General features: G+C 36.6%; 1 protein-coding gene across 2 annotated transcripts; it reads left to right on the plus strand.

Moving 5' to 3' along the window:
- The first annotated feature begins 11,917 nt into the window (after positions 1 to 11,917).
- Vom2r8 (vomeronasal 2 receptor, 8) lies at positions 11,918 to 51,573 on the plus strand. Of its 2 annotated transcripts, none has more exons than NM_001099464.1 (6): positions 11,918 to 12,138; positions 25,614 to 25,908; positions 26,254 to 27,080; positions 31,615 to 31,798; positions 33,296 to 33,419; positions 50,645 to 51,573. In NM_001099464.1, exons 1-6 carry the CDS (start codon positions 11,918 to 11,920, stop codon positions 51,571 to 51,573), a joined length of 2,580 nt encoding a protein of 859 aa, NP_001092934.1. The 2 variants fall into 2 exon arrangements, with proteins under 2 accessions (NP_001092934.1, XP_038946887.1); XM_039090959.1 differs by having other exon boundaries at positions 26,254 to 27,039; positions 31,583 to 31,798.
- Positions 51,574 to 72,089: the final 20,516 nt, after the last annotated feature.

A 72,089-nucleotide genomic window follows, 5' to 3' on the forward strand; every position in this document is an offset into this window, starting at 1 on the left:
TTAAATAATAGGGTTAGAGGAACAGAAGATTCATAGTTCTAGGCAACAGAAAATACTTTCAAAAGGGTAGAAGAACAGAACATTCATAGTTCTAGGCAACAGAAAATACTTTCAACAAATTCATACAAGAAAATTTCTATAATCAAAAAATAGATGACTATAAAGATAAAAGATAAAAAAAATACCAAGTACATTGCACCAGAAAAAAAATTAACTGACAAAAGAATAAAACCAAAGCAAAACGAAACAAAAATGTAAAGAACAAAGAAAGAATGTTAAAAACTGCAATGGAGAAAGGGCAGATAACATGTAAAAACAGATATAATTACTCTTGAGAAGTCAGAAATGTCTGGGCAATTGTGTCTCAACCTGTAAGAAACCACACATGCCAGCTGAGACTCTAAACCCTGGAAAACTTCAAATCACATTCTTTGAGAAAATAAGCTATTCCATGAAAAACTGCATTTAAGCAATATCTATCCATGATTTCATGTATACAACAGATACTAGAAGAAAAATGCCAAACAAAAAGCCAAACTATAGCATAAGAAGAAATATAGGAAGTAAATGAGTCAAAACCAGCAAATTCAACAAGAATGGGAAAACACACACACACACACACACACACACACACACACACACACAAACAAACAAACACAATTAACACTACCACCATCAAAGTAACTGGAATTAAAAATCATGGAACCTAAATGTATTTTAATATAGATGATAAATTGAGTTAATTCCCCTAGTTAAAAAAAATCACAGGCTGAATGAATTGATTAAAAAATGTTCCCACATTCTGCTGTATATAAGAAAAATACTTCAACAACAAAGAAAAAAAACACCTTTGATTAAAGTGCTAAAAATGGTTTTCTCAACAAATGGATTCATGCAGCAAGCTTATCTAGATATTCTAATATCTAGCAAAATAGATATTTACCTTAACATTTATCAAAAGGTATTGAGAAAGACATATCACAATTATCAAATATATAATACATTGATAAGACTTCTGTATTCTAAAAGTCTATGCTTCAAATTCCAGGGAAACCATATTTTGAAAAGGTATGCTATTAAGGCATAAATCACATATCTTACGCTACATATCAAAAATTGGAGACTTCAACACCATACACTTATCTATGGTCTGGCTATCTTAACAGAAACTAAAGTAAAAGAGAAATAACTGAACAAACAAATGTTATGATTCAAAGGGACCAATCTAATATTTACAGAACATTACACACACACACACACACACACACACACACACACACACACACATGAATATATCACCTTTTCAGCACCTCACAGAACAATCTCCAATACTGACCATAGAGTTTGTCACAAAACAAGTTTCAAAATATGCAAAAACTTGGAGTAGCTCATTGAGTCTTTCAGCCCACAATGGATTAAAGCTACATGTCAACAGCAGAGAAATAGAAAGCCAAGAAACATGTGGAAACTGAGCAACTCTCTACTCATTGACCAGTGTGTCAAGGAAGAAATAAAGAAATAAAAGACTTCTTAGAATTCCAAAAAATAAATGCACAACATATCCAAATTTTTGGACACAATGAAAGCAGTGTAAAGAGAAAAGTTCATAGCACTAATTACTTTCATAAAGAGATGAGTAAGTTTTCATATTACCAACTCAAGAAGACACCTAAAAGTGGTACAGCCAAAAGAGGCAAACATACTCAAGAGTAGATGGCAAGAAATAATCAAAATAAAGTATAGAATACATAAAATGGAAAGAATGAGAACAATACAAAAATTAACCAAACAAAAGTTTGGTTCTTTGAATAAATTAACAAGATAAACAAAATCTTACACAAACTAAATAAACCGACTAGAGAGATATCACAACTAACAAAATCAGAAATGAAATTTATAAGATAATGATGAAATCCAAATACCTTTATGTATTACTTAAAAAGCTTATTCTCTAGAAAGTTGGAAAACATCAAAGAAATGTGTCAACAGAATAACTTTTGTAGCAATGCATCACTTATCAATTAAAAAACAAAAAAAAACCCTTTGGCCTTTCCAAAGGGATAGAATAGAATGTGAGCCATCTACGGGACAAAGAGAATTCTGGGAAAGAGTCAGAAAGGGGAAACTCATCTGTGAAGATGTGAGCATTTAGACACATGGTATCTGAGCACAAATAACCAGAAATGTAGCAGAAAATAGGTTAAAAATTATGGATTCTTTATGAGCTAGTCAGAAAGTTGCCTAACTATATGGCCAAGATATTTCTTGATATATTTTGAATCTGAGACTTATTTCTTGGAGCAAAGAGCTGTGAAAAAGAATCAAGCCTAACTTCTACAAATGACAACCAAATTATGAAAATTAGAACACAAATTTATTGTCTGAAAATGCCCATGTAAGAGGTGAGGAAATATCAGGCTAACAGGGCAAGAAACCTGTTCTGGAGAGAGAGGGGAAGAGAGAGAGGGGGGAGGGGGAGGGAGGCAAGACAGAGACAAGGAGGAAGGAGGGAGGGAGGGAAGGATGAAGGAAAGGAGGGAGAGGGATGTTGCTTATAGAAATTATACAAATGACAGTGATACTTCATTGCCTGTACAGTTCCCAATATTCTCTAAAATACAAGAACATCCTCTTCAACTCTTTAGACCAGAACTTTGACAGAGATTGTATGAATCAGGGATTATAAAGGGCCTGCTAACCTTGTGACTAAGGCTATCAGTTGACTTCTTGTGTGCATTTGCCAAAAACCATCATTGAGAACTAAAAACTAACAGGTGATCTTTCTGAAATGGTTCCCTCATGGACTGTAAATCTGAGCCCCTGCACAAAGAGAATGCTCATGCTTCAACAGCAGACAAAATGCTGCCCAAATAGATCAAATGCATGCCAAGAACCCACCTGGCTTGGGATTGGTTGAAGCTGGACACAGTATAGGACTTAGCTTTAAAGGCTGATTGTCATAGATTTTTATTAGTGTGCGTCTCTCTCTGTGTGTGTGTGTGTGTGTGTGTGTGTGTATGTGTGTGCTTTTTTATGTGCAAGAGAATCATAACTCTTTATTAACTCTTCATTTCTTGTGGTTTAATAAATGATAATATCTGATGATTAGAACACACTGTTTATCACCATGGAATTAAGTAAAAGAATGTCGCTAGTGCTACTTTCACTGTGAGTCAATAAGAAGTCTCACTATTCAAGCTGTTTACCTCTTTGTGAACTAGAGAGGAAGGAATAAAAAAATTAAGAATCTTTATAGAGGCAAATGTGCACACACATAAACATTCAAACATTCATACACCTACACTTGGGCCAGGCCCAACAATCTGCCACAATCAACTCCACAAGTATTTACACATGCTTACATATATGCTTATGCCTATACACATAGATAAATATATATACATTTGAATGGATGGATGAATGGATGGATGGATGGGAGTTAGCTCACCAAGTCAAACCTTTCAACCAATAACTTTCATTCTCTGGTAGTTTTATACTATCTTAGAGAAAATGTTCTTTAGAAAATTACCTCAGAGATTAAATGTTACACAGAATGGGAGTTACAGAGGTTGTTGATATTAAGTTCAAACCTGTTTCATTCTATATTCTTGCTACAAGTTCAAAGCAACAGATTTTACATGACCTTGCTTTCTCATAGTGCAGATGTGTGAAATTATTCTGGAAATTAAATTTTGTCCCAAGTGTACACCCATTTTTAGTGTGATTATGAAAGGTCACTGCATTTCTTATTATGTAGCCTTTGTATATTATGAGGAATGAGCACATTATATTCTTGAATATGACTTTATTGTATCTTTCTATGAACTAAGATCATCTCTAAAACTTTCTTCTAAAATTACTTTAATTAAATGAGAAACTCTATACAATCATTATCTATTTGTCTATATAGTATCACTTGAAGTTAGTACATTCTGGTATGTCTGCAAAAATCTGCTCAAAAGGGTAAATCCATACTTAGTATTTGTTATATTTAATACTGACAGGAAAAACATTAATAGCAGGGATCTTTCCTCAAATATAATCTTCTTAGCCTTGCTTGAATAATAAAATCCATCATAGATTTGCAGTCCATGAGGGAACCATTTCATGAAGATCACCTGCTAGTTTTTAGCTCTCATAGATGGTTCTTGGCAAATGCACACAAAAAAAATTAACTGCTAACCTTAGCCAAAACAAGGTTAGCAAGCCCTTTATAATCCTTGATTCATAAAATCTCTATCAAAGTTCTGGTCAAAAGGGTTAAAGAGCATGCTCTCATATTTTAGAGAATTTTGGGAACTGTGCAGGCAATGAGCTGTCACTGTCATTTGTTTAATTTTTGTAAGTCACATCTCTGCTCTTCTTGCATGTTCAGAAAATAACTATTCCTTCACATTTCTGGATGGGACTTAAGGACTTAAAATATTGTTAGGTCTAAGAAGATGTTTTTAGGACAGTAATACAAGTTTTGTTAGAAAATGATTTATATACAGAGTCAATATATCACCAAGACAGGAGAGATATATGATGTATTTCTTTAATTACCAAATACTATGTACTGCATATTGTAAATATTTTGATGCCTTATAGGTTTTATAATTGGATCATAATTTTTATGATTGGATTCAATTTATAGTTGAAGAAAATGAATCTTTTATTTGACTGAAAAAGGACAAATTTAGAGAAAATTTCATATGAATAATATGAATGAATCATCTGTCAATTAGAAGACCTATGGCCTCTAGGAAAGGGAAGAATAGAAGGTGGGACATCTGAGAGGCAGAATGAATTCTGTGAGAGAGGCAGGCATGGAAGTTTTACCCGCGATGATGTGACAAGACAGATGATGGTACATGTGCACAGGTAATCAGATATATGACAGTTACTGGTTAAAATAAATGAGTTATTTTAAGTTATGATTTGCTCAGAGAATAACATAGAAACAGGGACAAGGTATTTTTAAGAATATTTTGAGCCTGAGTCTCATTTCTGAGAAAAAGGGAATGTGAAGAAGAACAGACCTAACTTCTACAGAAATAGACAATTTTCTTAATAGGTAATATTTATCAAATGTAAATCACAATTGCATAAACAATCTGAATAGATTTGCAAATATTAAGACAATATAAAGTCATTAAAAGTCACCCAAACCAAAAAAGACCTGTGTCATATAATTTTAACACAAAATGCTCTTAGTTTTTCATAACGTCTTAATGCCAATACTCTTCAAGTAATTCTGTAAAATAGAAACATAAGGAACAGTCCCAAATTCATTTTATGAGTCTATAATACCTAAACCATACAGAGACTCAAGAAAAAAATGAGAATTTCAGACCATTTTCTTTCTTGAATATTAGTGCAAAAATACTCCATCAAATACTAGCAAACTGAAACCAAAAACATATTAAGTAGATCATCCACCATGATCAAGTATGCTTCTTAATGCCAGAAATGCAGGAATGGTTCAACATATAAAAATAATGAAATCATTCTTGAAGATAAAAGGGTTTCAATTTACATACTTAACAATAGTAAAGGCAATATACAAGAAGTCAATATACAATACGATATACAATATAGAACCTAGATCAATTAAAACAGAATGTTAAAGAAATTCTTTTAAAATTAGGGAGAATACAAGTTTTTTCGCTCTAATTGTATTCAATACAGTATTTGATGATTTGATGTTTCAGCTAGAATAAAAGACAAAGGAGATTTTATATATATATATATATATATATATATATATATATATATGTAAATAGAAGTCACTGTATGCATAAGCGACTCAAAAATCCTACCAGGAAATTCCTACATGATAAATATTTCCAGTGCATTCAGCGGGTAGAAATTTATTTAAAAAATATGGGTAGTCCTCAAGTATTCAAAGGATAAATAGGCTTTAACTAAATGGAGGAAGAATTTTCTTTCACATTAGCCACAAATAATATTAAATATCTTGGTAATAACACTGCTCAAGCAAGTAAAAAACCTCTATAGCAAGAACATCAAGTTTTTTAAAAAAGAAATTGAAGAAGATGTCAGAAGGAGAGATTCCATGGGCTATAAAATTTACCAAGATTATCATAGCAAAAATAGTTACTTTACAAGAAGCAATGTACAAAGTCAATACAGTTCCCATGAAATTCTAAGACAGGTCTTTACAAAACATAAAAGATCACTACTCAATTTCAAATGAAGAGCAAAAAAACACAGGCTATGCAAAAAATAAAAGAAAAACAAACAAAAAACAAACAAACAAAAACCAAGTACAATAAAAAAACCTCTTGCTGCATCACCATCCAAGATCCCAAAACTTCCACCAGAGGACTACTAAACTGGCAAAAACCTTCAGCAAAGTGGCTGGGTATAAAATTAACTCAAATAACTCAGTAGCCTTCCTCTAAACAAAAGAGAAACAAGTCAAGAAAGAAATTGGGAAAAGACACCCTTCATAATATTCGCAAATAACTCGGTGTGACTTTAACCAAGCAAGTGAAAGAACTGTATGATAAGACCTTCAAGCCTCTGAAGAAAGAAATTGAAGAAGAGCTCAGAAGAAGGAAGGATCTCCCATGCTCATGGATTGGCAGGATTAATATAGAAAAATGGCCATTTTACCAAAATTGATATACAGATTCAATGCAATCCCCATCAAAATACCAAATCAATTCTTCAGAGAGTTAGACAGAACAATTTGCAAATTCATCTGGAATAAAAAAAACCCAGGTTAACTAAAACTATCCTCAACTATAAAAGGACATCCGGGGGAATCACTGTCCCTGAACTCAAGGAATATAACAGAGCAATAGTCATAAAAACTGCATAGTATTGGTACAGAGACAGATAGATAGACCAGTGGAATAGAATTGAAGACCCATTGTGTACATGTACCACATTTTCTGTATCCATTCCTCTGTTGAAGGGCATCTGGGTTCTTTCCAGCTTCTGGCTATTATAAATAAGGCTGCGATGAACATAGTGGAGCACGTGTCTTTTTTATATGTTGGGGCATCTTTTGGGTATATGCCCAAGAGAGGTATAGCTGGATCCTCAGGCAGTTCAATGTCCAATTTTCTGAGGAACCTCCAGACTGATTTCCAGAATGGTTGTACCAGTCTGCAATCCCACCAACAATGGAGGAGTGTTCCTCTTTCTCCGCATCCTCGCCAGCATCTGCTGTCACCTGAGTTTTTGATCTTAGCCATTCTCACTGGTGTGAGGTGAAATCTCAGGGTTGTTTTGATTAGCATTTCCCTTATGACTAAAGATGTTGAACATTTCTTTAGGTGTTTCTCAGCCATTCGGCATTCCTCAGCTGTGAATTCTTTGTTTAGCTCTGAACCTCATTTTTAATAGGGTTATTTGTCTCCCTGTGGTCTAACTTCTTGATTTCTCTGTATATTTTGGATATAAGGCCTCTATCTGTTGTAGGATTGGTAAAGATCTTTTCCCAATCTGTTGGTTGTCATTTTATCCTAACCACAGTGTCCTTTCCCTTACAGAAGCTTTGCAGTTTTATGAGATCCCATTTGTCGATTCATGATCTTAGAGCATAAGCCATTGGTGTTTTGTTCAGGAAATTTTCTCTAGTGCCCATGTGTTCCAGATGCTTCCCTAGTTTTTCTTCTATTAGTTTGAATGTATCTGGTTTGATGTGGAGGTCCTTGATCCACTTGGACTTAAGCTTTGTACAGGGTGATAAGCATGGATCGATGTGCATCCTTCTACATGTTGACCTCCTGTTGAACCAGCACCATTTGCTGAAAATGCTATCTGTTTTCCATTGGATGGTTTTGGCTCCTTTGTCAAAAATCAAGTGACATAGGTGTGTGGGTTCATTTCTGGGTCTTCAATTCTGTTCCATTGGTATATCTGCTTGTCTCTGTACCAATACCATGCAGTTTTTATCACTATTGCTCTGTAATACTGCCTGAGTTCAGGGATAGTGATTCCCCCAGAAGTCCTTTTATTGTTGAGGATAGTTTTAGCTATCCTGGGTTTTTTGTTATTCCAGATGAATTTGCAAATTGTTCTGTCTAACTCTTTGAAGAATTGGATTGGTATTTTGATGGGGATTGCATTGAATCTGTAGATCGCTTTTGGTAAAATGGCCATTTTTACTATATTAATCCTGCCAATCCATGAGCATGGGAGATCTTTCCATCTTCTGAGGACTTCTTCAATTTCTTTCTTCAGAGTCTTGAAGTTCTTATTGTACAGATCTTTTACTTGCTTGGTTAAAATCACACCGAGGTACTTTATATTATTTGGGTCTATTATGAAGGGTGTCATTTCCCTAATTTCTTTCTGGGCTTGTTTCTCTTTTGTGTAGAGGAAGGCTACTGATTTATTCGAGTTAATTTTATACCCAGCCACTTTGCTGAAGTTGTTTATCAGCTTTAGGAGTCCTCTGGTGGAATTTTGGGATCACTTAAATATACTATCATATCATCTGCAAATACTGATATTTTGACTTCTTCTTTTCCGATCTGTGTCCCCTTGACCTCCTTTTGTTGTCTGATTGCTCTGGCTAGAACTTCAAGAACTATACTGAATAAGTAGGGAGAGAATGGGCAGCCTTGTCTAGTCCCTGATTTTAGTGGGATTGCTTCAAGTTTCTCTCCATCAAAAACAATGACTTTACGAAATTCGTAGGCAAATGGTCAGAACTGGAAAATATCATCCTGAGTGAGGTAACCCAATCACAGAAAAACACACATGGTATGCACTCATTGATAAGTGGCTATTAGCCCAAATGCTTGAATTACCCTAGATGCTAGAACAAATGAAACTCAAGACGGATGATCAAAATGTGAATGCTTCACTCCTTCTTTAACAGGGGAACAAGAATTCCCTTGGGAGGGAATAGGGAGGCAAAGTTTAGAACAGAGGCAGAAGGAACACCCATTCAGAGCCTGCCATACATGTGGCCCATACATATACAGCCACAAAAGTAGATAAGATGGATGAAGCAAAGAAGTGGAGGCCCACAGGACTGGATGTAGACCTCTCCTGAGAGACACAGCCAGAATACAGCAAATACATACGTTAATGCCAGCAGTGAACCCCTGAACTGTGAACGGGACCCATCAGTATTGTTTTTTTCAGCCATTCGGCATTCCGGAGCTGTGAATTCTTTGTTTTGCTCTGAACCTCTTTTTTAATAGGCTTATTTGTCTCCGTGCAGTCCAATTTCGTAAGTTCTTTGTATATTTTGGATATTAGTCCTCTATCAGATATAGGATTGGTAAAGATCTTTTCCCAATCTTTTGGTTTCCTTTTTTCCTGACAGTGCCCTTTGCCATTATAATAGAAGCTTTGCATTTTTATGAGGTCCCATTTGTCGATTTTTCATCTTAGAGAATAAGCCATTTTTGTTCCAATCAGGAAATTTTCCCCAGTGACCATGTGTTCGAGATTCTTCCCCACTTGTTCTTCTATTAGTTTGACTGTATCTGGTTTGATGTGGAGGTTCTCGATTCACTTGGACTTAATCTTTGTACAGGGAAATAAGAATGGATCGATTTACATTCTTCTATATGCTGACCTCCAGTTGAACCAGCACCATTTGTTGAAAATGCAATCTTTTGTCCATTGGATGGCTTTGGCACCTTTTTCAAAAATCAAGTGACCATAGATGTGTGGGTTCATTTCTGGGTCTTCAATTCTATTCCACTGGTCTATCTGCCTGTCTCTGTACTAATACCATAAAGTTTTTATCACTATTGCTCTGTAATTCTGCTTGAGGTCAGGGATGGTGATTCCCGCAGATGTTCTTTTATTCTACACAATAGTTTTAGCTTCCCTGAATTTTTTTATTCCAAATGAATTTGCAAATTGTTCTTTCTAACTGTATGAAGAATTAAATTGGAATTTTGATGGGGATTGCATTGAATCTATATATTGCTATTGGTAAAACGGCCATTTTTACTTAATCCTGCTAATCCATGAGCATAGATCTTTCCATCTTCTGAAATTTTCAATTTCTTTCTTCAGAGACTCTAAGTTCTTATAATACAGATCTTTCACTTGCTAGGTTAAAGTTACCCCGAGGTATTTAATATTATTTGGGACTATTATGAATTGTGTAGTTTCCCTAATTTCTTTCTCAACCTGTTTATCCTTTGAGTAGGGGAAGGCTACTGACTTGTTTGAGTTAATTTTATACCTAGGCACATTGCTGAAGTTGGTTACCAGGCTTAGTAGTTCTCTGTTGGCACTTTTGGTGTCACTTAAGCAAATAGTGATATTTTGACTTCTTTCTTTCCAATTTTATCCCTTTCATGTCCTCTTGTCATCTGATTGCTCTGGCTAGGATTTTGAGAACTAAATTTAATAATTAGGGAGAGAATTGGCAGCCTTATCTACTCCCTGATTTTATTGGGATTGCTTCAAGTTACTCTTCATTTAGATTGTTAGCTACTGGTTTGCTGTATATGGCTTTTACTGTGTTTTGGTATGGGCCATGAATTCCTGTTCTTTCCAGGACTTTTATCATGAAGGGGTGTTGAATTTTGTCAAATGCTTTCTCAGCTCCTAATAAAATGATCATGTAGTTCTTATCTTTGAGTTTGTTTATGTAGTGGATTACATTGATGGTTTTCCATATATTGAACCATCCCTGCATCCTTGGGATGAAGCCTAGCTGATCATGACAGATGGTCATTTTAATGTGTTCTTGGATTCAGTTTGCCAGAAATTTATTGAGTATTTTTGCGTCAATATTCATAAGGGAAAGTGTTCTGATGTTCTATCTTTGTGTGGCTTAGGTATAAGAGTAATTGTGGTTTCATAGAAAGAATTTGGTCGTGTTCCATCTGTTACTATTTTGTGGAAAAGTTTGGACAATATTGGTATAAGGTGTTCTATGAAGGTCTGATATGATCCTGCACTAAGGTTAATTTATCTTATCTAGGTGTGCAGTTTATAACCTTATCAATTGGTGGTGAGTTTATTGTTTGGATATATTGCGGATTGAGAATTTAACATATGGATCTGATTATTTGGTTGTCAGAAAAATAAAAAAAAGTCATCTTCCCTGGAGGAGGTCCCTTAACCCTCAATATTGTCAAAAGACAACACCACATAACATAGCCCAGATGCTGAGGCATTTATTGTAACATAACTCTCCCACAAGTTTTTTTTTATTTGTAGAAATAAAAGAGTATAGCTTTTGATAAAGTGCTAGTAGCTGTACCCGTGGCAGGGCAAACCAAAGGATGGAATAAGTGGTGTAATGCTGAAAAAATGACATAGAATGATGAGAGAACAGGAAGAGGGTCCAGGAGTAGAGCAGGAGGAGCTACATGGGAGGTACAAGGGGTCAAGGGAGTCAGGTTCTTGAAGCCTAGTTGAGAAAGTGCCCTATCAAAAATGCCAACAGCCTAACATTATATAATTTGCACTGTGTCTTTACTATTAAACCCAAAATGGGGCCTATCCAAGACAATACACTAATTTTGTGTTGTTATACCTACAATGGTTTGTTTTAAGCCCTTTCATTTTTACTCAGTTGGGCTAAGTAACCTGTGTATAACACCTATATTTTTTCATATGAAATATTTCTTGATTCATATTTTTAGCCAAATCATCCCAAGAGGAGTTCATCCCTGATCTCTTGCTATTTGTAGTACTGGCTGAAATGATAATGCCTTTGGCTACTGAAGAATATGAACAAACATTTTCCAAGTTGTTTTTCACCTAAATACAGGACCTCAGCTGCAGAGCCAAGAGAAGAAAATAGTTTGGAAATACCAAATGTCATCTAGAAAGCAACAGAAAAACCTTGTAATTATTAGTGTGACAGACTCACTCATCAACAAATTTTAAACTCACATGCTCACAAACTATGACTTGAACATATATCTACTGGATACTTTTTGATCTGCATCAAGCAAACCCATGTAGTAATAGGATGTTCTCTTGGATTTTTATCCAGTTGCTCTTACACCTTCCTAATTTTTTCTGTGTCTTTATAACCTTTAATATCAGTAAATGCTATTACAAAATCACTGAAGCTTTTCACCAAAAAGGTGATGTGGTTATTGGTGCATTTTTCCCAATTCATACTTACTACACAGGGAACAAGATTCCACATTCATTTCTACCATACTATTATGTGGACAATTACCTACAGTAAGTATACTGTTTCATTTTTTTTTTTGAGTTCAGAATTATAATTTAGTGGGTGTACTCATTAAACTTAATCTTTGGGGTTTTTATTGTGACAATTTTTATATTAGAGATTCTAATTTTTTCAATTTTATTTTTTTGGGGTTTTTTCTCAAAAATGTGAAATGAGTTAGGGATATTGACTTTATTCATGTTGCTTTCCTCAGTTGATTCATGACTGTAACTATTTACTGACATCCTGGTATTTCACAATGTCTAAAGAGTTTTAATTTTTATGGGTTTATGGAAACATGATTTAATCTAAATCTGACCTTGTTTTTCATAGAATTTCTGAACTCCAGATTTGTACTTGTGATATTAGATGATATCCCTGACTACAATAAGTTGCCATTGTTATTGTAATATTTAATTGAAGAGGTTGTCTTTTATTATATGCAGTTGGTTCCAGACTTAGGTAGTCACACAGTTGTAAATACTTCTGTTCCCCACAGATATTTAACTTATCTCAAGTTTTGTTATAAATGTTTGTTTACTAATTTTCTTCTCACCTTTACTTTATTTAAATTTATCTTCCATTAGTTTCCATTACCTATTCTAATTTTTATTGATGAGTTCCCTAAAACATAATCACTATAAGGATATTATCTTTGGGATATTTCTTAGCTTGTGTGATATATTCCAGACTAATGGATAGTGTCAGACAAGTCTGACTGAATTAGATAGAAATATTAGTGCATGAAGGAAATGAGAAGTGTTTATCCTAATTAGAAATTCCTATCTTGAAGACTTTATTTTATTTGTACTGATCCAGGAAGTAAGGCCCTAAATAGAGTAATAACACTTGTAAGTCTCTATGAGCATAGGAAGAAATGTATTGGGTGTCATCAAATGGTAAATGACCAAATGAAATATATGTGCTTGACATTGCTATACATTTTGTCAAAACTTAACTATGAAGTAATTAAATCAAAGATAGTGGAGGAGAAAAATGTTAAGATGTAAAAGTAAATTGAATATTTTATTATTTTGACAGATTTATTTTTAAAAGTTGTAACAGCATTTATGGCTATCTAAGATTTACTATTTGGATAAACTATGTTTGGTCTAATTTTTATAGCAATAATATTTCTAAAATAATATCATAGTTTTCTTATACGCATAACAGATGTGGCAAGTTTGGATGTTGAGTGAGGCCTTTTCTACTCTATCATAATTAATGCTCTGTATGAGTTCATTTTTCTTCTGCCCTTTATATCAAGTATTCATACACCACTGTGGATTGGTATATGCTTGACTTTATATTGTGCAACATCAAGCCCTTTTCTGACAATATTATATTTTCAGTTATGTGAGCATTAGTGTCCAACTAGTTCACTATTAACAGGAGGAATTTTTCCAGTCAAAAATGTTTACAGGGTCATAGATTCAGAAAAAATAAACCAACAAACTAAATTTGTGACAGCAATATAGTGGATTTTATTAAACACTATCAACAGAATTATCTTATACAACTCATTCATCACATGTAATTTTCTAATGTAGCATTGACCACAAAAAGACATATATTACACAAAAATGAGAATCTTTTTTAGCCTTTTCATTAATCCTTTATTTACCTGATTGGAATTTTCTACGCATTTCAAGGTATGAACATTCTTTATTCTCTTCAATTCATATTCCTTATTGGTTTTCTGAGCTTAAATGCATTCCTATTGGTTATTAAGTTTACATAAATGATCTTTTTCTTTAGTCTATCATAATATAATAGGTGGATAGTGAGCATTTTTGTTTTGTAGAGTGTTCATTAATAATATTTAATAAATTTTGAGAGAAAAGTGGCTTTTACCATTGACATATTCATGGGAGAGTATTTTCACACTTGTTATCACATTCCATTATTTGTGTATCCACATACTTTTGATGCAACTCACATTTTCATGTGAAAATAAAACTGTTAAAATAAATGATCCCATTCTACAGTGATTGTGCTAAGATCAAATTCAGGCTCTCTGAACCAGCAGCAGGATCATGCACTGGTTAGGATATTTTGTTGACTAATATATTGAATACTTTCATTGATCTATCTAGTATAATTCCAAATCAAATTGAGAAATTCCTTTGATGTTTTGGAGGGTGAGCTAACTTCATTCACAACAATTAAAATATGTGTTTAAACTTATACTTCAAAGTGGATTTCATCAACTGTATAACCATATCGTATGTACATTGCTTGATAAAAACCAATATATTAGGGCTGAGGATTTAGCTCAATGGTAGAGCACTTACCTAGCATGTACAAGGCCCTGGGTTCAGTCCTCAGCTCAGAAAATGAAGACAAAATTAACAAAAACCAATGTATTGTAAGAATACATTCCTTGACAATTTAGATTTAAATAGATTGTATTATTTCTTTAAGTTCATGTACTATTATGAGCAATTCACCATTGTAATAGATAAACATTTATGTTGATAGGTTATTTTAAAATATTTTACTATATTATGTGTTTTTACACGTATTTCACATTTTATACTTATTGTTCAAAGTACATGAAGGGTCTCCTTTGATTAGAAATTATCTATATTCAGTCCCTGAAAATAATACAACTTTATTATTATTATTTTCAATTGCAGAAATATTTGAAACCAAAAATATATACAATCAAACAAATGTGGATTACATTTACACCACATTGAAAAACCAATAAAATTTCCATTGCAAATTTTTTTCAGAATTTCAAATGTAGATAATACCATCTTGAATTGGTTCTACTATGTCTTACCTTATCCATTTTTGCAAGGAATATGGCTCCAATATTAACTATATTATAATTCTGCATTTCAGTTATGTGTTTTTTCAAACAACAAAGAAAACTGGAATTGAATTTTCAGTCATTTCCTCCATGGCATTTAATTTATATTGAATATAAATATCCATTGTTGGTGTCTCTCCTGTTTTAGCCACTTGCTTTCATTCTGTTCCATTTTGTGCTTTTCATTGGCACTCAGGTTTTCTTTACTATATACCTTTTTCCATAGTGTTTTTTTCTAAGAAATGTGTAATCAGCAGAAGTATATTCCAACAAAGCCAGAACTACAAGCACAAGCATCTTATATGCTATACACTAACCTTTATTGTGCAAGTGTACTCTGCAAGATCTCCCTGAGATAAGTACTGATGGCCCTTATTTGTCAACACTGGAAGGATTATTTTACCATTCATCTTATAGAGATATATGTGTGCATCAGATGAAAACATCCACTAACATATCAGATCTTTGTAGATTTGTAGACTTGTAAAACCTAATCTAAGCCAAAATATATGTAAAATTGAATTATGTAATAATTCATCTTATTTTATTGCAATTGGAGGAATAAACAAAGAGTGATATTTTCTAAGTATTTGGTGAAAATTTTATGCTGCAAAAATGTATTAAAAGAATTTTTTTGGTTTCTAATGTTTCCAAGTGTTTTGTCTGTATATTGTGCAGTCATTATAATTCTTCATACAGTTTTAACAATTCCCAGTAATTTACTTTTTCTGAGCATTCAGAACATTACATTTAAATTTACTAAATCCCCTATTTCTTGACATATTCAAAGTGTTGAAACCTCAACAATTATACACATTCAAAAATGTATGGCACTTTACATATATTAATAAAAATAAATTTCCATTCAGTAATTGAGATACAAAACTCAAATTCTCTGTGGTAAGGAGTGATAAATAATCAGAGTACAATAGTTTTGTTCCTACCATAGCTTTGTCTTTTATTGAGTGTGCCTACCATTCTTAGCACAAATATTATTTTCCTTTTTCCTTGGTCTTACTTAAAAATTTGTCCTGAACGAGAGTCTATGACCCTGAGAATTGCTCTATTTTATTTAACTCTAATTTTTCCATCATATCTCTGCTTGAATAATATGTCAGGCTCCCATGCTGTTAACCACTCCCAATGGCTTTTATCATCCTAACTTTAATTTTCTACTAGGCAGTTACTAATGTTGAAAGTTTACTCATCTTTAGATTTTTCAGAAAAAAGTCTAGTGAAATTGTTTAGTGTTTAAAAACCTTTTTAGTCTGTATAATTTCATTTGCACGTATACTTTCAGGGTTGGATGCTTGGTATGAAATAAGAAATTGGTGTACGCTTATAGAAGAATAGCATATCTTGGGAAGACTATTTCATAACATTTCTTAGTTACCTACAAGTGTGTGTGGGTATGTGTGGGGGGTGTCGATAGAGTTGAGTCCTCCAGTGAAATAAAAAAATTCAGTGAATTTAAAAATAAAAAAAGATTTTTAATGGAGCAAAGAAAAGGGCAAATTAATGCAATTTTACGATATTCTGAGAAAAAGAAGTAAAAAAAGAATTTTCATTACAAACATATTTATTACATACAATGTGCTTTGAAAATTGGATATGCAAAGACAAAGTAGAATGTGTTTTACTAAAGTTTGAGCTTCTCATTGCATTATTTCTGGAGAGATATTGCTCCTCTGATTTCTGTAGTATAAAGTACAAAATAGTAAATGTTGCTCAATTATATACATGTGAAGAATTTTCAAAAATCATCGGTATCTTTAAATGTATATATATATGTACATATATATATATATATATATGAATGGGAAATTGTCATGAATCATTTTTCTCACAATTAGCCATTCTATTTAATATGTTTCCATTGGACAATGTTATTTTTCAATTCTAATTTTTTATTATTTACATTTTAATTTTTAATTTTTATGTGCTGATTTTCTTTTTTAACAGTTTTTATTATTTTATTTATTTACATTTAATAGGTTTTACATTATTTACATTTCATTACATTCCCACTGCTTGTATGATGGTGCTCTTCCGCTCAACTACCAACTTCTGCATCCCTACATTGGCATTCCCCTACACTGGGCCATTGAGACTTCACAGGATCAAGGACCTCTCCTCCTTTTATGTCCACCAAGTCTATCCTCTGTAACATATGTGACTGGAGCCCTGGGTCCTTCTGTGTGTATTTGGTAGGTAGTTTTGACCCAGGGAGTTCTGGGGGATCTGGTTGATTGTGATTCATTCTGTGAATCAGTTCTTTCAGTGCTTTCCTTAACTCCTCCATTGGTGATGCCCTGCTCCGTTCAATGGTAGGTTGGGAAAATCTGCCAGTGTATTTGGCAGGCTCTGCCAGAGCCTCTCATAAGAAAACTAATTTAGGTTCATATCAGTAAACATTTCTTGGCATCCACGATAGTGTCTGGGTTGGTATTTGTGTTTGGGAAGGATCCTCAGAAGGGCAGTCTCTGGATGACCTTTCCTTCAGTCTCTTCCACATTTTATCTCCTTATTTTCTTCCTTAAGTATTTTGTTCCACCTTCTAAGAAGGACTGAAGCATTCACACTTTGGTCTTCCTTCTTCTTGACCTCCATGTGATCTGTGAAGAGTATCCTGGGAATTACGAGATTTTGGGCTTATACCCACTTATCAGAGAGTGCATACCATGTGTGTTCTTTGCTGACTGGATTACCACACAGAGGATGGTATTTTCCAGGTCTGTCTATTTACCTATAAATTTCATGAAGTCATTCTTTTTAATAGCTGAGTAGTATTCCAATGTGTAACTGTAAAACATTTTCTGTATCCAATCATCCATTGAGGGTCTTCTGGGTTTCTTCTAGTTTCTGGCTACTATAAATAAGGATTCTATGAACATAATGTAGCACGTATCCTTGTTATATGTTTGAGCATCTTTTGGGTATATGACCAGGAGTGTTATAGCTGGGTCCTCAAGTAGTACTATGTCTAATTTTCTAAAGAACTAACAGACAGATTTCCAAAGTGGTTGTACCAGTTTGCAATCACATTAACAATGGATGAGTGTTCCGTATTCTCCACACCTCACTAGCATATGTTGTAATCTGAGTTTTTGGTCTCAGGCATTGTGACTAATATTAGGTGGAATCTCAGGGTTGTTTTGATTTGCATTTCCCTGATGACTAAAGATGTTGAACATTTCTTTATGTGCTTCTTGCCCATCCAATAGTCCTCAGTTAAGAAGTCTTCCTTTAGCTTTGTACTGCATTTTTAATAGGATAATTTGATTCTCTGGAGTCTAACTTCTTGACTTCTTTGTATGTATTGGATATTAGCCATCTATTGGATGTAGAATTTGTAAAGATCTATTCCCAATATGTTGGTTGGTATTTTGTCTTATTGACAGTGTCCTTTGCCTAACAGACGTTTTTCAATTTTATGAGTTTCCAATTGTTGATTGCTAATTTTAGGTCATAAGCCATTGGTGTTTGGTACAGGAAATTTTTCCCAGTGCCCATGTGTTTGAGGGTCTTCCCCAATTACTTTCTATTAGGTTAAGTATATTTGGTTTTATGTGGAGGTTCTTGATCCACTGGGACTTGAGCTTTGTACAAGGTGATAAGAATGGATCTGTTTGCATTCTCCTACATGCTGACCTCCAGTTGAACCAGTATCATTTGCTGAAAATGCTATCTTTTTTCCATTGGATGGTTTTACTTCCTTTGTTAAAGATCAAGTGACTCTAGGTGGGTGGGTACATTTCCTTTCTTCAATTCTTTTCCACTGCTCTATCTGCCTGTCTCTGTACCAATACCATACAGTTTTTATCACTATTGCTCTGTAAGACTGCTTGAGGTCTGCGTTGCTGATTGCCCCAGAAGTTCTTTTATTGTTGAATATAGTTTTCACTTTCCTAGGTTTTTTGTTATTCCAAACGAATTTACAAATTGTTCTTTCTAATTCTGTGAAGAATTAAGTTTGAAATTTGAATCTGTAGATTGCTTTTGGTAAAATGCCCATTTTTACTATATTAATCCTGCCAATCCATGAGCATGTGAGGTCTTTCCATCTTTGGAGATCTTCTAGGATTTTTTTCTTCATAAACTTGAAGTTCTTGTCATACAGAACTTTCACTTGCTTGGTTAGAGTTACACCGAAATATTTTATGTTTTTTTTGACTATTGTGAAAGGTATCATTTCCCTAATTTCTTTGTCAACCTGTTTATCCTTTGAGTAGAGGAAGGCTCTGCTTTAATTTTATACCCAGCCATTTTGCTGAAGTTGGTTATCAGGCTTAGTAGTTCTCTGATGGAAATTTTGGGGTCACATAAGTATACTATTATATCATCTGCAAATAGTGATATTTGTATTCCTTTGACCTCCTTCCCTTGTCTGATTGCTCTGGCTAGGACTTTGAGTACTATGTTAAAAATCAGGAGAGAGTGGGCACCCTTGTCTAGTCCCTGATATTAGTGAGATTGATTCCAGTTATTCTCCATTTTGTTTGATGTTTGTTACTGGTTTGCTATATATTTTCTTTATTACACTTAGGTATGAGCCTTGAATACCTGATCTTTCCAAGACATTTATCATGAATGGGTGTTGAGTTATGTCAAATGCTTTCTCAGCATCTAATGAGAGGATCTTTTTTTTCTTTTGAGTTTGTTTGCATAGCAGATTACTTTAATGGATTTCCATTTAATGAACCATCCCTGCATCCCTGCGATGAAGCCTACTTGATCATAATGCATGGTTATTTTGATGTATTCTAGGATTCAGTTTTTGAGAAATTCATTGAGTATTTTTGCCTTGATATTCATATGGGAAATTGGTCTGAAGTTCTCTTTCATTGTTGGGTCTTTGTGTAGTTCAGGTAGAAGTGTAACATGGCTTCATAGAAGGAATTGGTTAGTGTTCCTTCTGTTTCTATTTTGTGGAATAGTTTGTACAGCATTGGTATGAGTTCTTTTATGAAGTTCTGATAGAATTCTGCACTAAATCCATCTGGTTCTGGGCTTTTTTAATTGGAAGACTTTTAATAATTGCTTCTATTTCTTTAGGAGGTATGGGACTATTTGGAAGGTTTATCTGATCCTGATTTTACTTTGATACTGGGTATCTATCTAGGAAAATAAGGATAAGGGGTATATGGATTGGAAACTGGGAAAGAGAAAAACATTTAAAATGTAAATAAAAATATCCCACAAAAAAGATTCCTTATACCTGATAAAAAGAGAAAATCTTAACCATAATAATTTATATCTATAAGCAAATTAACATATTTTTCATATTCTCCAAAGTTTCATTTTAGTCCTAAATCTACCCTCTCAGCCCTTATCTTTCTACCCATAAAATTTTAAGTTTAATACTGTTCTCTTCATTCAAGCATGCCTTTCTGATTTGCAACTACTGTTGAGTTGGTACAATTTGAGAATATGATTTGCTTACCATAGATCAGATTATTGAAGAAAAGTTGACTCTTCTTAAAGAAGTTATCAGGTTGGAATATTTTTCAGCTTTGAGTAGAAATGGCTACTGTAGACTTGTGTGTTTGAATGCTTGGCCCATAGTGAAAAGGGATATTAGGAGGTTTGGCCTTGTTTGACTAGATATGGTCTTCATGAAAGAAGCCTCTTAATAGACCTTAGTGTGGTTTACAGGTCTATAAAACAAAACCCTGTCCATGTTCTTCATTTCTGCTGCTTGTGGATGAAATGTAGACCTCTCACCTCCTTTGCTAAGATCATGTCTGCTTTCACACTACCATGTTTCCCACCACAATAAATTGGATAAAACTTCTCAAACTGTAAGACAGCCCCAATTAAATCTTCACATACATAAGAGTTCCTATGGTCATTATCTCTCTTCACAACACTAAAACAAAACTATTATAGAAACTGTTACCAGAGATGCAGGGATGGGGTTATTGTTATGATAAGTAACGTTTCATTTGTTTATGTGTTTGTTTGTTTGTCTAGAGATATATTGACATTGAATTTGGCTTAGGAAAACATTTAAGTGCTTGAAGTGTTGGTTAATGAACCATTCTAAAATTAAATTTAAAAAAAGTGGTGTTGAGTGTGACTTGACCTTGGAATTGCTGCATCAACTGGTTTCAGAAGAGACTAATTTTAATGTGTTTCTAAGAAACTGTTCTTGTGATATTTTGTCAATGAATGTTGCCACTTCTTGGTCTTAAACCAAAGGAATCTGCCTGACCATAAAGTGAATAGTTATAAATTAATCCCTTTTGCTGGAAGATATCTAAACATGGCCTAGTATTGACTCTGTTGTCTGTCTATTAATGTTCACTCTTATGAAGATTTAAAATGAAAAATAGAAAGTTAAGGAAGAAAATCACAAAATGTACAGATCTAAGAAGTGGAATGCAGCTAAATCCTATGTTCAAATAAATAAAGTGATTATCTGAAAGCACTGTGTTAAATGGAATAAAGAAAGTTGGGACCTCAGGGCAAGATTCTACCTAGTTAAGCTACCAACTTGTATAAATGGATTAAAGAAAAACTTAGAGTTGATATTTTGGTTTATACCTTTAATTCCTGCTTTTGCATCTCAGAGGTTAGGGACTTCCTGGAATACAGATTGAGGTTCAGGATATACAAATGTAGTAAAAAAAACTGCAGTTAAAACAACAAAAACAAAACAAACAATAAAATTAATGCCGGTCAAGATTTAATTGAACACATGGGGTATGCTCCAATCCTATCATGTAGCAGAACTTGACATTTTAAACAATGTGGTCCTGAAATTAGAGTCAAGGGATAGAAGGAATAGATTATGGTATTTTTCTTTCTTTCCTTTCTTTCTCTTTTTCTTTCTTTTTTTCTTTCTTCCTTCCTTTCTTTCTTTCTTTTTTTTTTTTGAGGTTCACAAAAGTTTTTAAATCCAGGAGTATAACAGGGATGTCCATGGATGGAGACTCAAAGAAGCCATTATGTTAAGTTCTAAAGGACCACCCTGAATTGCCTTGGAGATACCATAATATTGAACGTGATAGATTTCTGGCCTGCTTGCCAAGGAGCATTGCCAAAATGGAATAGAGCCCAAGAGAAAGCTGTGTTTTGCAGTCAACAAAAATGAAATGAATTAGTGACCTGAGAAGCATGTTGTCATCCTGCTGGGAGACTGTCTTGTCTATAATGGGCTGAAGTGGTACAAAGTATTGGACTTAGGTCAGAAAAAAGATGATCCCTGGCCTTTAAGTGCACCAACTATACTAGGTGCTAAAACTGATTGCTTCTAAAAATCTAAAATCTTTTTTGATTATTTTGAGAGTCAAAGCGCCTAGCTTGCCCTGTTTCTAAACAGCAGGGGATTAAGTAAAACAGTCCTTTGTTCTTTTTCCACAGTTCATCTGCATCCAGTGCCCCAAAGTTAGGAGTTTGTTTAACTCCTTGTCAGCTAGAGAAAGCCATTCACATGAAAAAATAAAAGACACTTTGAAATGAGGGTCTAATCATTATTTCAAGGAAAAAGTAAGGGAGGGGGGAACCTATGAGACTATTTGCTAATTTATTCCTGTTATTCTCAGTTCTTGTACATTTTCTCAGAATACGTGCTAACATCTTATTTATTTCAAAATTTCACCACAAGTTTAAACATAAATTCAAATCATAAATTGAATAAGAACCTTACAAGACAGACTTTACATGTGCTTCCATTAAGGTTAGATACCTAGGTAGACATTCATTACCTCTCACTAGCACCACAGCTCCATTGAGAATATAAAAACATAATTCTTATATCTAAGTTAACATGGAAGTTTTGCATAGATAAACCCTGTCAATATTTTATCTTCTGTCCTTGCACATACAATAAATCCTTCATTCTCAGTTCACGGCCTTAGTTAGTTGTTTTACAGTCTAAACAAATGTATTACTATGTTGTAAACGCTGCTTTCTGATTCAGAAGCAATTTACTCCTGAAATATGAAGTTTGGTGGAGTTCCAATTGCAGGTTTCATATCAGAGGGACCTCTAATATGAAATCATAATTACAAAGGGCTAAATATTTACCAGTATAATTTTAGGAATCCTTATAGAATTAGTAAGAATTAAAAAAATCATCATATAACATGACTACAAGACAGTGCAAATTCATTTATCTGTAGAAGATAGGCCCACCCTGTACAATGGGCTAGTACCCAGGGATAATAAGATTAATTTTTTAAAGAAAGGAAAGTCCTATCTGTTGCAGAAATCCAGTTCTGAGATTTGTCATTCAGGCCTCCCCTGAAAGAGCTGATCCATTGTTGCTCCATATTGAGAGATGTCTGAAAGTTCATCTGCTAGCCTGTAGCATCTCCTAGATGGCCCCAATACCATGACGATGCAGAATTTGGAGATAACTCAGCTTGGTTTTGTTTTTGTTTTTTGTTTGTTTTTCAATTTTCTGATCTGTTATTTCTTGCTATCTTCTTTTACTTCTAATTTGTAATGGTAGTGTATACTGTGTGCCATTCTACATTGGAAGTAAGTGACCTACTTTTGTAATTTGATTTTATCGGGAATTATATATAAGAAATTGCATGAATCTCAGAAAAACTTCAATCTTTGGACTTTAAATAAATTTGAGGGTGTTTTAGACCATGGGAACTTTTTAAGTTGGACTAAATTTACTTGGAATTCTGTATCACTACAAGCATATGAGAGTCAAAGAATTGAATGCAGTGGTTTGGACAGGAATGACCCCAGTATTGTGTTTAAAAGTCTTGCCCATAGAGAGTCACTATTAGTAGGTGTGGCCTTGTTGATATAGGTGTGGATATACTAGCGGAAATCTGTCATTGTGTTTGCAGGTTTAAAGGTCTAGAAAACTCAGGTCTGGCCAATGTCTCTCAGATTCCCATTTTGGTGGCATTGGTTCAGAAGTATACCTCTCAGGTCCATGTTGAATTACTTTTCTTTCTGTATACTTCTATGCATCCTACCATGACAATGTTAAATTAAATCTCTGAAATCATGAGCTAGCCTTCAATTAAGTGTTTTCCTTTATGAGAACAACCATGAATATTATGTCTCTTTACAGCAGCAATCTCTAACTAAATATAATACTTCTTAGTCAGGGGTTTGATTTTGTGTCTACCTCCATTCTTCATGCTGGTGTTTTGTATCATTAGAGCATACCCAGATCATAGCAGGTTGTTTTGTTTTCTCTGAGATTATAAGTATAATGCTCCTGTCATATTGAGAAATCATGTTTTTTCCCTGACATTATTCACAAGCTCTGATTATTAGCATCTTTCCACTGCTCTTCTTCAAACTTTTAAAAAATTTTTTTAAAATTATTTTATGTATTTAAATCCCAAATGTTCCCTCCTCATCTCCCTTCACACAGTTCTTTCCTTCATGTTGCAACACATTTGCCTCAGAGAGGTATTCCCTGGAATCCCCCCTCCCTGGAGCCTTAATTCTCTACAGGGTTAGGCCACATAAGGCATTTCTCTAGTACATACGTGCCAAGGATCTCAGACCAGCCCATGTATGTTCTTTAGCTTGTGTTTTAGTCTCTGGCAGCTTCTAGGAATCCATGTTGGTTAACAATATTAGTATTCCTACTGAGTTGCCATCTGCTTCAGTTCCTTCAATTGTTCCCGAAAATCTTCCATAAGGGTCATTACCTCAGACAAGTGCTTCGCTATATCTGCATCTGTCTCAGTCAGCTGCTGGTCAAGTATCTCAGAAGATAGCCATGCCAGGCTCCTGACTGTAAGCATAACATAGCATCATTAGTAGTATTTTTGCAACACTCCTGAACACCTGCAAGAGCCCATTTCCATTCATTCTCCTGGCCTTCTGGGCTTCTCTTTTATTTCCATGCTTACCTAATCGTACCCACCACCCCCCTCATCAACCACCATGTTAATCCCTCATTCTGTCTCCTATGATTATTTTGTTCCTTCCTCCTATGTAGGTTTGAAGCATCCTCATTTGAGCATTATTTGCTGTTTAAATTCTCATGGTCAGTGGGGTTTATCATGGGCTTTCCTGTATTTTATGTTAATATCCACTTGTTATTACATATCATGAATGTTCTTTTGAGTCTGGGTTACCTCACTCAAGATGATATTTTCTAGTACCATCCACTTGCCTGCAAAATTCATGATGCTCTTGCTGAATAGTATTTCATTGTGTAAATGACCCACATTTTTTATATTATTCTTTGGTTAAGGGAATCTGGCTGCTTCAATTTTCTAGCTACTACAAATAAGGCTGTTATGAACATAGTGAAGTATGTGTCCTTATCATATTGTGGTACATCTTTTAAATATATGTCTGGGAGTGTTATAGCTGGGACTTCATATAGAACTATTTCAATTTTCTGTTGAACCACCAGAAATCCAAGAACCCCTATTATGTCCTAGCAGATCTCCTATTATGAATGAAAATGATTCTTAATTTGTAGACAGTTTTTATTAGACCTGCTTCTAAAAGATAAAGTATGCTTTGTACAAGTGCGATTAGAGAATGGTAATGCTAAATTATCTTTCCTAACTCTAATACATTTATCCAATCTAGTTCCAAATACTCATGGTGAAGAAATTAAATTATGTATTTCATAGAAAATAGATAACTACAAAATTTGCTGTACAAATATACAGGCATGTGAGGTAAAGGTAACATGTCTTTTGTACATTTATGCCATTTACACAGGTATAATTTTAAAAACTACCAGTATATTCTGGCTCTGATATTTGCCATTGAAGAGATCAATGAAAACCCCAATCTTTTATCCAATATATCTCTTGGATTTGATTTCTACAATGTCAGATTCACTGAGAAGGACACACTTATGAATGCCTGTATTTGGCTCACAGCACATAGAGAGAAATATATTTTACCTAATTACAAATGTGGAAAAAAGCATTTTACTGCTGCACTCACAGGAACATCGTGGACTACATCTGCCCAAATGGGCACATTATTTCAACTGTTTAAATTTCCCCAGGTGAGAAAACATGGAGTTTAGCAACTGGGAATTGGGAGTGCTTTGTTGATGTTATATGTGTCTTTAAAATTAAAAAAGAGATACTTGAATTATTCAAACATCAACGCAAATACTCAAACACATCAAGATCAACTCACATTTTTCTTGCTTGCAGAACATATGGTGAAATGAAGGCAGGTAGGTACTTGAAACTATCAGGGTAGCCAAAACTTTTTGTAAAATTCTGGAAGTGCAATCTTCTTTAAAATTAGGGAAAATATCTTTTTGCTATTCTCATCTTTTGATTAGGGAATGAAATATTGTTTGATATCAATATTTTTCCTCTTCTTTCTCGATTTCTTTCAGCTTTCCTTTGGCCCTTATGATCATATTTTGAGTGACCGAAATCAGTATTCCTCTCTCTACCAGATGGCCCCCATGGCCTCATCTCTTTCACTCGGCATTGTCTCTTTGTTGGTTCATTTTAGGTGGTCCTGGGTTGGTCTCATTCTCCCAGATGACCACAAAGGCAATACAATTCTCTCAGATTTCAGAAATGAGATGGAGAGAAAAGGAGTCTGCATAGCTTTTTTGAAAATGATCCCTGCCACTTGGATGTCACATTTTAACAAATTCTGGAAAAATATGGATGAGACAAATGTCATAATTATTTATGGTGACATTGATTCTCTAGAAGGCCTAATGAGAAATATTGGGCAAAGGTTATTGACATGGAAAGTCTGGGTCATGAACATTGAACCCCATGTTATTGCTGATTATTTCATGTTAGACTCATTCCATGGGAGCCTCATTTTTACACACCATTATACAGAAAGAATTGAGTTTACTAATTTTGTTCAAACAGTTAATCCATACAAATACCCAGAAGATATTTATCTTCCTAAATTGTGGTATTTGTTTTTCAAGTGCTCATTTTCCGATATTGATTGTCAACTTTTGAACAACTGTCAATTCAATGCATCTTTGGACATATTACCTCGTCACATATTTGATGTGTCCATGAGTGATGAGAGCATCAGCATATACAATGCTGTGTATGCTGTGGCTCACAGTCTCCATGAGATGAGACTTCAGCAAGTACAAATGCAACCATATGAAAATGGGGAAGAAATCATGTTTTTCCCCTGGCAGGTAATATCCTTTCTACTATATTGTAATGTCAGCATTCTGATGTATGAGATTTGCTATAACATTTAAATTGGTATTGTAAAATTTAGTTTAGTTTGTCCAAAATTACAAGAAATTTTGTGTTTCTTTCTTTTTTAATTAATTTATTCATTTTAATTATTTTTACAACCCAGATTTTATTCACCTCCCGGTCCACCCCCCAAGAGTTCCACATCACATAATTCTTTCCCAACCCCTATATTCCCCACACACCCCAGTCTCCACAAGGATGTGCCCACCCCACCCACCCACCAGACCTCCAAACTTCCGGGGGCCTCCAGTCTCTTGAGGGTTAGATATACCTTCTCTGACTGAATCCAGACCCAGGAGTCCTCTGCTGCATATGTGTTGGAGGCCTCATCTCAGTTGGTGTATATTGCCTGGTTGGTGATCCAGTGTCTAAGAGATCTCAGTGGTCCAGGATAATTGAGAGTGCTGGTCCTCCTACTGGTTTGCCCTCCTCAGCTTCCCCCAGCTTTTCGCTAACTCAAACAGAGGGATCAGCAGCTTCTGTTCATTGGTTGGGTGCACAGATCTGCATCTGACTCTTCCAGTTGCTTGTTGGGTCTTTTGAGTACAGTTATGGTAGGTATCTTTTTGTGAATGCTCCAGAGCTTCAGTAATGGTATCATGTCCTGGTGGGTCCCTGGATCTTCTTTTCTCCAGACTCTTCTCCATTTCCATCCTTGCATTTCTTTCAGCCAGGAAGCATTATGATATCTTTCTGATGGCTGTGTATTCGATACGTTCCCCTTTCTGACTGTAGAGCCTTTCATGTCGTGTCCCCCCTCTTTGAGTCCTGAGAGTCTCTCACTTCTCAGGTCTCTGGTACATTTTAGAAGGTCCTCCAAACCTCCTTCCTCTTGAGTTTGCCTATTTCCATTCTTTCTGCTGCCCCTCAGGGTTTCAGTACTTTTCCCTCACCTAATGCCAGATCATCTTCCCCTCTCCCCCAACCCCTATCCTCCTTCCCTCCCAAGTCTTTCCCTCCCTCCCCCTTGTGGTTGCTTTCTTCTCACGCCCAAGGGTAAATGAGGAGTACTTACTTGGGTCCTTCAGCTTGTTGACCTTCTTGGGTTCTGTGGACTCTATCTTGGGTATTTTGTACCTTTGTGTGTGTGTGTGTGTGTGTGTGTGTGTGTGTGTGTGTGTGTGTGTGTGGCTAATAACCACTTATTAGTGAGAACATACCATGCATGTTCCTTTGGGTTTGAGTTACCTCACTCAGAATAACATTTTCTAGTTCCCTCCACTTGTCTTCAAAACTCAGGATGTCCTTGTTCTTAATAGCTGATTGGTATTCCATTGTGTAAATGAACCATGTTTCTGTCTCTATTCTTCTGTTGCGGGACATCTGGTTTGGTTCCAGTTTCTGGGTATCACAAATAATGTTGCTATGAACATAGTAGAACTTGTGTCCCTGTGGCATGGTGGGGCATCTTTGGGGTATATTCCCAAGAGTGGTATTTCTAGGTCTTTAAGTTGGCCTATTTCCAATTTTCTGAGGAACCCCCAAATTGATTTACAGAGTGGTTGTAACAGTTTGCAATCTCACCAGTAATGGAGAAATGTTCCTCTTTCTCTACTTCCTCACTAACATGTGTTGTCACCTGAGGTTTTTTTTTTTTTCTTTTTTTTCTCCATCTTTATTAAATTGGGTATTTCTTATTCACATTTCAGTTGTTATTACCTCTCCCGATTTCCAGGCAAACATCCCCCTAACCCCTTCCCTTCTCCTTCTATATTGGTGTTCCCCTCCCCATCCTCCTCATGTCACCACCCTCCCCCCAACAATCCCATTCACTAGGAGTTCAGTCTTGGCAGGACCAAGGGCTTCCCCTTTCACTGGTGCCCTTACTAGGCTATTCATTGCTACCTATGCAGTTGGAGCCCAGGGTCAGTCCATGTACAGTCTTTGGGTAGTGACTTAGTCCCTGGAAGCTCTGGTTGGTTGGCATTGTTGTTCTTATGGGGGTCTCAAGCCCCTTCAAGCTCTGCCAGTTATTTCTCTGATTCCTTCAACGGGGGTCTCATTCTCAGTTCAGTGGTTTGCTACTGGCATTCACCTATGTATTTGCCATATTCTGGCTGTGTCTCTCAGGAGCGATCTACATCCAGTTCCTGTCAGCCAACACTTCTTTGCTTCATGCATCTTATCTAGTTTGGTGGCTGTATATGTATGGGCCACGTGTGGGGCAGGCTCTGAATGGGCGTTCCTTCAGCCTCTGTTCTAAACTTTGATCTTACCCATTCTGATTGGTATAAGATGGAATCTCGGGATCATTTTGATTTGCATTTCTCTGATCACCAAGGTCTATGAACTTTTTTTTTACATGCTTCTCAGCCATTTGAGATCCATTTATTGTGTATTCTAGGTTTGGTTCTATACCCATTTTTTGATTGGGTTGTTTGTTTTTTTTTTTTTTTTTTTGGTGGTAAGCTTCTTTAGTTTTTTTTTTAATATATATTTTGGATATTAGCACTCTATCAGATGTGTAGTTAGTGAAGATTTTTTTCCTAATCTGTAGGATGTCAATTTGTCTTGTTGACTATGTCCTTTGCCTTACAGAAGCTTTCCAGTTTCATGAGGTCCCATTTATCAATTCTTGATCTTAGAGCATGAGCTATTGGAGTTTGTGAGGCTCTGGTGCCTGGGGCTTTCCACGGAGATCTCTGTCCTGGCTAGGTTCAGGTGAGGAGGATAGAACTCAGGTAGGGATGGGGGGCTATGTCCCGCTGCTGCTGCTGCTGCCGCCGCCGTTGCCTCTGCTGCCACTGCTGCTGCTGCTGCTGCTGTTTTGGTTGCTAGACTGCCCTGAGCCAGCAGGAGACTGACTAGCCATCCAGGGGTGCAGTGAAGCTTCTGGCAAAGATTTCAGGAGAGGAGATCTCTTCTCCAAGCAGCAGTGTTAGAGCTCTCATGACAGAAGTTCTCAGACGATGGAATAATTTCTGCATACTTTTAATCCTGAACACAATTCCTAAATACAGTTTTTGGATGGGTAAGTGTCTGACAGCAGGTACTTCCTAATAGTTTGGCCTGAGAGCTTGGGAAGACCACATCTACATATTTGGGGGTCTGGTCTTGTTTCTATGACTGATCTGTCTTGAGCCTACTGACCTGTGGTCAGTCCTCACCTGTGGAGGAGGGGCTTGGGCATTGCCCTACTTGACTGCTCTGTCTCAAACTTCTCTATAGGGGTGTGTGGGGTGACTGCAGCTAGTGAGGCCTTGATTTCCTGGGAGACTTGAAATGTGCTTGCTGTCCCTTTTAGGCTCTCCAGGGATTCAAACTATCTCCACCAGGAATCGAGGTACCTTTCATAGCGGGATGCCCCACAGAAGTTCTGTTCAGGAAATTTTTGCCTGTGCCAATGGGTTCGTGGCTCTTTCTCATTTTCTCTTCTACTAGATTCAGTGTATCTGGTTTTAAGTTAAGGTCCTTGATCCATATGGAATTGAGCTTTGTGCATGTTGACAAATATATGTCAATTTTCAGTTTTCTATATACAGACAGCATCATTTATTGAAGATGCTATCCTTTTTTCATTTTATTTTTTGGCTTCTTTTTCAAAGATCATGTGTGGGTAAGTGTGTGATTTTATTTGTGCATCTTCAATTCTATTCCATTGATCAACCTGTATGTCTCTGTATCCATACCATGCAGTTTCTATCTCTATTGCTCTGTAATAGAGCTTGAGGTCAGGGATGGTGATTCTCCCAGCCGTTCTTTTATTGTTAAGAATTGTTTTCAATATTCTGGATTCTTTGCCTTTCCAGATGAATTTGAGAATTGCTCTTAAAGTTACCTAGAGGTAAGGAGAGATTCACATGTTTGTTGTTGAGATTTGAAGTGACAAGTACTTTGATTTTATAAATTTAATTTATGTTGTCCACAATCACAGGAAATTTTTGGTTTCCAAGCTTATGTAGTGATCATGAGAGTTTCCCATCTGTGTTTTTGAGCGATAGGATGCAAGATACCAGGAGGAAATGTGCTTAGTCATCACCAAGTTCATGTCATTAATAGCTAGCTGTAAAATATTCTTATAGTAATATTTGTAAAAAAATCAACGTTTTCTTTATAAATTCCTTCAAATGAAATAAAAAGTAGACATTTAACTAAAATAAAGACAGGGTTTTTTTTTTTTTTACTTTAATGATGCCCTTTATTTAGAATTAAACATCAAACCTTCATTTTAGTTAATGGTCCTCTGAAGATATTCTGTAAACAAAGAGTATTGGGTAGGTTGCAAATAATTAACATTTACATGAGTTATAAGTCATTGATTTATTATCTGAGCTTGATTCAAGGGTTTCCAATAGAGTTGAATGATCTTTCAGATGGAGAATGGCATCCCACAACTTGGGTTCTTTTAGCATTATAGGTAGCTTCATTTATGTTGATATTCACATCAGAAATTAAGAAAAATAAGACAAATTCAAAAACAGAGTTTTTGTCTGACAGTTAGGCATAGTTTAATACAAATTTGTGAATCTTTTTCAGCTTAACTTTTTCCTGAGTGATGTTGAGGTGAGAGACCAAAGGAGTTTAGATTGGAGACAGAAATTTAATACAGAATATGACATTATTAACCTTTGGAATTTACCAAATGGTCTTGGAAGAAAGGTGAAAGTAGGATCATTTTCTACAAATGCTCCCCAGGGCCACCAGTTGTCTTTAACTGAGCAGATAATACAATGGCCAGAAGAATTTTCAGAGGTGTGTTATGTCTTATCTAAATGCTTTGAATTTATGCTTGTAATAAATTTCTGCTTTTCAGTATAATAGTGCATATTTTTTTACTCAAGGCCTATCAATCTTCTATTATCAATATAACATGCAACAAAACTAGTACTGGTATTGGCTTTTCATCTTTCTTTATGTAGATCAATAAAATTATTGAGTGTTATTTGTTCCTCCAATGTTCATGTGTATGAAGATTAGATTTACTACATTTGTCACAAATTAGCGAAACTAGGGAAGAACAAACACCTGTTTCTAAAATGATTCATGGTTCAATGTACTTAAGAAAATATCACATTTGAATTGAATATAATGGATAATATAAAAGTTATTTTCAATTGTATAATCAAACATGGTGATAAAAAGCAACTTTTTGGAAACATAATGTTGTTGCTTATGGTTCCAGAACTATAAGATTTTACCATAGATAGAATTATAACAGCATATGGTAATCATGCAGACAGGCACAGGAATAGGAAAGATAGTGTTTCTATCCATACATATTAACAGTTAATAAAATGAGAAAATGGGACCTAAGAAAATGATTATGATTCCCACCCACAGGAACATAATTCCTCAAGCAAATCTGTATCTCCTAAAACTTCAGTAACTTTCCAAATAGGGCTACCAATAGGAAAATAAATATTCAAACACTTTAACATACATGGATCATTTTTCATTCTAAATTCCGTATAGTTGCTGTGATAGAATTCCTTAAATCGGTTCATACTCATGTGTTCACTGTCTTTCCATGCTTAGAAGTTTTAATTCATGATCATATATTCTTTACTCTGGAGGCCACTAGAAAAGAAGAACTCTATGGAATGTATGTGTCTAAGTTACTGAGGTCTCTGCCACCAACAAATAAATATACATCTGAAATAACTTAAGAAACAGTTCGAGGATACAGCTCATTAAATTTCAAAATGCATGATTTTCAAATGTATGTTGTTGTATAAAGTCAGCAATGAATACAGCAGTTTTGTCCTACCTTCTATACATTTGTTCCTAAAGATAAGCAAATAATTAGTGACACCAAAGCTTTAGGTGGCCCATTTCAAATTATCTACATTCATCTCTCTATTCCTTTTGAGAAACACACATATTTATCTCCACATACATTTTATATTCTATGAAACTGACACTCAAGATTTACAACCATGCTGGAAGTAAAGGTGATCAACAGTAGTCAAAGGACATATAATGTATCATTCTGGAGAGAATATCATATCTCCAATCATCTAACTTTCTCAAAATATTCCCTAACTCATTAAGATTTCAAATTCTCTAACACTTTGATAATTTTCAAACCAATCATTAAACATATTTGCCTTCTCAAAGGTATAACCTTTCTAGACAAACCTCTATATTTATAATAATATGTGGGAATTTATTGCATACCATTCAAAAACTGAAATTGTTGGATTTTTCATAATATGCTAAGCATTAGATAATTATTTTCATCCTTTTCAGATCCCCCGGTCTGTGTGCAGTGAGAGTTGTGGGCATGGATTCAGGAAATTAGCTCTGGAGGGCAAGGCTGTGTGCTGCTATAAGTGCACTCCTTGTGCAGACAATGAGATTTCTAATGAGACAGGTAAATACAGCTGTTACAAAAACATTTCCAATTTCTCCATAGGACTCCAAAATACCCTGGCATTTGTAAATGATCAAAATCGATGTCAGATTATTTTCCTTTCTTTGTTTAGGAAATTTTTTGTCACAATCCACGTCTATTGCCTTAAAATGGTTCAATATAACCATTAAAACCATACATGATTCACATATTTGATAGACTTCCGATACATATTATTACAGAAAAATATTCCCTAGTGCTTCACTATACGTTCTATTTCACTTTTTAATTTAACATCTATTAACAAATTTTCAAAAAATTTTATTCAAACTGAGTATCAATAATTTTTAAAACTCATAAAATGTTGTTACTCAAGTTAATAAAGAAAAAAATTTTAAAAAATGAAAAAAAATGTTGTATCTTCATAGTGATTGTTACCCAAATCATCTTTCATTTCATATTTTTCTAAATGTTTAGGTGTTTGATAATTTCATAGAATGTGTTTTGATCATTGTCAGCACTCTCAGACCTCTGATAGATTTACTACCCTCTTCCCTATATACCAAAAATTGTGTAATTAACATATTTAATATAGTCTGTGATACTCATTTACTCTTGGGTATATGTATGTCACTTGTAGGTTATCAACCAAGAAGGTAGGTGTTGAAAGCTAATAAAGAAAACAGACACTCCTACAACTAGGTATCAACCACCAATATCTAATTTTCTGGGTATGTTTCTTCACAAATACCAATACCTCCATTTTCTTCGCTACAATTTTGTCTAACTTAAGTTACATCTAGTGTATTGTTTCGTGTGTTATGAATTCATAGGTCCATCTACATTATATATTAAGAAAACACCATTTTCTGTAGTCATCTCCAGATTTTGTTTACCTCTGCTGTCTCTTGGACCAGATTTTTACAAAATGTTTTATACTGTTAATGGAATTTTATGGAAATGTTATGGTGTGTAGTCTCCTAGGGTGAGGTTTGTCATTATGGGCAAGCTTTGGCATTTCAAATGTCCAAGTGACAACTGGCCTCTCTCTTTACATCTTACCTTCAAGTTAGTATGACAGAATTCACTTAGTACTTCAGAGGTTATCACGTCCTGGCTGCTTCCATGCTTTTACTATGAAAGAAATGGAAAAATATTCTATAACTATAAACAACCCAAATAAATAATTTTTGTAAGCTTGATTCATGTTGTCTATTCACAGCAAAACAATAGTAACTAAGAGAGGGTAATCAAACAACTCCTTAAATGCTTTAGAATCTTTTACTTAGAAAGTATCTGCTGATACTAATCAAGACATGATAGTTATTATCATTACCCCTGACATTGTTGTGATTATTATTTTGATGTCTTTTTCTATTTTATGTAGTTGTATATGTATGATATATTTGATTTTTTTAAATAAAATAGATTCACCTGTCTCACAATTCAAAATGACAGAGTAAACATTGTGCTGGTGTTTGTGGAGTGAGGATTTTTTTTTTACATTTTTATACTTTCAAAACACAGAAAATGTGTATGAAAGGAACACACAATCTTTCAATTTTCAACTCTTGCGATTAATGATATGCTTCCAATATTATTTCATAAATTGATGAGTTTGCAACTATGAGCCAATACTCTGCTATGAGACACACATTTCAAATTTTTTCCTTTTAGGAATAAATATCTAACACATGAATTAAAGTTCTAGAAATGACCCACAGATACATACACATATGATAAGCATGTGTGCAGATAGTTAGATAGATAGATCGATAGATATATAGATGAAGAATGAGAAATAGATAAATAAACACAAAAATTTCCCATTCCAATAAGAAATCAAATTTTATATCAGTTATTTAAAACTGCCATTGCTGAACTTCCATGTTGAATTGCTTTAATTAAGTATGCTGAATTTTATTTGCATGGAATAATAAAATTTATAGTAAAATTCATTATCTTCCACTAAAATTTTATTGAGAAACATGGATCAATATTTTATTAAAGGTTAGATATGTTCAATTAAGTAAGAGCTAATAAAGTTTTACTGTCAGTTTGAATGTGATAAACAATGCATCTTAGTAATGCACAGAATCTGAACCAATGGAACTGTACAGCATGACTTGGGTGATTAGAGTGGGAACTGTCAGAATAATCTCCTCTAATACTTCTTAGTAAAAGTTTCTTATTCACTATTCCCAATACTTACTAGCTTGCATTTAACTAAATAAAAATTGGTCCCCTTGAGGAGATATATTTTTTCCTTTTGAAAGATATGCTGTAACCTTCCTTATTATTGTAATTATGACTACATCTGTACAGTGGGGTATTTGGTAAATATTGATCTGCAAGGCATGTTTTTTTTTATATCATTTTCCAGCCTTAAAGAATTTGTTCAATGTAGTACAATTATTTCCTCAACCAGTTGTCCTTTTCATGTACAGTTTGGATTATATTTAGAATGTAAAAAAAATAACTGTAGCTAGAATAAAACTGAAGTGGTATATGTGGTTTCATGATCCACTTCAATGTCATTTCTTCTGACTTCCAGATACCTAAGACCTCCTATTGAAAAACAGTCTTGAATACTTCAGCACTTCTTAAAGTACAGCCTTTAAACTTGGTTAAATGTTAGGAAAAACTTAAAAGTCAAAAAACAGCCAAACACATCCAAGATATAACAACTGTACATACTAGATCCTTAAATAACTCCTAGAGATTTATACGCTGAAAATATTAGGATATTAATATTCAGGAAACTCACCTAATACTTAGCCAAAATAAAACTTAGACAAGCTAATTAAACGATACAGAGACAGTATTCAAATTAGTGAAGTCGTAAAGAAAAAGTGAGCCATAATAACAGAAACTGAGGAAATTCAAAATAAATCATCAGCTCTTACAATAAAATTTTATCTTCAACTAAACTGAAAAATTTCGATGAAATGAATGATTTTCTAGAAAGATACCATGTACAAAAGGTAAATCAAGATCCGGTAAAATATCTAAACAGTTCTCAAACCCTTAGAAAATAAAAGTAGTCATAAAAACCCTCCCAAACAAAACAAAACAAAACAAAACAAAAAAACCAAAACAACAACGACAACAAAAGAAACCCAGAACCAAATGGTTTTAATGCATAATTTTACCAGATTTTCTTTTTTTTTATCTTTATTAAATTGGGTATTTCTTATATACGTTTCGATTGTTATTTCCTTTCCCAATTTCCAGGCTAACATCCTGTAACCCCACCCCTGCCCCTTCTCTATGGGTGTTCCACTCCCCATCCTCCCCTCATTACCGCCCTCCCACCAACAATCACGTTCTTGGGGGTTCAGTCTTGCCAGGACCAAGGCCTTCCCCTTCCACTGGTGCTCTTACTAGGCTATTCATTGCGACCTATGAGGTTGGAGCCCAGCGTGTGTTCATGTATAGTCTTTGGGTAATGGCTTGCTCCCTGAAGCTCTGGTTGGTTGGCATTGTTGTTCATATGGGGGTCTCAAGCCTCTTCAAGCTCTTTCAGTCCTTTTTCTGATTCCTTCAACGTGGGTCCTGTTCTCAGTTCAGTGGTTTAATGATGGCATTCGCCGGGGTTGGAGATTGGCTCAGCGGTGTGTGTTCTTCCAAAGGTCCTGAGTTCAAATCCCAGTAACCACATGGTAGCTCACAACCATCTATAATGAGATCTGGTGCCCTCTTCTGGTATTCTTAATCATAATAAATAAATAAATCTTTAAAAAAAATAATGGCATTCACCTATGTATTTGCTGTATTCTGGACTGTGTCTCTTGGGAGAGATCTACATCCGGTTCCTGTCGTCCTGCACTTCTTTGCTTCATCCATCTTATCTAGTTTGGTGGCTGTATATGTATAGGACACATATGGGGCAGGCTCTGAATGGGTGGTCCATCTGACTCTGTTCTACACTTTGCCTCCCTATTCCCTCCCAAGGATATTCTTGTTCCCCTTTTAAAGGAGGGATGCATTCGCATTTTGCTGATCCTTTTTGAGTTTCATGTGTGTTGTGCATCTAGGGTAATTCAAGCATGTGGGCTAATGTCAACTTATCAATGAGTGCATACCATGTGTGTTTTTCTGTGATTGGGTTACCTCACTCAGGATATTTTCCAGTTCCGTACATTTGCCTATGAATTTCATAAAGTCATTGTTTTTGATAGCTGAGTAATATTCCATTGTGTAGATGTACCATAGTTTTTGTATCCATTCCTCTGTTGAAGGGCATCTGGGTTCTTTCCTGCTTCTGGCTATTATAAGTAAGGCTGCTATGAACATAGTTGAGAATGTGCCTTTGTTATATGTTGGTGCAACTTTTGGGTATATGCCCAAAAGAGGTATAGCTGGGTCCTCAGGTAGTTCAATGTCCAATTTTCTGAGGAACCTCCAGACTGATTTCCAGAATGCTTGTAACAACAGTCTGCAATCCGACCAACAATAGAGGAGTGTTGATGTTTCACCACATCCTCACCAACATTTGCTGTCACCTTAGTTTTTGATCTTAGCCATTCTGACTGGTGTGAGGTGAAATCTCAGGGTTGTTTTGATTTGCATTTATCTTATGACTAAAGAGGTTGAACATTTTTAGGTGTTTCTCAGCCATTTGGCATTCCTCAGCTGTGAATTGTTTGTTTAGCTTTGAACCCCATTTTTAATAGGGTAATTTGTCTCCCTGCACTCTTACTTCTTGAGTTCTTTGTATATTCTGCATATAAGCCCTCTATCAGTTATAAGATTGGCAAAGATCTTTTCCCAATCTGTTGGTTGCCATTTTGTGCTAACAACAGTGTCATTTGCCTTACAGAATCTTTGCAGTTTTATGAGATCCCATTTGTCGATTCTTGATCTGAGAGCATAAGCCATTGGTGTTTTGTTCAGGAAATTTTCTCTAGTGCCCATGTGATCGAGATGCTTCCCCAATTTTCTTCTATTAGTTTGAGTGTATCTGGTTTGATGTGGAGGTCCTTGATCCACTTGGACTTAAGCTTTCTACAGGGTGATAAGCATGGATCGATCTGCATTCTTCTACATGTTGACCTCCAGTTGAACCAGAACCATTTGCTGAAAGTGCTATCTGTTTTCCATTGGATGGTTTTGGATCCTTTGTCAAAAATCAAGTGACCATAAGTGTGTGGGTTCATTTCTGGGTCTTCAATTGTATTCCCTTAGTCTATCTGCTTGTCTCTGTACCAATACCATGCAGTTTTTATGACTATTGCTCTGTTATACTCCTTGAGTTCAGGGACAGTGATTCCTCCGGAAGTCGTTTTATTGTTGAGGATAGTTTTAGCTATCCTGGGTTTTTTGTTATTCCAGATGAATTTGCAAATTGTTCTGTCTAATTCTCTGAAGAATTGGATTGGTATTTTGATGGGCATTGCATTGAATCTGTAGATTGCTTTTGGTAAAATGGCCATTTTTACTATATTAATTCTGCCAATCCATGAGCATGGGAGATCTTTCCATTTTCTGACATCTTCAATTTTTTTTCGTCAGAGTCTTGAAGTTCTTATCATACAGATCTTTCACTTGCTTGGTTAAAGTCACACCAAGGTATTTTATATTATTTGGGACTATGATGAAGGGTGTCGCTTCCCTAATTTCTTTCGCGGCTTGTTTCTCTTTTGTGTAGAGGAAGGCTACTGATTTATTTGAGTTAATTTTGTACCCAGCCACTTTGCTGAAGGTGTTTATCAGGTTTAGTATTTCTCTGGTGGAACTTTTGGGATTACTTAAATATACTATCATATCATCTGCAAATAGTGATATTTTGACTTCTCTCCCAATCTGTATCCCTTTGACCTTTTGTTGTCTGATTGCTCTGGCTAGAACTTCAAGAACTATATTGAATAAGTAAGGAGAGAGTGGGCAGCCTTGTCTAGTCCCTGATTTTAGTGGGATTGCTTCAAGTTTTTCTCCATTTAGTTTAATGTTAGCTACTGATTTGCTGTATATGGCTTTTACTATGTTTAGGTATGGGCCTTCAATTCCTATTCTTTCCAGGACTTTTATCATGAAGGGGTGTTGAGTTTTGTCAAATGCTTTCTCAGCATCTAATGAAATGATCATGTGGTTCTTATCTTTCAGTTTGTTTATATAGTGGATGATGTTGATGGTTTTCCATATATTATACCATCCCTGCATACCTGGGATGAAGCCTACTTGATCATGAGGTATGATTGTTTTGATGTGCTCTTGGATTTGGTTTGCCAGAATTTTATTGAGTATTTTTGCGTCGATATCCATAAGGGAAATTGGTCTGAAGTTCTCTTTCATTGTTCAGTCTTTGTGTGGTTTAAAGTAAAAGTGTAATTGTGGCTTCATAGAAGGAATTCGGTGGCGCTCCATCTGTTTCAATTTTGTTGAATAGTTTGAATAGTATCGGTATGAGGTCTATTATGAAGGTATGATAGAATTCTGCACTTAACACATCTGGACCTGGGTGCCTTTTGGTTGGGAGACCTTTAATGACTGCTTCTGTTTCTTTAGGAGTTATGGGGTTGTTTAAATGGTTCGTCTGTTCCTGATTTAACTTTGTTACCTGGTATCTGTCTAGGAAATTGCCCATTTCCTGCAGATTTTCAAATTTTGTTGAATAATGGCTTTTGTAATAAGATATGATGATTTTTTGAATTTCTTCTGACTCTGTAGTTATGACTCCCTTTTCATATTTGATTTTGTTAATTTGGATACACTCTCTGTGTCTTCTCATTAGTATGTCTAAGGGTTTATCTATCTTGTTGATTTTCTCAAAGAACCAAGTTTTGGTTCTGTTGATTTTTTATACTCCTTTTTGTTTCCACTTGGTTGATTTCAGCTCGGAGTTTGATTATTTCCTGCCTTCTTCTCCTCCTGGGTGTATTTTCTTCTTTTTGTTCCAGACTTTTCAGGTGTGGCGTAAAGCTGCTGATATATGCTCTCTCCTGTGTCTTTCTGCAGGCACTCAGAGCTATGAATTTTCCTCTTAGCACAGCTTTTGTTGTGTCCCATAAATTTGGGTATGTTGTACCTTTATTTTCATTAAATTCTAAGAAGTTTTAAATTTCTATTTTTATTTCTTCCTTGACCAGGTTATCATTGAATAGAGCATTGTTCAATTTACATGTATATGTAGGCATTCTTCCCTTACCCTTATTGAAGACCAGCTTTAGCCCATGGTGGTCTGATAGGACGTATGGGACTATTTCTATCTTTCTGTATCTATTGAGCCCTGTTTTATGACCAATTATATGGTCAATTTTGGAAAAAGTACCATGAGGAGCTGAGAAGACAGTATATCCTTTTGTTTTAGGATAGAATGTTCTATAAATATCTGTTAAGCCCATTTGCGTATATGCCCAAGGGAGGTATAGCTGGATCCTCAGGTAGTTCAATGTCCAATTTTCTGAGGAACCTCCAGAATGATTTCCAGAATGGTTGTCCCAGTCTGCAATCCCACCAGCAATGGAGGAGTGTTCCTGTTTCTCCACATTCTGGCCAGCATTTGCTGTCACCTGAGTTATTGATCTTAGCCCTTCTCATTGGTGTGAGGTGAAATCTCAGGGTTGTTTTGAATTGCCTTTCCCTTATTACTAAAGATGTTGAACATTTCTTTAAGTGTTTCTCAGCCATTTAGCATTCCTCAGCTGTGAATTCTCTGTTTAGCTCTGAACCCCATTTTTAATAGGGTTATTTGTCTCCCTGCAATCGAATTTCTTGAGTTCTTTGTATATTTTGGATATAAGCCCTCTATCAGTTATAGGATTGGTAAAGATTATACGGTCAATTTTGGAGAAAGTACCATGAGGTGGTGAGAAGGATTTATATCCTTTTGATTTAGGATAGAATGTTCTATAAATATCTGTTAAGTTCAATTGGTTCATGACTTCTCCTAGTCTGTCTATGTCTCTGTTTAATTTCTATTTCCATGCTCTGTCCATTGATGAGAGTGGAGTGTTTAAATCTCCTATTATTATTGAGTGAGGTGCAATGTGTGCTTTGAGCTTTAGTAATCTTTCTTTTATATATGTAGGTGCCCTTGTATTTGGAGCATAGATATTTATGATGGTGAGTTCATCTTGGTGGAGTTTTCCTTTGATGAATATGAAGTGTCTTTTCTTATCTTTTTTGATGACTTTTAGTTGAAAATATATTTTATTTGATATTAGAATCGCTATTCCAGCTTGCTTCTTCAAACCATTTGCTTTTTACCAGATTTTCAATGAAGTTATTACCAATACTGTTCTAACTATTCCACATAACAGAAACAAAGGAACACTAGCTAATGAATTCTATAGAACCACAGTTACTCTGTTACCTAAATTAAAAAATATACAACAAAAATGAGAATTTCAATCAAATACAGTTATGAATATTGATGCAAGTATACTTCATAAAATTTCCGAAAAATGAATCCAAAAATACACAAAAATTATATTCTCTGTGATCAAGAATGCTTCCTCTGTAGAATCAAAAATAGAAAAATAATTCATCATTGTAATATACAATGCAAATAAACAAAATGAAAAAAATCACATGATCTTCTCATTAGATGATGAGAAAACACTTGTCAAAATACAACATGACTTCATGTTAAAAGTTGTGGAGAGATGAGGAAATTTTGGCACATACTTAAACCTATTAAAAAGCAATATATAACAAACCAATAGAAAAGATCAACTTAAATGGACAGGAACTATAAGCAATCCCAAACAAGCACAAACCAGGGTAGAACCTCTCTCCCTGTGTATTCAATAAAGTACTCGAAGTTCAATAAAGAGCAGTAACACAACAAAAGGAGATAAAGGGGATACCAACTGGAAAGGAAGAAGGCAGTCTATCACTATTTGCAGATATGATAGTATATATAAGTGGCCTCAAATTTTTCCCAGAGATCAGCTGATAAACACCTTCAGTAAAGTGGCTGGATATAAAATTAACTCAAACAAATCAGTAGTTTTCCTTTACACAAGAGATAAACAGGCTGAGAAAGAATTAAGGTTCCAACTCCCTTCACAAGAGCCACAAATAGTATAAAATATCTTGTTACTCTTACCAAGCAAGTCAAAAATCTGGTCTGGTCTAAATGGTGGTATGCATGTAGAAGAATGCAAATTGATGCATATTTACTAACTTATACAAAGCTTAATTCCAAGCAGATCATGGACCTCAACACACACACACACACACACACACACACACACACACACACACACACACACACATATATATATATATATATATATATATATATATATATATATATGAAACTAATAGAAGAGAAAAATGGGGAGTAGCTTTGAGCATGTGGGCACAGGGAAAATTAAACAGAAACCAATGGCTCAGGTTACAAAATCAAGAATTGTTAAATGGAACCTCATGAAACTGAAAAGCTCCTTTCAGATAAAATAAAACAAAATAAAATAAATATTTAAAAGAACAAATTGGCAACCTACAGATTGGGAAAAAATAGACACCCTACATCTGATAGAAGGTCAATATCCAAAGGCTTAGAGCAAGTCCTTCTATTGTTGTCATTACAAACTTCTGAGTTGATTACCAATGTGACTTAAGATTCAAGTAGCAAAGTCATGGCTGTGAATTTGTGAGAAAACTTTCAAGATAAAATTCGGGTTATGGAGACAACAGTTCAGATTACCTTATATAGACAGATGGTTTTCAAAGACGTCAGAAATCCATAAAATTTGAGATTTAAAGTTATTTATCTTTTGTTGAGACACATCTGCTCCTAACAGTTCCCCTTTTTCAGATTTAACAAAGAATTTGAACATCTCTACCTCCAGGTGAGGCAATACTTTGTGGCTAGGCAGCCACTGGCCAAAACTGCCTGTTTCATCTGCAGACTAATACTATCCAGAAAAGGACACGTTATGCAGAATAGTTGACTGATAAACTCTGCCAAGACAGGGTGATCAGCCCTTCAAAATCTGCATTTTAAGAGTCTGTCAGTTGATTTTGGGCCAGAAGGCTGAAGACTTGTCCTCATATGTTGCTAACAGGGGACTGTGCTAGTGGAGATTTGTCTCTACAACCTCTCAGTTCTAGAAGCTGTGTTAGGCTTCCTATGTGTATAGATATTTGGTCATTTTCAGATTTCTGATGGGGTTGAAGATTGATTATAGTCTCATAGCTTATCAGGCTGTATAACTCTGAATATACATATTTTATTGGATAGTTATCAGATAGTATACAAGGTAGCCAAGCTATAATACCGATATTAAGCCTTCCTTAAGGTGGAATGGATAACTAAATGTTCCGTTTAATTGATATAGTGATGGACTGGGTGTTGAGTATATCATATGCTTTATAAATTGTAGAATGGTAATAATTGTACTCAATTTATATATAAGTGAAAAAGCTTTTTAACTGGACAAAAAAGGGGAAATGTAGTTTGCCCTTAAGTTATCTGTATTTTGATGATAATTCCACTGCCCCAAGGACTGCTGCCTAGTCACATACTCAGAACTCAAGTGACTTCACCAGAACCTTCCCATTGAATTTGTAAAGTACAGGTGAGGGGCAGGTATAGGATAAAAGGAGTCCTGTCATTGGAGGAGAAGGAAGGATGGGCGGGAGAGAAGTTCGAAGGAAGAGGAGGAGACTAGGCCAGAGAGGAAGAGACAAGAGAGGAGAGGGTGAGAAGCCATGGCAGGTGATGTTAAGATTCTGCTCTGTGTATTTGCAGGTTGTTATTAATGTTCCTAAGGGATAGATGGTACCAGGTTTTGTATGTTTAAGTGGGCAAGTATATCTTATCAATTGGATTTTTTAAAAAAAGTAAAGGAGTTAGAATCCCCAAAAACAAATAAACTAATTAAAAATGGGTTATGGATATAAACAGAGAATCTCAACAGAGGAATCTTGAATGACCAAGAAGTAACTAATGAAATGCTCAAAGTCCCTAGTCATTAGGGATATGAAAATCAAAAGGACCCTGAGATTTCACCTCACACTAACAGAATGTCTGAGATCAAAACCTCAAGTGACATCACTTGCTAATGAGGATATGAAGGGAGAAGAACACTCCTCTGTGTTGGTTGTGATTGTATACTGGTACTACCACTGTGAAAATCACTGTGGCAGTTTCTCAGAAAACTTGAAATAGTTCTACCTAAAGACCCAGCTATACCATTCCTATAGATACTCCACCATATCAAGAAGACACGTGCTCCACTATATTCCTAGCACCCTTATTGGTAGTGGCCAGAAGCTAGAAACAACTCAGATGTACCTCCACCAAAATATGGGTACTAAAAATTTAGGCTATTTACACAATAGAATACTATCCAAGTATTAAAAATGAGGATATAATGAATTTGGCATACAAATAGATGGAACTAGAAAAATATACTGAGTGAGGTGACCCAGGCATGAAAAGACATGCATGGTATGTACTCACTGATAATTATATAAACAGTACAGAATAACCAGGCTGTAACAAGTTTAACAACCCACAGACTCTAAGAAGATTAAGAGGAGAAAAAACACAAGTGACAATGCTTCAATCTCACTTCAGAGTGAGCAAAATGATCACAGGAGGCATATTGAAGAAGAGATCTGGGTAGAAGAGGGGAAGAAGAGGAGAAATAGGGAGCAGAATTAGGTTTGAGGTGGGGAAATATGAGAGAAGCCCAGAGGTACAGGAGAAATATGCAGACTCTGGGGATGGGAACTGGTGGACCATCTAAAGTCCCAGAAACCCAGGATATGAGATATTCCAGGACTCAATAGGGGTGACCTTAGCCAAAATGCACCAAGAGGAAGAGGGAACTTGAAGAAACCACCTCCAGATAATAGAGAGGGTCTCAAGTGGAGGAACTGGATTACTAGCCCACAGTAATAGAAAACCAGCTGTCTCAACAAATTCTGAAGTCTAGGAGTTCCCAGAGACTGAACCTCAAACAAGGAATCATACAGGCACTGATCTGATTCTCTCCACACCAGCACTCATGTATAGCAGAGGACTGCCTTGTCTGCCTCAGTGGGAGAGGATGTGACTAATAGAGACATGAGATATCAGGGAAGGGGGATACCAGGAAGAGCATCCACTGAGGAGCAAAGGGGAGGAGAAATGGGAAGGGGAACTGTGGAAGGTGGGATGAGAAAAATGGATGAGGTCTGAAATGTAAATAAGTAAAGTAACTAATTTTAAAAAGCTGAAAAATTAGCCAAAGTCATCCAAGGTAGAGCAGATGAATGTCTTTGATCCTTGCATAACACTTAAAATTTTATATGCAGAAGATATTAGGATACAATATCTCAAGAATGTCACCTAACTTGCCTTAGGTTCAATATCTAGTATTTTAATACAAAACACTACAAAGAAGTGACATTCTAGCATTCCTAAGTGTATTTATATAAATAATGAATAATTAATAATAATTAATTATTAATTTAATGCTCTAGCAGTTGTAAACTTAACTACATTAATTTCTATCTCATTTCTTTTATTCTTTATAAATTATTTTCTTCTATTTTTATTGGATTTTTTAATTTTCATTTCAAATGGTATACCTTTTTTCTAAACTTTTTCATAAACCCCTTACCCCATGCCCCACCTCCTTCTATGAGGGTTTTCCACCATACAATGAACCAACCCTTCCTTCCTTTCTACCCTGTCATTCCCCTATACTGTGGGGTCCAGCCTTGTCAAAACCGAGGGCTTCTCCTCCCACTGGTGCCCAACAAGGCCATCCTCTGCTACATATGATACTGGAGCCATGGGTCTGTCCACGTGTACTCTTTGGATGGTGATTTAGTCCCTGGGAGCTATGGTTGGTTGGTATTGTTGTTCTTATGGGATTGCAAACACTAGGAGTTCCTTCAATCCTTTCTCTACCTCCTCCAATAGGGACCCAGTCCTCAGTTCATTGTTTTGCTGTTAGCATTCGCCTCTGTGTTTGTCTTGCTTGGGCAGATCATTTCAGAAGACAGCTATATCAGGCTCCTGATAGGAAGCACTTCTTGGCATCAGGAATATTGTCGGGGTTTGGTAGCTGTAGTTATATGGGTTGGATGTCCAGATGAGGCAGGCTCTGAATGGCCATTTCGTCACTCTGCTCCAAACATTGTCTCCATATCTCCTATGAATATTTTTGTTCCACTTTCTAAGAAGGACTGAAATATCTACACTTTGTTCTTCTTCTTGAGCTTCGTGTGTTCTGTGGATTGTATTTTAGGTAATCCGAGCTATTGGGTAAATATCCACTTATCAGTGAGTACATACCATGAGTGGTTTTCTGTGATTGGGTTACTTCACTCAGGATTATATTTTCTAGTTCATCCACTTGCCTATGTATTTCATGAAGTAATTGTTTTTAATAGGTGAATAGTTCTCCATTGTATTGGATGTACCACATTTCATGTATCTATTCCTCTGATGAAGAGCATCTGGGTTATTTTCATCTTCTGGCTATTATAAATAAGGCTGCTATGAACATAGTGGAGCATGCATCCTAGTTATATGTGGATATATGCCCAGGAGTGGTATAGCTGGGCCCTTAGGTAGTATGTCGTCTAATTTTCAGGAAACTCCAGATTGATCCCCGATTAGTTGCACCAGCTTGTAATCCCACCAACAATGGAGGAGTGTTCCTCTGTTTCCACATCTTTGCCAGCATCTGTGGTCCCTGGATCTTAGTCCTTCTGATTGGTGTGACATGGAATCTAAGTGTTGTTTTGATTTGCATTTCCCTGATGACTAAGGATGTTGAACATTTCTTTAGGTGCTTCTCAGCCATTTGATATTCCTCAGTTGAAAATTCTTTAGATCTCTACCACACTTTCTAGTAGGGTTATTTGGTTCTCTGAAGTCTACTTTCTTGAGTTCTTTGTATATATTGAATATAAGCCCTTTATTCGATGTAGGATTGTAAAGATCCCTTTCCAATCTATTGGTTGTGGTTTTGTCATAATGACAGTGTCCTTTGCCTTACAGAGGCTTTGCAAACTATACGAGGTCCCATTAGTCAATTCTTGATCTCAAAGCATAAGCCATTTGGTGTTCTGTTCAGGAAATTTTCCCCAGTGCCCATGTTTTCAAGGCTCTTCCCCACATTTTCTTCTATTAGTTTGCGTGTACCTGGTTTTATGTGGAGGTCTTTGATCCACTTGTTTTTTAACTTTGTTCAAGGAGATAAGAATGGATGGATTTGCATTCCTTTACATCCTGAAGTCAAGTTGAACCAGCATCATTTGTTGAAAATGCTATCTTTTCCCCCCTTAATGGCTTTAGCACCTTCATCAAAGAGCAAGAGACCATAGGTGTGTGGGTTCATTTCTGGGTCTTCAATTCTATTCCACTGATCTACCTGCCTTCTCTATTCAAATACCATACAGATTTTTTAATCACTATTGCTCTGTAATATTGCTTGAGGTCAGGAATGGTAATTCCCCCAGTTCTTTTATTGTCAAGGATAGTTTTCTTTATCCTGAGTTTTTTGTTATTCCAAATGAATTTGCCAACTGGTCTTTCTAACTCAATGTAGAATTGAGTTGGAATTTTGATAGGGATTGCATTGAATCTTTAAATTGCTTTTGACAAGGTGGCAATTTTTACCATATTAATCCTGCCAATTTGTGAGCCTAGGAGGTCTTTCCAACTTCTGACTGCTTTTAAGAGGCTGGAGAGATGACTCAGTGTTTAAGACCACTGACAGCTCTTCCAGAGGTCCTGAGTTCAATTCCCAGCAATCACTAGGTGGCTCCAACCATCTGTAATGGATATCCAATGCTGTCTTCTTGTGTTTCTGAAGATAGTGACAGTGTATGCACATACATGAAATAAATGAATCTATCTCATTTCAATACAAGGAGCAAAATGAAATTTTATGTGTGATTTCTCCATTATATTTACTTTCTACTCTAATTGAATATTTAAATTTTCTTAACGTGTAGGATTCCTTTCATATTCCCCAGCTATATGTAGGAAAATATATCATTTGCAACTATAATCTCAAGTAATCCTGAACAGTCTTTAATATAGAAATGTACCAAGTTCTAAGAGATGTTATGGAATTTATAATCTGGACCAAGAAGGATATATAATGAGCAAATTTACGGCATCTTCAACACACACGAAAATTAACATTCTGTATTTCTATCTCTAGTAAAACCAAGTCTTGGTTGTATTAATACAGAAAAATTTCAAATTCTAGTTATTTATTTTTGTCATAATCCAATATGCTATATTTGATAATATTCATGCCCGCAAAATCATAAGGACCACATCTCTACCTCTCCACTCATTTTAAGTTTTCTTTTCTCTACAATTTTTTAATTTTTCTCTCCAATTGTCCTACATATATGTTTGAATGTGATACCTGAACTATAGAAATCTATACTTTCTATTGGTCACAATTATGAAGAATGTTGATTCTACTATTCTTACCAACAAAAGAAATTATTATAGCTCCTCAGGTAAAAGTGAGACTTCATGTTAATCTTCCATCCATTATGATTATTGGTCATGCATGAGCTTGTACCTATCATGTACATGCTGTCACAGCCATAAGTTTATATGTAGAAATGTCATGAAGTTTTTGGATAATACTGATTCTTTAGTTTCCAGAGGTTCCTGATTATTATGAAGTTTCTACACTGTCTTTTATAAATACCATCAATCTTTAATAGTAAATATTACTATCAACCTTTAGCCAAAAATGCATATGTATTATAGATATAGTAAATAAATGTGACTAAATATTCATATAAATATACATATATACATATATGTATATAAATACATACATATTTATGTATTGTGGTGGGGTATGTGTGAATATATGTATACATGTGTGTCACCATGTCAGTTTGGGAATGTATTCTGTGTATACATAATAACAGTGTATCACTCAAAAAGACTGAAAAGACAGGAGTTGTGTTGAATAACTCTACTGTCCATCATTACACAGTTCAAAGAAATGCAAAGCACTGCAAATGTAAAAATATTGCTGATTAACAAATATACATTAAAGTAATACCTTCTAAAAGTTGAGATATATTACTATTACTAAAGTAAAATTGGTATTATTAGTAAAATAAAATTTAATGTCTAGTGATCAATTCACATAAGAAATTTAGAGATATTTGGACCTAGTGATAATGTGACACACAAATCTTGGCATATAAATTTTATGTTAATCATCGTTTTTACAAAATTACAAGAGCAGAGAATGATACAACTGTTTTCTAAAGTCTTTCAAATCTTGTAATGATTTCCTATTTATGTGAAATAACTCCTTTTCTCAAATGTCATGAAATCATTATATTGGGTATGTTTTGAGCATTTACTTATGTAATATTAAGTGTAATGGAATAGGCTCTCCTCACTAAACTCCAGCAGAGAATAAAAAAAATTAAAAACAAAGAATTTTAAGAAGAAAATTGAATTTAAGACTCATATATTGTCTCTCACAATTAATTGAAATGTGTTGCAAAAATATTGTCTCTGTAATAAGTTCTGCATGTATAATTCAAAAGTCTATTTTATTTATGAAGTGATATCTGGATACATTTATTCAATATAACTCACTATTCTAGTTACTTCCAAAAGGTATATAGCAATGTCAGAAAAGGCAGAGAAAATTTGTAGAAGAGCAAAAGCATTAGGCTAGTTCAATTTAAATAAATATAATCAAGATGGATTATTGAAGAAGTTCCTGGAAGTACCTTGCAATACAAACGGAAACACCACATTTCTTTAACAGTGTAGACCCTGAATGTCTGTTGTCCAACTGAAGCCATACCCAACAATGTATACACTGGTAATAGAGAGTGAGAAAGAGAGAGAGAGAGAGAGAGAGAGAGAGAGAGAGAGAGAGAGAGAGACAGACAGAGAGAGACAGAGAGAGACAGAGAGAGACAGAGAGAGACAGAGACACAGAGAGACACAGAGAGAGACAGAAAGAGAGATAGAGAAACAGAGATAGACAGAGAACACATTATTTTGGGAGGAAAAAATGAGGGAAGGAATAAACATTAAAAATAGAAAAGAGAGATGGATTGGATCAAAACATTTTATGTGAACATAAATACAAAAAGAAATATATAAGAAAGAAGGTTACTTTACAAATATACAATTGTATACAACAATGTGCTTATTACTTTGTCCCTGAGAAAGCAAAGAAATGTAACATCAGTAAGAGTGCAGTTATTAAACAATGTCTCAGAAATAAAGCATCAACCCAGCCTGGACTCATGGTCTCATGATAACCTACATTTCTGACCAGATGTGGATCAGTGTCTGAAGTGTCCAGAGAGTCATTATGCAAATACGGAGAAGAACCATTGCCTCCAGAAAGCTGTGAGCTTTCTGGCATATCAAGATCCCTTGGGGATGAGTCTTGCCAGCATAGCTCTGTGTTTATCTACACTCACAGCCTTTGTTATTGGCATTTTTGTGAAATACAGAGACACTCCTATTGTGAAAGCCAATAACCAAGCTCTCAGTTACATTTTGCTTATCACACTTACTTTCTGTTTTCTTTGTTCTTTGACTTTCATTGGCCAGCCAAACAAAGACACCTGCATCATGCAGCAGATCACATTTGGAGTTGTATTCACTGTAGCTCTTGCCACTGTGTTGGCCAAAGCTATTACTGTGGTTATTGCATTCAAGGCCACTTTTCCAGGGAGAATGATAAGGTGGCTAATGAAATCCAGGGCCCCAAACTACATCATTCCTATCTGTACCCTAATCCAAGTTTTTATTTGTGGAATATGGATGGCAACCTCTCCTCCATTCATCGACCAAGATTTTCATGCTGAACATGGACACATCATTATATTTTGCAACAAGGGTTCATCTGTTGCCTTCCACTGTACCCTGGGATACCTCTGCTTCTTGGCACTTGGGGGTTATACCATGGCCTTCTTGTCTAGAACTCTGCCTGATTCATTCAATGAATCCAAATTTCTGTCACTCAGCTTGCTAGTGTTCTTTTGTGTCTGGATCACCTTTCTTCCTGTCTACCATAGCACTATGGGGAAATTCATGGTTGCTACAGAAATATTTTCTATCTTGGCTTCCAGCATAGCACTCCTTAGCTTCATATTTGCCCCTAAGTGTTACATTATCTTATTCAGACCAAATGAGAATACATTTCATTATATCAGAGACAAAATGCATTCTAGAAGAAACAAGTCTCTTAAAACATAGTTCCAAAAACAAATTAACTTTCATATTAATAGCCTTATAAATGGTTTAATTGCATTCCATATATTTTTCTAAGAATGTGCTCGAAAATTATAATGTGCATTGAATTCTGTTAGGTTATTTTCTTTATTCAATTGTATTATAATATCCTAGTATGAGAGCCTTTTTTGTTTTGTTATCTAGTTTTGAAAACCACAACTACTTTCCGAGCCTCCATTGTTTCTAGTCTAAGTGGTGTCATACATGGAACATGTTGAATTTCTGTATCTTTCTTTGATATAAACTTTCTTTTCATGTTTTTTTATTTGCCTTTGAACTGGATAGATAGTTTTTCTCTGCCTGAATTAGAAACAGAACTTGGAATATCATTTTTTTATTATTTTATTTGTAACATTCTAGCCATTGCCCTATTCCTAGTACCCTCTCCCATACTTTCTCATGCCTTTCTTCCTCAGCCTTACTCCTGAAAGAATGCCCCACTCTATGCCCCCCTTAGGCTTCCTTGTACCCTGGGGCCCCAAATCTACCAAAAATTAGATGCATCTTCTCCGACTGAGGCCAGACCAAAAAATCCTCTGCTATAAATGTAACAGAGTCCACAGACCAGCCTGGCTGGTAACTCAGTCTCTGGGATCTCCCATGGGTAAAGGTTAGTTGAGAGTATGGGTCTTCCTTTGGGGTTGCCCTCTTCCTTTAGGTTCTTCAATCGTTTACCTAATTCAACCATAGGGATCCCAACTTCAGTACAATGGTTGGGTATAAGTAACTACATCTTCTTCACTCAAATGTTTGTTGGGAGCTATGCCCTTAAGACCCACCATTATTTATGTTAGTACTATAATTAGAGTTAAATAAGATAAAATGGAAAAATGGTAAGTTGAAAGTGTGATGACTGGGTTCATTAAAAGGGCAGGACGATGGAAAATCCCCAGCCAGCTACAGATGCTAATACAAATCTGGTGATCAGGTTACCTAATGACATGACAAACTTGTAACCTTTCTGAGAAACCAACATCCTGTTGATGTCAGCTGACTACCTGACAACAAGAGCACAGTGTCCTTGGCTTGCGTAAATATTTCCCACTTCCCCCCTCCCTCTATTACCCCTGCTATGGTATAAATTCAGTCTTGGGAAAAAATAAAATTGGTCGACTTGATTAGACTCCTGTCTTGGAGTCCTTCTTTGTGTCGCTTGTCCTCCATTCTCTCCTAGGTAGTCACCAATCTCCTCTGACTGCCCTGCTGGTTGGGGCAGATGTTGATATGGCCTCTCAGAGGGCAGCCAGGCTAGGCTCCTTTCTGTAAGAACATAATCGCATCAGTAAGATTATCTGGCCTTGGTGCCCCCTCCTTTCAAAAGTGTTGTGTCTTGGAGAGAAGTACACAATTACCAGTCTACTGAAAGCATATTGGTACAGTGATATCTTATAAGAACAGCAAAGGTCATAAAACCAGCACATTTTTTAAACAACGATCCAGCAAAGCAAATTGTATGTTAAAATCACCCTTATACTGTCTTCAAAATTTTGTCCTGATCTCCTGTTGTTGCAGGTTTGGGGAAATTTTAATATTTCTAAAACATGAGGATATTAGAAGGATGGGAAATTTCTGATGTATCAATTATGCCTTCTCTTCAGAATATTTTTTATAATGTTCTGCAAGTCTGTCCTGAGGATATTACCCCCCCCCCCCGCGCCTTTAGAAAAATGTCATTATCTGTACACTTGAAGATACCAGAGATCTCCTTATGAGGGTCTGGATCCGGGATAATTTTGGAAGTTCTTCCCCTGTATTTACTCAGAGACAAGATAATCAGAACAAAGAAAACTTTAAAAAGTCATTAAGATATTTTGTGCTAGATGCTGAGGGGCTCTTTGGCTGGAGAAGCCAAAGAGTTGCAGCACCAGGAGGGGGAGCCAGAGGATCTAGGGCTGCAGTGCCTCTTCCAGGCCCCCAGATGCCCTGAAGTCAGTGGCAGGTGGCGGGAAACAGAGCACAAAGAGGAGCCAAGATTGCTGTTCCAGAGTTGTTAGCAGATGACAGTATGCAGCAGGTGGCTAAGAGCTAAGGAAGTGGCCACCAAGAAGCAATTGATGGCAGTAGGGCCTAGTAGCTTCCAGAAAGTAATGCTTTTAAAGAGAATGTGTTTCTTGTCAGGTGTTACACCTGAATAGAACAGGCACACTCAGATGGTCTTTGATGAAATAAAGACACTTTATTCCTTGCAGAAAGGATCTTATATACATTTGGGTGGGTTGGGGTATAACGGTTGATGCTTTCTACTGACTTGGTCTGATATGATAGGGATGTCACATCTGCATATAGAAGGGCATGCATGGTGTTGCCCCTACACGACTGATTATCATAGTTTTCTCCATGGGTGTTGTGGTCACATGTTTGAAAATAGGAACCTGGTCAGGAGTATATTTAAACCCCTACAATCTCAATTATGAGAATTGCCACTGATGCTGAATCCACTCAACTTTACCAGATTTTCTTTCCAGAGTCACGGTCCACTGCCACACAAATGATAAATGGTCAGGAAGGAAATAAAGAAATAAGTTAAATTTTCTAGAATTCAATGAACATGAGGGCACAACATGCACAAATATGTGTGCCACAATGAAAGCAGTTTTAAAAGGAAAGTTCATAGCACTGTGTGCCTTCATAAAGAAATTGGAGAGTCTACACACTAACAACTTAATGGCATGTACTGGCTGGTTTTATGTGTCAACTTGACACAAGCTGAAGTTATCACAGAGAAAGGTACCTCAGTTGAGAAAGGGCCTCCATGAGACACAGCTGTAAGGCATTTTCTCAACTAGAGATCAAGGGGCAAAGACAAGCCTATTGGGAGTGGTGCTGTTTCTGGGATGGTAGTCTTGGGTTCTATAGGAAAGCAAGCTGAGCAAGCCAGGGAAAGCAAGCCAGTAAGAAACATCCCTCCATGGCCTCTGCATCAGCTCCTACTTCGTGACCTGCTTGAGTTCCAGTCCTGACTTCCTCTAATAATGAACAGCAACACTGAATTATAAGCTAAATACACCCTTTCCTTCCCAATTTGCTTCTCGGTCATGATGTTTGTGCAGGATTAGAAACTCTGACTAAGACATAGCACATCTGAAAACTCTAGAACAAAATGAAGCATATACACTAAAGAGAAGTAGGTGCTAGGAAACAGTCAAATTCCATGCTGAGAACTATTAATTGTACCAAAGAGAATACAAAGAATCAACAAAATCAAGTGTTTTTTCTTTGAGAAAATCAACAAGATAGACAAACCCTTAGCCAAACCATTTGAAAGGCACAGAGGCTATATCCAAATTAACAAAATACAAAATTAAAAGGAAGACATGAAAATAGAAATAAGAAAATTAAAATAAAATACAATCAAGATCAGGTAAGCTATCTAAACAGACCTATAAACCTTGCGGCAATGGAAGCAGTTATTAAGTCTCCCAAACAAAGAAAAATCCCAAAGAAGATGGTTTTAGTCCAGACTGTTACACAACTTTCAAAAAAGAACTTGTACCAATACTTCTCCACTAGTCCAGTAAATAGAACGAAAAAAAACAAAAACACTGCTAGTGTCATTTTATGAGGTGATAATCACCCTTATACCTAAGCCACACAAATAATAAAGAAAGAAAATTTCAGGCAAATTTCTGTTATGAACAACAATGCAAAAATACTCAATGAAATTTTCACAAAACTGAATCCATGGATAAAAAAAAATCATTCACCATTTTAAGTAGGCTTCATCCCAGGGATACAGGGATGACAGAGTATATGAAAATCCATCAGCACAATCTACCATATAAAGAAATTGAAAAAAATCACATGATCATCTCATTAGACATTGAAAAAACCCTTTGAAAAAATCTAACATCCCTTCATGTTAAAATTCTTAGTTTTATCAAGTATAAAATGTACATTTCTAAACATAATAAAAGCAGTATACAACAAGTCAATAATGAACATCAGATTAAATGGAGAGAAACATCAGCCAATTCCACTAAAATTATGGATGATAGAAGGGTGATCCCTATATATTCAGTAAAACAAGAAAAGAATATCAAGGTGAAATAAATTTAAACATAAGAAGTTGAAGTATCGCTATTTGATACTTATGATTCTCCCAGAAAATTCCTCCAGCTGATAAACTCCTTCAGTAAAGGCTGGTTAAAAATAATTAAAGAAATATGTAGTCATTTACATGGAGGAAAAATGGGCTGAGATAGAAATTAGGGAAACAAACCCCTTTACAACAATAGCCACACATAATTTGAAATATCTTGATAGAATTCTATCCAAGTAAGTTAAATAGCGGTATGATAAGAATATCAAGTCCCTGAAGAGAGAAGTTGAAGAAGATATCATAAGATGGGAATGTCTACCATGCTTATGGATCAGTGGGATTAAAATAATGAAAACAGCCATTGTACCCAAAACAATCTACAGGTGCAGTGCAATTCCCACCAAATTCCAATGAAGTTCTTTACAGACCTTGACTACACAGTCTTCAAATTCATATGGAAAAAAGAAATGACTAGAAAATATTATTCTGAGTAAGTTAACTAAGAACTAAAAGAATATGCATGATATGTACTCATTTACAAGGGAAATTATCCATAAAGTTTAGGATATATAAGACACTCTTCATAAACTACAGGAAGCTAAACGAAAAGGAAATCCCAAGCAAGGAGCTTGGATTTCACTTAGTAGTGGAAGCAAAATTGGATGGAGATAGAGGGAAGGACCTGGGAGGGAGAAGGGATGGAGAGAGGAATAAGGGCAATCAAGTTCAAGGTCAGATGTGGAGAGAAACTGGTGGCAGGTATAGAAGGACAGGAAAGGAAATCAGTAGTTAGCAGTGTTTCAGTATGAGGTACTGTCTAAGATGTGCCACAACCTTGAGATTGGGGAGGCTTCCAGGAGTTAATACATGTGACCTTAGATGAGATAAATACCAATGGAAATATGTCCCTTCCTGCAGAACAGTCAACGAGGGTCCAGAGGGTACCTGGAAGAGAATGGGAGACAAGAGACACAAAGAAGGACACCAAGACAAGAGTCTGATCAATGCCTCAAATTTAGTGCTAGCCGGCTCTGGTTATATACAGTAGCAAGGCAGGGGGAGGAGGAAGCCTTCAGGAGACTGGGAGACCTTGATGTACTAGCCAATAGGGTAGCTGGCTCAATCATGTGGGATGTTGGCCTAGGTTTTGCTGGAAGTTGGCCCATTGCAGAAGGTCACAATCCATGGGTCTATAGGAAATTACCTCTCAGCAAAAGGTCACAAGCTCTAGATCTGTAGGGGTCCATAGGAAGCTGGCTCTTTTGCAAAGGTCACAAGTCCTAGGTCTGTATGAAGTGAGCTCCCAACAAAATGTCAGGAACCTCCACTTGGCAAACCTATTGGACCAACAGATTTGTATCAGCACGTCTGGCAAGCCTTGTTACTGTGCACCGCTGAACACCAGGTTGGTATTGGCACTTTAACTAGAACATTAGGTTTTTTCCACTGAGCTTGTCCTTTAGGTGAATTTTCATATGTTCTTTTTCTGTCCCAATTATCTCAGTGTTGGGGTCTCAGGCAAGTCAGCTTTCCACAGAAATATGGAAACTGAAGAATACACATGGTATAGTGAGATAGGACCCCACCCCTGCCAGTAGAGCAATAAGAGCACGAAATAGCCTACAAATTTTTTGTCCCAATGTTTGTGCTGTCAACAATTTATGCATGGACAAGGATGGAACAGAGACTCAAGGAATAGCCAGCAAATAACTTGCCCAATATGAGAACCTTTCCATGAGCAAGCACCAATCCGTGACACTATAAATAATACTTTGTTATGCTTGCAGAAAGGAGCCTAGCATAACTTTGCTCTGAGAGGATCCACTCAGCAGATGACTGAAAGAAATTTAGAGACCTACAGTCAAAAACTGGACATAGCTTGGAGATTCTTAAGTGTAGGGAAAAATGAGGGCCATGAAAGGGTTAGGATTTCCACAGGAAGACAACAGAATGAACTAAGCTTGACCCTTGGTGGATCTCAATACTGAGCCAGCAACCAAACAGGGACTGAACCAATGTCCCAGCACATATTTAGCAAATGTATAACTCAGTCTACTTGTGAGTGCCTTAACAACTAGAATGAGGCTTGTCCCTAAAACTTTTATCCCTCTTAAGAATGAATTCTCCAACTGGGTTCCCTTGTTTGGCCTCACTGTGAGAGGAACTTCTCAACAAACCTGCTGGTCAGGTTGTAAAGAAGAGACCACAAGTCAGGGGCAGCAATCTGGGTATAATATGAGTAAATAAATAACATAATGAAAAAAATTACAGGTGACACAAGTCATTCACTCAGATACAGAATTCAATTGTATTTTTATTTTTATTTTTTTGGCCTTCTAAAATTTATCACCCTGCTTCATGTTATTACTCTCAAAACTATACTTTATTTTAATGTAACAAAATAACAATTGGAAAATTTTGAGTGCTTACAAATATAGAAAGATTAAAAATAAATGGTTTAAATATCCTTTTGTGTCTCCTTTTAGATTAAGAAAGCAAAAGTTCCAATAATTTACACAGCTATGTATTTTTGATGATAATAGGAATTCAGCAATTTGTGTGCCTGATATAGCTGTCTCTTGAGAGGCACAGCAGAGCATATCAAATACAGAGGCAAATCCTAGCAGCAAACCATTGTACTGAGAATGTGGTCCCCATTGGAGGAAGGAGAGAAAGGATTGATAGAGCAAAAAGCGATTACAATCCCATAAAAAGAACAATGCCAACCAACCAGAGCTCCCAGGGACTAAAACATTACCCAAATACTATACGTGGACTGACCCATGGCTCTAGCTCCATACGTAGCAGAGGATGGTCTTATTGGGCACCCAAGGAAGGACAAGCCGTTTGTTCATGCAAAGGTTGGACCCCCAGTGTGGGGGAATGTCAAGTGGTGGTTACAGGGTATGGAAGGGGAGTGGAACAACCCTTTTAGAAGAAGGAGAGAGGGGGATAAGGAGCTTATGGACAGGAAACCAGGAAAGGGAATACAATTTGAAATGTAAATTTAAAAAAATCAGATGAGTTCGGGTGTGACCAGTGGAAGGGAAAGCCCTCAGTCTTGCCAAGGTTGGACCCCCAGTGCAGGGGAATATGGGGAAGGGCAATAAGGGGGATGAATAGGGGAAATACTCATATGGGGGAGAGGAAGGGAAGGAATGGGGGCTTATGGACAGAAAACCTGGAAGAGGAATAACCTTTGAAATGTAAGTAAAGAAATATATAATAAAAAATTTAAAAAAATAAATAAAAATATATCAAATAAAATTTAAAAAAAAGAAAAAAATCAACAAAATTTATCCTCTCTACACAAAATGTAAGGATAAGGGATGGAGTAGAGACTGAGGGAATGACCAAGCAGTTATCAGCCCTACTAGAGTCCCATCCAATGTGTGAGCACCAATCCCAGATACTATCAATGATACTTTGTTGTGCTTGTAGACAAGAGTCTAACATGGCTGTCCTCTGGGTGGAGTAACTCCACCCAGCAAGTGACTCAGATCAAGAAACCCACAGCTAAACAATGCATGGAATTCAGAAACTCTTAGGGAAGTGATTGAGGATACTTAAGGGAATAGAGATTCCACAGGAAGATGAAAAGAGTCAACTAACCTAGATCCTTGGGGATTTCGTAGACAGAACCAACAATCAAAGAACATACCAGTCTGGACATAGAGCCCTGCACATATGTAGCATACCTCCAGCTTAGTCTTCATAAGGGTTTAAAAGAACTGGAGAAGGGCAATCAAAAAGGCTTTTGCCTATCTGTAGGATATGTTCTTCTAGCTGGGCTGTCTTGTATGGCCTCTGGTGGAGATGATGCCCATAGCCACACAGAGATTTGGTATGCCAGGTTGGGAGGGTACCCAAGGGGTCCTTCACTCTCTCACTGGAGAAGGAGAGGGGGTATAGCGGGAAGGACTGTGAGACTGCATGAATGGCAGGAGGGCAATAATGTGGACTTAAAGTAAATAAATATAAATAATAAATGAATAAAAAAGCTATTGCACCAAACTTATTGATATGTGTGGTCTGTTTCTTCTTATTTATTTTCCTTTCATTCTATTTTAACAACTACAACATTAAGGACAATACATATGATATGAGTAGTTCAGTATAAATGAAGCATATGATGAAGAATACTGTATAGCAATTATTATGTTCAAGGATCAAAATAAGGACAAATATAATTTCCTTAAGGAAAATTGAAGAAACAAAGACCACTTAATGTAAAAATGGAAGCAATTTAAGATGTAAAAGTTGAAATAAATTCACTAAAGAAAACTTTAAGTGAAATAAAATTGAACATAGAAAAAATTAAGATATCAAAAAATCTTAGCTGTAATCACAACAAAGAACTACAAGACATGCAAGAAAGAATCTAAGGTATTAAAAACAGTATAGTAGAAATTGATACATCGGTCAAAAGAAATGTTAACTTGCTAAAATGTAACCAAATTTTCACAAACGATGTGACATGAAGCAATAATTTATTCTATCATTGCTAGAGGTAGAAGCAAGAGAAGAATCACAGGTCATTGCCACTACCAAAAGAAAAAAAGGTAACAAAATAATGAAAACTCAACATCAAAGAGACATCAATGGCTATCATGGTAAAACATCACGTAGACAGGACCAGATAAGAAAATCCAAATAATATGTAATAATCAAAATACTAAACACAGAGAACAACAAGAATAAAAGTGATTGCTAATACCTTCAAAGAAGAATTACTGAGGAATTTATAAAGGCAGGCCCAAATAATACCTGATTTTTCACTGGAGGTTTTGAATGTCAGAATAGCCTTCATCCAATGTTTTACAAACTCAGATCCTAACTCAGACTAAGATACCCAATAGAACTTCCAATAACAATAGACATAGAAGATATTCCAGATAAAATATAATTTAATGATTACCTTCCTATCAGTACTGCTCTATAGATTATTTCTAGAAGGAAATCATCACTCTGAAGAGGTTAATCATGGACAGGAAGATAAAAAAAATGTGTATTACCAGAGGAGTAAATAAAAACAAAAGAAGGAAATTGCAAACCATAACAACAAATAAAAAAAAACTACATAATAAACTCCTCTCAACGAGAATTGTCAATATCAATTTTTCCAAAAACTCAGTAAATACACAGACTAAATACCTTATTATAAAATTAGATCCATTTTTATACTACATTCAAATGTCACATAACACCTACAAGGATATACACCACTTAAGTGTAAATAATATATCAAACAAAGGAAGCCAATAATCAGGCAAGTTTACCTATTTTAATATCTGATAAAAGAGAAATAAAAAATATTTTACATATTCATTCAAGGAGAAATCTCCTAAGAGGACATTATAAGTCTTAACATTTATGCACTATATAACTAGGGCATATAAGTTTATAAAAACATTACTACGGGTAAAATCACATGATGATTCTCACAAAGCAATAGTTGGTGGCTTCAACTTCCCACTCATACCAATGTACATGTCATTTAGAAAAAAAAATAAAGAGAAAAACATCAAAGTTAAATAATAACACAAAGCAAACACATATAGGAAATAACTATGAAACATTTCTTTCCAAAAGAACAGAATATATTTCTTTGTAGAAGCTGAGTGAATATTATTCAATATTGAATACATATACAAATAAATCTTAACTTATATAAGAGGTTTAAAATATGTCCTGCATCCAATTTGACCACCATGAATTAAAGGTGGATTTTAACAAGGCAAAAACAGTTGATGGTATGAATGTTAAGTCAAGCTGAACAAGTCATTACTTTATAAAACCTTTATCAAGACAGACACCAAGAAGGAAATTAAAAAGTATTTAGAATTAGATGAAAAGGCCAACAATATTCAAGCATCAGAGAAAACACCAAGGCAATTCCAAGAGACAGATGGTTACACTTAATACACAAATACAGAATGTCAAAAGATCTCATATCAAACCTTACTGAAAGAATTGCAAACTCTAGACCAATATGAAGAAATAACACCCAAAATGAAAAGATAACAAGAAATAATCAAACAGCTAAACTAAATTGTCGAGACCAACCTCAACCAGCAAGGAAGACACGACCAGAAGAGATCTTCTTCAAGCAGTTTACTCAGGAACCTTGATACAATCTTCTGACCCCGGGGAACACCCTACATCAGCTTAATTAACCAACGCCAACCAACCCCAACGTGTCACGTGGGTCATGCAGATAGGTTGTCACTCTGCAGAACTTAGCAGGCCAGGCAGGCATAGCCAAATAAGGACTTGTTTATCACAAGGAGCGCTCACCGTTGGGAGGGTGGAAGGCGGAAACCAGCGCCATCTTTGAGGTGCCACGTCGCAGCTCCCTACAGTTCCCCCTTTTTGTTTAATTAATCAAGCAGGCAAAGGCACTGCTGAATGTGGCGACCCCCCCACCCCCGTCTTAGGATCATCTCTTCATTAAACCCATCTCAGGACACCTCGTCGCCCACAAGGTTCCATGCCTTAGGTAGAAGGGAAGTTGCCTGTCACTGGGCAGGGTCAATCACACACACTCAGGGGTGAGGTGCAACTAGGTCTTCTGAATGACCATAAGCCAGGCTTGAAGGGACTGTCCTGCCTAAATGGCTACAAATGCCTGTACCACCATAGCCGCGTGCCGCCTCTGGACAAACCTCATTCTACATTGACACCACAGGCCCACTAGGGAGACCAGCAGCCAGAGTCAAGCTAGGGCTCCCATACCCGCCTACTCCCTCAGATGATTCATAGCAGCAGCAATCCAAGATGACAATCCCGTAGCCAGTCCAGCATCCGCAGGTGTGGAGTTCACGGTCATGATGGCTACACGTAGATGATCCATTAAGAAATTGAATTCTCCAGTCCAATTACCCAGAAGATAACTTGACAACTGTTTAGACAGATTAGCTGCATGCGTAAAATTTTCATACTGAATACTGGTCACACATAGGCCAGAGTATCTCCACTGGCAACCTAGCTGTGCAAGCTGCCACAGTGTGTCAATTTGCTTTTGTACCAGGTCAATTCTTTGATTGACCACCATCAGGCCACCTTTATTCAACGTATGGGCTGTCTGCACGGAATGACTCATAGCTATGGCAGCAGTCGTTGCTCCTACTTCGGCAAGGGATATAGCTCTAATTATGGCAATGGTGATGCCGAAATCCCCTTTTTGTCTAAATAGAGTTATAGCATGGGGGGGCATCCACAGGAACTGGAACCCATCTGGGCATACAAGCAACCACAGCGATAGCAAACTTTTCTGCATCCCAGCATTGTGTATAAAAACAGGTATTATTAGAGCATGACAAGACCTCTCCAAATTCCTGACTAGCATTACTAACAGTAAACATAAAAGGAAGATAAACACATACAGGAGTGGGCTTAAAGGTCATGGCGTATCAGCATGGGTCTCCGGAACACCGATAGTATCCCCCACCGGGGCTCCGTTTGGACCAGCACTTGGGTCACACTGAGAAGTGTCAGCAATAGCAGGATCTTCATTCTTGCTGAACCTCCTGTTCAATCTCTCAGGGACCCACAACGGATCTTGCCAGTCCTGGGGAAACACACAAACAGACCCTCTCGCCCACGCCAGCACAGGATCTGGCCCATGCCATAAGCCAGTGAGCATATCTTTCCACTTCACTTAACCTTTCAATGTGTCCACCCAACATTGATGCCAGTGAGCGGCAGAAAGGCCATCATCATCCATAATCAAAAAATTATGAGTAAAAAGGGCTAAGGATATCTGTTCCTTGGAAGTTCTGCCATGGCCTATTCCCCCTTCTTGTTTAATTATGCATTCCTTCAAAGTATGATGTGCTCGCTCAACAATACCTTGTCCTTGGGGATTATAAGGCAAGCCATGGCTCAACTGCACATCCATCTGTTTGCAAAAAGATTTGAAAGAGTGGGCAGTGTACGCTGGGCCATTATCAGTCTTTAACTGTTGGGGCTTTCCCCAGACAGCCCAGGCTTCTAGGCAGTGTCCAATAACATTGCGTGCATTTTCCCCACTCATAGGGGTAGCATGAATGACACCTGAGCAGGTATCCACAGAAACATGAATGTATTTTAGAGTCCCAAATCCAGATATGTGAGTTACGTCCTTTTGCCAAATCTTTAGTGGCAAGAGACCTCTAGGATTAACCCCTACACTAGGGGGATGGTGAAAAGTGATACACTGTTGACATCCTAAAACTATCTGTTGAGCATCTGCTCACGACAGATGAAACTTCTGCTATAAGGTTTTGGTAGGCACATGAAATTGTTGATGAAACTGTTGGGCCTGATCCAATTATGAGCTTAAGAAGATACACTCCATTCAGGTACATCGATCCACAAGATCATTTCCCTCACTTAGAGGACCAGGCAAGCCTGTATGAGCTCTGATATGCTGGACAAAAAACTTGTGATCTCTTCCCCAGATCAATTCCTGAAGTTCCCTCAATAGCTGGCATACTGTACTGCTAATTGTAATAGGGCCAGCCACTTCTAATATCTTAACTGCATCAACAACATATGAATCAGAGAGCAAATTAAAGGCAAAAGAACAATTTTTAAACACTTCCAGCACAATCTTGAGTTCAATTACTTGTGGAGAGCCAGGTTGATATTGACACAAAATTGGTTCTTGATGGTCAACCATATAGGCTCCACAGCCAGTTTTGGATCCATCTGTAAAAATGTTTGGGGCACTCTGTATGGGAACACTGGAGGTAACCTTAGGAAAAAATACAGGATGTTCCTTAAAAAAATGATAGCAAAGGGTGCTTTGCATAATGACTATCTATGCCTCCATGGAACCCACAGCATAATATGGACCAATCATCCACAGTGCCACATAAGATCTTTATCTGCTGACTTGTATAGGGCACTATAATCGAGGTTGGGGACACACCAAAGAATTGAGTACATTGTTGGATCCCATTCAGGGTTAATTCTGCAACGGCTGTAGGATAGTACTCTACTGATCTAGCTGGAGAAGCCTTGGGATAAACCCAAAGCAGAGGGCCATCTTGCTACAACAATCCTGTGGGCTGCATATAGGTGACTAGAATGCATAATATGATGTCTGCACCCTCCTTCCATCGATGTAAACCAGCACTTTGTAATCTTTTTTCAAACTTCTTTAAAGCTTCCCTTGCATCATCAATCAATTCTCTAGGAGCATCCAAGGCCGAATCCCCAGCCAAAATATTATACAACGGTTTTAATTCATAATTTGGTAATTTTAAATAACATCTGACCCAATTAATATCTCCTAGTAATTTTTGAAAACCATTAAGAGTCTTAAGATTATCTTTCCTCAATTCAACCTTCTGGGGGATAATGGTATAATGACTTACTTTTGCTCCTAAATAAGTTACACCTGTCCCAGTAGCATGTCTCTATCCCAGGCAGCCTGCCTGCCTCCCGCCGCCAAATTGGCAACAGCCTGTTCATTGGCATATTCAAGTAGAAAAGCTCTCCAATCTATATACTGCCTTGGGCTGAGGCTCGCTCGCGCCAGGTTGGTCCAATCATTAGGAGTCATGCAAAATCTGTGCAGAGCCTCTATCTGAGCAATAATAGCAAAGGAGGCAGTGATACCATATGTTCTCACTGACTCAGCCAAGGCTTTAATCATCTTGAAATTTAGAGGCTCATGATATCTTTGTTGATTAGCATCCACATAGACATGATAGGCCAAATGCAGCTCAGTACGAACTGCTCTCCACACTTCAGGGCAGAATGTACTACCTGAAACACTACTTCCTCCCTCTACAACATTTCAGGGAGGAGGAGCTGAGGGGAACCGCCCAGAAGGTTCCTCCACCACTTTAGGCCTTTTCCTTTTCTTCTTCTGTCTATTCCTTAGAGACTGTTTCCCCATTTGATCTATCAATTCTTGTAACTCTTCTTCTGAATCTGTTTCCTCTGTTTCCTCCTCTGTATCTGTCTTTTCTGAGTCTGTCTCCTTTGCACTTCCCTGCTTTTCTGACCTCTCCTCTTGAAGCATTTCTAGGGCAGCTTGCCCCTTCTCTATAGCTGCCTGACAACATTTCTGATCCTCAAGGCAGCTACACACTAAGCGCCACACTGGACGGACCCCATGTTTCAGGGTCCCTTGATCCCAGGCAAAGTCAAGGTCTTTGCCCCAATTTTTCCCAACTTGCCACAGTAAGATTACCAGAGCATTCACTGAAAAATCTCTCTATGGTGCTCCTTTTAATTTTTAGTTTCTTTCGCTCAAACAGCTCTTGAAGAGCCAGAAAAATTGGATGAGACTGTGAGGTCCCCATGAAAAAAAAAAACTTTCTACGGTGCTACAGCTAAATTCACCGTGCGTCTTGCTACTTTCGGTCTGCTGCTGCCACAAACTTTCTTGCTCACTACCCTGAGACTTTATGACTGCTTATTTCCCACAGTCTTTATGGTCCCACCTTACGTTGGGAACTTATCAGCGCTGCCCTGACTGCAAGTTCTGATCTCAGGAAGTCCCCATATGGGCCACCACTTACCGAGACCAACCTCGACCAGCAAGGAAGACAGGACCAGAAGAGATCTTCTTCAAGCAGTTTACTCAGGAACCTCGATACAATCTTCTGACCCTGGGGAACACGCTACATAAGCTTAAGTAACCAACGCCAACCAACTCCAACGTGCCACGTGGGTCATGCAGATAGGTTGTCACTCTGCAGAACTTAGCAGGCCAGGCAGGCATAGCCAAATAAGGACTTGTTTATCACAAGGAGCGCTCACCTTTGGGAGGGTGGAAGGCGGGAACCAGCGCCATCTTTGAGGTGCAGCACATCACAGCTCCCTACACTAAATGAAGTATAAAGAAAAATAGAAAGCATCAAAGGAATGAAGAGTTGGAACACCTCCCCCCAATCAATATTTTCCTACACAACAAATGGAACCACATGGTTACATCATCCCAGTACTCCAGTATAACTCCAAATAATAAATAATGCCCATCTTCACAATATTATTCTGAAAAATGCAAACTATAAAAAGATTTCCTCACTCTTTTTACAAGGCCCCTCTCACCGTGATACTTCAAGAAATTGCATTCACTAAAAACCACAAACCGAATGAAATGTAGACAAAGATTCAAAATTCATCAAAAGATTCTTGCAAACTACATGCAAGTACATATCAAAATAATATCTACTTGCATCAAGTTGGTTCTATATTAGAGATTAAGAGATAGAACATTTTCCCTCTTTATTAACTTGGATATTTCTTATTTACATTTCAATTGTTATTCCCTTTCCCGGTTTCTTGGACCAACATCCCCCTAAACCCTCCTCTTCCCCTCCTCTGTGGGTGTTCCCCTCCCCATCCTATCCCCATTACTGCCCTCCCCCCAAAAATCACATTCACTGGGGGTTCAGTCTTGCCAAGACCAAGGGCTTCCCCTTTCACTGGTGCTCTTACTAGGCTATTCATTGCCACTTAAGAGGTTGGAGCCCAGGGTCAGTCCATGTATAGTCTTTGGGTAGTGGTTTAGTCCCTTGAAGCTCTGGTTGGTTGGCATTGTTGTTCATATGGGGTCTCAAGCCCCTTCAAGCTCTTCCAGTCCTTTCTCTGATTCCTTCAACAGGGGTTCTGTTCTCAATTCAGTGGTTTAATGATGGCATCCGCCTATGTATTTGCTGTATTCTGGCTGTGTCTCTCAGGAGAGATCTACATCTGGTTCCTGTCGGCCAGCACTTCTTTGCCTCATCCATCTTATCTAGTTTGGTGGCTGTATATGTATGGGCCACATGTGGGGCAGGCTCTGAATGGGTGTTCCTTCTGCCTCTGTTCTAAACTTTGCCTCCCTATTCCCTGCCAAGGGTATTCTTGTTCCCCTTTTAAAGAAGGAGTGAAGCATTCACATTTTGGTTATACTTCTTGAGTTTCATGTGTTCTGTGCATTTGTGTATTTGAGCATTTGGGCTAATATCCACTTATCAATGAGTGCATACCATGTTTGTTTTCTTGTGATTGGGTTACCTCACTCAGGATGATATTTTCCAGTTCCATCCATTTGCCTATGAATTTCATAAAGTCATTGTATTTGATAGCTGGTTAATATTCCATTGTATAGATGTACCACATTTTCTGTATCCATTCCTCTGTTGAAGGGCATCTGGGTTCTTTCCAGCTTCTGGCTATTATAAATAAGGCTGCGATGAACATAATGGAGCACGTGTCTTTTTTATATGTTGTGGCATCTTTTGGGTATATGCCCAAGAGAGGTATAGCTGGATCCTCAGGCAGTTCAATGTCCAATTTTCTGAGGAACCTCCAGACTGATTTCCAGAATGGTTGTACCAGTCTGCAACCCCACCAACAATGGAGGAGTGTTCCTCTTTCTCCGCATCCTCGCCAGCATCTGCTGTCACCTGAGTTTTTGATCTAGCCATTCTCACTGGGGATTTGAGTCCATTGATGTTGAAAGATATTAACGAATAGTGATTGTTGCTTCCTGTTCTATTCTTATATTCATATTTGGATGTGAGATTATGTTTGTGTGCTTTTCTTCTCTCTTTCTCTCTCTCTCTCTCTCTCTCTCTCTCTCTCTCTCTCTCTCTCTCTCTCTCTCTCTCTCCCTCTCTCTCTTGTTGCCAAGAAGATTAGTTTCTTGCTTTTTCTAGGGTGTTGCTTGCCTTCTTATGTTGGAGTTTACAACCAGATGGCGTTAGGTGTTTTCCTCTGGAGTCAGAAATGTGGGCAGAGTGTAGTCTCTTCTGGCTTCCCAGGCGTGTCTGCCTCTCTGAAGGTTTAGCTCTCCCTCCCACGGGATTTGGGTGCAGAGAACTGTTGATCCGGTCCCTTCAGGTCCCAGCGGTGTCTGGAGCGAAGGGGACCTGCAGCTCCAGTGCCCCTGTCATTCTTTAATGGAGTTATAGATATCCTCCTTAAAGACTTCTATCATCTTTGTGATAAGGGATTTTCGGTCTTTAATTTGCTTTCAGGTATGTTAAGCTATCCTGGGCACACTGTGGTGGGAGAACTGGGTTTCAAAATCGCATTTTTTATGTCACTTATGTTCTTGTGCTTGCACCTGGTTATCTGATTCTTTCTAGTGTAAAGTGGGCTGAGTATCCCTGACTAAAGCTGCTCCCTCCTGTGTCCCTGGTTATTTCCTGAGAGGCAGACAACCTGTAGGGTGTGGGATGGTACTAGTGCAGGTGGAGGAGCAGATCAGAAAAAATGTGGAGTCCAGCAAGAAAGGTGGAGGAGAGATACCATGTCAGCTGTTCTCTGTGGATGTTCCAGCTGGTTTGGGTATTTGGGTGATATTCCCATCTCTGTCTTTGGTTACTTCATGTATTCTGGGAGGCATGTATGCTGTAGCATGTGAGTGAGTATAGGTCCACTGATCTGGCCTGGGTAGTTAAGCATACCAGAAGCAATAATAATCTTAATGCTAACATAAACAGAATAGGTTCCAAGTAATATGATATGAACATGCCAGTAAAATAAAAGTAAGCAATGTCAATGTATAGCTTTCTATATTCCATATGTATGTGATTGAAGACTATTCCAGGTCATGAGTAAGCAGGCATAAATAGAACAACACTAGCCATTGCTGGTCATGAGTTTAGGGATCATCTGCCTTGTAGGACAAAAATCAAACAAAACATTTAAAAAATGCTACATTCCAATATTACAGCATTTGACATCTTGCACTCAGAATAGGGAAAGAGGAAAATTATTTTTCTGGGCTCATGGTGAGTGGAATATGCTTTCCTAGGCCTTCAACTAGAATGTGAAACTGTACATTTCCAGACTTTCCCAGCATTGTTAAAAACAACTCCAGAATAGTGGCCATGTCTTCCATATTGAAACTTAAATTTGTGGTTTAATGTAAATATGCCAAATCTAATTCCTGGGATACTGAGTATATAGATCAGTCTTTTCATTGACTTACTTTATAGTATTGACTTTTTGTCTATGTCATGCTCTCATTGACTCTATTGTGCAGTGCAGTCTTTAGAATGTCCTGTGTACACACTTCTCCCTTAGATACCATTCACAAAAATTCACAAAGCAGTCTTTACTTATCTCAATCAGTGTATGTTATAATAGCACCCAGGATCTGCTGACAATTTCTGGGATATTATTGAATGTTACTTCCCAGGTACAACATGGCCCCTTAGTAGAAGGAATCAGTACCTTCTAATTCGTGCGAGATTTGCAGCTATTGGTGTAGAGATGAACTCAGATAATCTCAGATATATAACATTTTTCTGCCAGATGCCTTATAATTACAGGAAAATCTTTGATAAGTGTTTCTTTGTGTTCTGGTGACAGACAGCTCCAGTTGGATATTTATGTGCAAGCCAACTATAAGATAGGACAGTGCTTTTGGCTTAGGATTCAACAAGACTTCACCTGGACCATAGGAGTTAATTAGCATTTTGCAACGGGTTTGGGGTGTGTGTGCTTTGGCTACAGGGATCTAATTGTTATTCTATTCTTCTTTTATGTCAGTTTCAGCTGGGATGTTTTTCTGTGACATATACTATTTTTTAGGTGTAAGTGACATTCCCGTGTCCAAAATTTAGCAGGGATGTATAACTGGAGAGTTCTAAACACTTTTCTTAGAACTTATAAGGATATGCACACACACACACACACACACACACACACACACACACACACACACACAAGAGAAAAAAGAGGGTATGGGCAAGAAAGGAGAGTTTCTTTGTTTTCTTGACCTAAATAGCTAGACCAAGTAATTGATGTAATTTGAGAAACTCAGTTGCACGGTTGTGGGCTCTTTTTGGTTTGCTTTTTTTATTCTTTACTGTTGGGGAGCACAACTTAAAAACAATCATGAATCAATTCTGGAGGCAGAAAAGATTGTTTTAAATTTTTGCCTTGGTCTTAGTAAGTGGGTCTGGAAGCTCCTAGCCATATGTTTCAGTCTTAGAACAACCAATGAGCCAGATTTGTATACAAACATCATACATTATAACAAAAGCTATTACTAAGATCTATCCTTCAGGAAATTGTCCATACAGTTTCTCCTGCCTGAATCCAGTGTAATAAGTTTGTGTCGGCATGACATATCCTAGACACACACTCATCTCAGTGAAAATCTACTTAAATTCTTTGTCCTTTATTTTTTATTTTAGAATCTCTAGATGAGATTTGAAATCTCTTCCCCATAATAGAGTCATAAGTAGAACCTAAATGTTCACTATATACATGTTAAGCCTATGGATTGACCTTCTCCAGGACATGTAAACATAATCACACAGGACACAACACAGACAAGCTAACAATAGTTAAAAATTTAGAAAAGTAAATTGATGCATTATATGTTTTGAAATTATAATGTACATATGTAATATATGTCATAATAAAATTATGACAAGCTATACAGTACCTAAGTCCATATATTACTATCTGAATGTACGATTTCATGGTTGACTATATGGTAAAGTTCGGAGAATTTCTTCCATGGGGAGCACCATATTTCCTGCTCCCAGATATGTGGTGTTGTTTGTAGTGTTTGGTAGGGTTGAAGCCTCAGGAATATTTCTTTTCCAGCTTGGAATGCTCATTGTTCAACTTTTTCTGATCATGTAATGTTAGAATGGCAGTAATGTCAGTGAGACTTCATGGGAATACCTTCACATATGCTTCTATCTTAATTGTTCACCCCTTCAAATTTATCACAATCCTTTCCCTGTTCTACAAGATCGTCCCCATTTATATATTCTCTCCCCTTCAGCTCCCTTTTTCATTAAATAAAACAAGTACATTTCCTGTGAGACATGTGTGTGTTTTCTGTGCATGTTCAGAAAGGAGTTTCTAAGACTATATTGGTACCAAGTAAAAGAACACCTGTGTATACCTTCTGATATAAACTCTCCAATCATATCTGTTTTCATTTCCTCATATATTCAAACTGATGAAGTCTTCTTGACCCTTATAAGCAGGTCTACATGTACTTTATGTTTCTTTGATATTCTGAGACTCTTTTCATTTGGAGATTTATTCCATTTTCATAAATATGAAAGTCTGCAGTACCACTTGGGGAAATACAAACACACAACTCACGCCTTGAAGAAACATTCTCTCACATTCAAAACAAAGTCAGGGAAAAAGAGCTGGGAAAACATAGACAGATGTGTTCAAGTCTCCCATCCACCCAGTGGTGACACAACTGAATACTCTGTATTGACCATTTTGTTATGACAAAAGTTGACAATCACCTTGTTTACTTTTCTGCCTTGTCATTCGATTAAATGCAGATTTCCAAGCTCACCAATTAGCATGTTATAGATAGAAGAATTCTTCACTAAAGGTATTTAGAAATTATCTTAAAAATCAAAATATTGTTTATAAAATCCCATAAAATAAAGCATCTTCACAGACCCTATATCCACCAGAGAGACAATATCCAAACTACACGAAATACATTTAAAAATAA

Source organism: Rattus norvegicus, chromosome 1, assembly GCF_036323735.1.
Source record: "Rattus norvegicus strain BN/NHsdMcwi chromosome 1, GRCr8, whole genome shotgun sequence".
Taxonomy (NCBI): Eukaryota; Metazoa; Chordata; class Mammalia; order Rodentia; family Muridae; genus Rattus; species Rattus norvegicus.

What these genes read in the sequence shown, in the direction of transcription:
- Vom2r8 (NM_001099464.1), top strand. Translation starts at nt 11,918, where the DNA reads ATGTTCTCTTGGATTTTTATCCAGTTGCTCTTACACCTTCCTAATTTT. An exon ending in TATGTGGACAATTACCTACA is followed by an intron (nt 12,139 to 25,613) that starts GTAAGTATACTG and finishes CCATTTACACAG; the next exon opens with GTATAATTTTAAAAACTACC. An exon ending in TGTAATGTCAGCATTCTGAT is followed by an intron (nt 27,081 to 31,614) that starts GTATGAGATTTG and finishes TGTTGAGGTGAG; the next exon opens with AGACCAAAGGAGTTTAGATT.